The sequence below is a fragment of the Ranitomeya imitator genome, chromosome 4 (genome assembly GCF_032444005.1).
Source record: "Ranitomeya imitator isolate aRanImi1 chromosome 4, aRanImi1.pri, whole genome shotgun sequence".
Taxonomy (NCBI): domain Eukaryota; kingdom Metazoa; phylum Chordata; class Amphibia; order Anura; family Dendrobatidae; genus Ranitomeya; species Ranitomeya imitator.
Window position 1 is genome coordinate 96,777,044 of NC_091285.1, and position 72,089 is coordinate 96,849,132.

A 72,089-nucleotide genomic window follows, 5' to 3' on the forward strand; every position below is an offset into this window, starting at 1 on the left:
GTACATGGAGACATGTAGAGAGCACTCTAGTATGCTGTAACAGAGGGAGCACAGGTGCTGGGCTGACTGTACATGGACATGTAGAGAGAGCTCTATTATGCTGTAACAGAGGGAGCACAGGTGCTGGGCTGACTGTACATGGACATGTAGAGAACACTCTAGTGTGCTGTAACAGAGAGCGCACAGGTGCTGGGCTGATTGTACATGGACATGTAGAGAGCACTCTAGTATGCTGTAACAGAGAGAGAAAGGTGCTGGGCTGACTGTACATGGACAAGTAGAGAACACTCTAGTTTGCTGTAACAGAGTACACAGGTGCTGTGCTAACTGTACATGGACATGTAGAGAGCACTCTAGTGTGCTGTAACAGAGAGCGCACAGGTGCTGGGATGACTGTACATGGACATGTAGAGAGCACTCTAGTGTGCTAGAACAGAGAGCGTACAGGTGCTGTGCTGACTGTACATGGACATGTAGAGAGCACTCTATTGTGATTTAACACAGAGCGCACAGGTGCTGGGCTGACTGTACATGGACATGTAGGGAGCACTCTAGTGTGCTGTAACAGAGAGCGTACAGGTGCTATGCTGACTGTACATGGACATGTAGAGAGCACTCTACTGTGCTGTAACAGAGGGAGCACAGGTGCTGGGCTGGCTGTACATGGAGACATGTAGAGACCACTCTAGTGGGCTGTAACAGAGAGCGCACAGGTGCTGGGCTGACTGTACATGTACATGTAGAGAGCACTCTAGTGTGCTGTAACAGAGGGAGCACAGGTGCTGTGCTGACTGTACATGGAAACATGTAGAGAGCACTCTAGTGTGCTGTAACAGAGAGAGCGCACAGGTGCTGTGCTGACTGTACATGGATACATGTAGAGAGCACTCTAGTGTGCTGTAACAGAGAGTGCACAGGTGCTGGGCTGACTGTACATGGACATGTAGAGAGCACTCTAGTGTGCTGTAACAGAGAGCATACAGGTGCTGGGCTGACTGTACATGGACATGTAGAGAGCACTCTAGTGTGCTGTAACAGAGGGAGCACAGGTGCTGGGCTGACTGTACATGAACATGTAAAGAGCACTCTAGTGTGCTGTAACAAAGGGCGCACAGGTGCTGGGCTGACTGTACATGGACATGTAGAGAGCACTCTAGTGTGCTGTAAAAGAGAGTGCACAGGTGCCTGGCTGACTGTACATGGAGACATGTAGAGAGCACTCTAGTATGCTGTAACAGAGAGTGCACAGGTGCTGGGCAGACTGTACATGGACATGTAGAGAGCACTCTAGTATGCTGTAACAGAGGGAGCACAGGTGCTGGGCTGACTGTACATGGAGACATGTACAGTCATGGACAAAAATTTTGAGAATGAGACAAATATTAATTTTTCCAAAGTCTACTGCTTCATTTTTTCTAATGGCAATTTGCATATACTCCTGAATGTCAGAGTGATCAGCTGAACAGCAATTACTGTACTTGCAAAGTCAATATTTGCCCAGAAAATGAACTTTAACCCCCAAAACACATTTCAACATCATTGCAGTCCTGCCTTAAAAGGAGCAGCTAACATCATTTTAGTGATTGATCCATTAACACAGGTTTGGGTGTTGATGAGGACAGGGCTGGCGATCAATCAGTCATGATTAAGTAAGAATGACATCACTGGACACTTTAAAAGGAGGCTGGTGCTTGATATCATTGTTTCTCTTCAGTTAACCATGGTTATCTCTAAAGAAACACGTGCAGCCATCATTGCACTGCACAAAAATGGCATAACAGGGAAGACTATCGCAGCTACAAAGATTGCACCTCAGTCAACAATCTATCGCATCATCAAGAACTTCAAGGAGAGAGCTTCCATTGTTGTCAAAAAGGCTCCTGGGCGCCCAAGAAAGACCAGCAAGCGCCAGGACCGTATCTTAAAACTGTTTCAGCTGCGGGATCGGACTACCAGCAGTGCCGAGCTTGCTCAGGAAAGGCAGCAGGCTGGTGTGAGTGCTTCTGCACGCACTGTGAGGCGGAGACTCTTTGAGCAAGGCCTGGTTTCAAGGAGAGCAGCAAAGAAGCCACTTCTCTCCAGAAAAACATCAGGGACCGACTGATATTCTGCAAAAGGTACAGGGAGTGGACTGCTGAGGACTGGGGCAAAGTCATTTTCTCTGATGAATCCCCTTTTCAATTGTTTGGGACATCTGGAAAACAGCTTATTCGGAGAAGAAGAGGTGAGCGCTCCAACCAGTCTTGTCTCATGCCAACTGTAAAGCATCCTGAAACCATTCATGTGTGGGGTTGCTTCTCAGCCAAGGGAATCGGCTCACTCACAGTCTTGCCTAAAAACACAGCCATGAATAAAGAATGGTACCAGAATGTCCTCTAAGAGCAACTTCTCCCAACCGTCCAAGAGCAGTTTGGCACCCAACAATGCCTTTTCCAGCATGATGGAGCACCTTGCCATAAAGCAAAGGTGATAACTAAATGGCTCATGGAACAAACCATAGAGATTTTGGGTCCATGGCCTGGAAACTCCCCAGATCTTAATCCCATTGAGAACTTGTGGTCGATTATCAAGAGACGGGTGGACAAACAAAAACCAACAAATTCTGGCAAAATGCAAGCATTGATTATGCAAGAATGGACTGCTATCAGTCAGGATTTGGTCCAGAAGTTGATTGAGAGCATGCCAGGGAGAATTGCAGAGGTCTTGAAGAAGAAGGGTCAACACTGCAAATATTGACTTGCTGCATTAACTCATTCTAACTGTCAATATAACCTATTGGTACTCATAATATGATTGCAATTATATTTCTGTATGTGATATAAACATCAGACAAACACTAATAAAAACCAGAGGGCAGCAGATCATGTGAAAATATAATTTTGGTGTCATTCTCAAAACTTTTGGCCATGACTGTAGAGAGCACTCTAGTATGCTGTAACAGAGAGTGCACAGGTGCTGGGCTGACTGTACATGGACATGTAGAGAGCACTCTAGTATGCTGTAACAGAGGGAGCACAGGTGCTGGGCTGACAGTACATGGACATGTAGAGAGCACTCCAGTATGCTGTAACAGAGGGAGCACAGGTGCTGGGCTGACTGTACATGGACATGTAGAGAGAACTCTAGTATGCTGTAACAGAGGGAGCACAGGTGCTGGGCTGACTGTACATGGACATGTAGAGAACACTCTAGTGTGCTGTAACAGAGAGCGCACAGGTGCTGGGCTGATTGTACATGGACATGTAGAGAGCACTCTAGTATGCTGTAACAGAGGGAGAAAGGTGCTGGGCTGACTGTACATGGACAAGTAGAGAACACTCTAGTTTGCTGTAACAGAGGGAGCACAGGTGCTGGGCTGACTGTACATGGACATGTAGAGAGCACTCTAGTATGCTGTAACAGAGGGAGCATAGGTGCTGGGCTGACTGTACATGGACATGTAGAGAGCACTCTAGTATGCTGTAACAGAGGGAGCACAGGTGCTGGGCTGACTGTACATGGACATGTAGAGAGCACTCAAGTATGCTGTAACAGAGGGAGCACAGGTGCTGGGCTGACTGTACATGGACATGAAGAGAGCACTCTAGTGTGCTGTAACAGAGAGCGCACAGGTGCTGGGCTGACTGTACATGGACATGTAGAGAGAATTCTAGTATGCTGTAACAGAGGGAGCACAGGTGCTGGGCTGACTGTACATGGACATGTAGAGAGCACTCTAGTATGCTGTAACAGAGGGAGCACAGGTGCTGGGCTGACTGTACATGGACATGTAGAGAGCACTCTAGTATGCTGTAACAGAGGGAGCACAGGTGCTGGGCTGACTGTACATGGACATGTAGAGAGCACTCTAGTATGCTGTAACAGAGGGAGCACAGGTGCTGGGCTGACTGTACATGGACATGTAGAGAGCACTCTAGTATGCTGTAACAGAGGGAGCACAGGTGCTGGGCTGACTGTACATGGACATGTAGAGAGCACTCTAGTATGCTGTAACATAGAGTGCACAGGTGCTAGGCTGACGGTACGTGCAGACATGTAGAGAGCACTCTAGTATGCTGTAACAGAGTGCACAGGTGCTGGGCTGACTGTACATGAACATGTAGAGAGCAGTCTAGTATGCTGTAACAGAGGGAGCACAGGTGCTGTGCTGACTGTACATGGAGACATGTAGAGAGCATTCTAGTATGCTGTAACAGAGAGTGCACAGGTGCTAGTCTGACTGTACATGGACATGTAGAGAGCACTCTAGTATGCTGTAACCTAGGGAGCACAGGTGCTAGTCTGACTGTACATGGACATGTAGAGAACACTCTAGTATGCTGTAACAGAGGGAGCACAGGTGCTGGGCTGAGTTTATATGGACATGTAGAGAGCACTATAGTATGCTGTAACAATGGGAGCACAGGTGCTGGGCTGACTGTACATGGAGACATGTAGAGAGCACTCTAGTATGGTGTAACAGAGTGCACAGGTGCTGGGCTGACTGTACATGGACATGTAGAGAGCATTCTAGTATGCTGTAACAGACGGAGCACAGGTGCTGGGCTGACTGTACATGGACATGTAGAGAGCACTCTAGTGTGCTGTAACAGAGAGCACACAGGTGCTGGGCTGACTGTACATGGACATGTAGAGAGCACTCTAGTGTGCTGTAACAGAGAGCGCACAGGTGCTGGGCTGACCATACATGGACATGTAGAGAGCACTCTAGTGTGCTGTAACAGAGAGCGCACAGCTGCTGTGCTGACTGTACATGGAGACATGTAGAGAGCACTCTAGTATGCTGTAACAGAGGGAGCACAGGTGCTGGGCTGACTGTACATGGACATGTAGAGAGAGCTCTATTATGCTGTAACAGAGGGAGCACAGGTGCTGGGCTGACTGTACATGGACATGTAGAGAACACTCTAGTGTGCTGTAACAGAGAGCGCACAGGTGCTGGGCTGATTGTACATGGACATGTAGAGAGCACTCTAGTATGCTGTAACAGAGAGAGAAAGGTGCTGGGCTGACTGTACATGGACAAGTAGAGAACACTCTAGTTTGCTGTAACAGAGTACACAGGTGCTGTGCTAACTGTACATGGACATGTAGAGAGCACTCTAGTGTGCTGTAACAGAGAGCGCACAGGTGCTGGGATGACTGTACATGGACATGTAGAGAGCACTCTAGTGTGCTAGAACAGAGAGCGTACAGGTGCTGTGCTGACTGTACATGGACATGTAGAGAGCACTCTATTGTGATTTAACACAGAGCGCACAGGTGCTGGGCTGACTGTACATGGACATGTAGAGAGCACTCTAGTGTGCTGTAACAGAGAGCGTACAGGTGCTATGCTGACTGTACATGGACATGTAGAGAGCACTCTACTGTGCTGTAACAGAGGGAGCACAGGTGCTGGGCTGGCTGTACATGGAGACATGTAGAGACCACTCTAGTGGGCTGTAACAGAGAGCGCACAGGTGCTGGGCTGACTGTACATGTACATGTAGAGAGCACTCTAGTGTGCTGTAACAGAGGGAGCACAGGTGCTGTGCTGACTGTACATGGAAACATGTAGAGAGCACTCTAGTGTGCTGTAACAGAGAGAGCGCACAGGTGCTGTGCTGACTGTACATGGATACATGTAGAGAGCACTCTAGTGTGCTGTAACAGAGAGTGCACAGGTGCTGGGCTGACTGTACATGGACATGTAGAGAGCACTCTAGTGTGCTGTAACAGAGAGCATACAGGTGCTGGGCTGACTGTACATGGACATGTAGAGAGCACTCTAGTGTGCTGTAACAGAGGGAGCACAGGTGCTGGGCTGACTGTACATGAACATGTAGAGAGCACTCTAGTGTGCTGTAACAAAGGGCGCACAGGTGCTGGGCTGACTGTACATGGACATGTAGAGAGCACTCTAGTGTGCTGTAAAAGAGAGTGCACAGGTGCCTGGCTGACTGTACATGGAGACATGTAGAGAGCACTCTAGTATGCTGTAACAGAGAGTGCACAGGTGCTGGGCAGACTGTACATGGACATGTAGAGAGCACTCTAGTATGCTGTAACAGAGGGAGCACAGGTGCTGGGCTGACTGTACATGGACATGTAGAGAACACTCTAGTGTGCTGTAACAGAGAGCGCACAGGTGCTGGGCTGATTGTACATGGACATGTAGAGAGCACTCTAGTATGCTGTAACAGAGGGAGAAAGGTGCTGGGCTGACTGTACATGGACAAGTAAAGAGCACTCTAGTTTGCTGTAATAGAGTGCACAGGTGCTGTGCTGACTGTACATGGACATGTAGAGAGCACTCTAGTGTGCTGTAACAGAGAGCGCACAGGTGCTGGGATGACTGTACATGGACATGTAGAGAGCACTCTAGTGTGCTAGAACAGAGAGCGTACAGGTGCTGTGCTGACTGTACATGGACATGTAGAGAGCACTCTAGTGTGCTGTAACACAGAGCGCACAGGTGCTGGGCTGCCTGTACATGGACATGTAGAGAGCAATGTAGTGTGCTGTAACAGAGGGAGCACAGGTGCTGGGCTGGCTGTACATGGAGACATGTAGAGACCACTCTAGTGGGCTGTAACAGAGAGCGCACAGGTGCTGGACTGACTGTACATGTACATGTAGAGAGCACTCTAGTGTGCTGTAACAGAGGGAGCACAGGTGCTGTGCTGACTGTACATGGAAACATGTAGAGAGCACTCTAGTGTGCTGTAACAGAGAGAGCGCACAGGTGCTGTGCTGACTGTACATGAATACATGTAGAGAGCACTCTAGTGTGCTGTAACAGAGAGTGCACAGGTGCTGGGCTGACTGTACATGGACATGTAGAGAGCACTCTAGTGTGCTGTAACAGAGAGCGTACAGGTGCTGGGCTGACTGTACATGGACATGTAGAGAGCTCTCTAGTGTGCTGTAACAGAGGGAGCACAGGTGCTGTGCTGACTGTACATGGACATGAGGAGAGCACTCTAGTGTGCTGTAACAAAGGGAGCACAGGTGCTGGGCTGACTGTACATGGACATGTAGAGAGCACTCTAGTGTGCTGTAAAAGAGAGTGCACAGGTGCCTGGCTGACTGTACATGGAGACATGTAGAGAGCACTCTAGTATGCTGTAACAGAGAGTGCACAGGTGCTGGGCAGACTGTACATGGACATGTAGAGAGCATTCTGGTATGCTGTAACAGAGGGAGTGCAGGTGCTGGGCTGACTGTACATGGAGACATGTAGAGAGCACTCTAGTATGCTGTAACATAGAGTGCACAGGAGCTAGGCTGACTGTACGTGGAGACATGTAGAGAGCACTCTAGTATGCTGTAACAGAGGGAACACAGGTGCTGTGCTGACTGTACATGGAGACATGTAGAGAGCACTCTAGTATGCTGTAACAGAGAGTGCAAAGGTGCTGGGCTGACTGTACATGGACATGTAGAGAGCACTCTAGTATGCTGTAACAGAGGGAGCACAGGTGCTAGTCTGACTGTACATGGACATGTAGAGAGCACTCTAGTATGCTGTAACCTAGGGAGCACAGGTGCTAGTCTGACTGTACATGGACATGTAGAGAGCACTCTAGTATGCTGTAACAGAGGGAGCACAGGTGCTGGGCTGACTTTATATGGACATGTAGAGAGCACTCTAGTATGCTGTAACAATGGGAGCACAGGTGCTGGGCTGACTGTACATGGAGACATGTAGAGAGCACTCTAGTATGGTGTAACAGAGTGCACAGGTGTTGGGCTGACTGTACATGGACATGTAGAGAGCACTCTAGTATGCTGTAACAGAGGGAGCACAGGTGCTGGGCTGACTGTACATGGACATGTAGAGAGCATTCTAGTATGCTGTAACAGAGGGAGCACAGGTGCTGGGCTGACTGTACATGGACATGTAGAGAGCACTCTAGTGTGCTGCAACAGAGAGCGCACAGGTGCTGGGCTGACTGTACATGGACATGTAGAGAGCACTCTAGTGTGCTGTAACAGAGAGCGCACAGGTGCTGGGCTGACTGTACATGGACATGTAGAGAGCACTCTAGTGTGCTGTAACAGAGAGCGCACAGCTGCTGTGCTGACTGTACATGGAGACATGTAGAGAGCACTCTAGTATGCTGTAACAGAGGGAGCACAGGTGCTGGGCTTACTGTACATGGAGACATGTAGAGAGCACTCTAGTGTGCTGTAACAGAGAGAGCGCACAGGTGCTGTGCTGACTGTACATGGAGACATGTAGAGAGCACTCTAGTGTGCTGTAACAAAGGGAGCACAGGTGCTGGGCTGACTGTACATGGACATGTAGAGAGCACTCTAGTGTGCTGTAACAGAGAGTGCACAGGTGCTGGGCTGACTGTACATGGAGACATGTACAGTCATGGACAAAAATTTTGAGAATGAGACAAATATTAATTTTTCCAAAGTCTACTGCTTCATTTTTTCTAATGGCAATTTGCATATACTCCTGAATGTCAGAGTGATCAGCTTAACAGCAATTACTGTACTTGCAAAGTCAATATTTGCCCAGAAAATGAACTTTAACCCCCAAAACACATTTCAACATCATTGCAGTCCTGCCTTAAAAGGAGCAGCTAACATCATTTTAGTGATTGATCCATTAACACAGGTTTGGGTGTTGATGAGGACAGGGCTGGCGATCAATCAGTCATGATTAAGTAAGAATGACATCACTGGACACTTTAAAAGGAGGCTGGTGCTTGATATCATTGTTTCTCTTCAGTTAACCATGGTTATCTCTAAAGAAACACGTGCAGCCATCATTGCACTGCACAAAAATGGCATAACAGGGAAGACTATCGCAGCTACAAAGATTGCACCTCAGTCAACAATCTATCGCATCATCAAGAACTTCAAGGAGAGAGCTTCCATTGTTGTCAAAAAGGCTCCTGGGCGCCCAAGAAAGACCAGCAAGCGCCAGGACCGTATCTTAAAACTGTTTCAGCTGCGGGATCGGACTACCAGCAGTGCCGAGCTTGCTCAGGAAAGGCAGCAGGCTGGTGTGAGTGCTTCTGCACGCACTGTGAGGCGGAGACTCTTTGAGCAAGGCCTGGTTTCAAGGAGAGCAGCAAAGAAGCCACTTCTCTCCAGAAAAACATCAGGGACCGACTGATATTCTGCAAAAGGTACAGGGAGTGGACTGCTGAGGACTGGGGCAAAGTCATTTTCTCTGATGAATCCCCTTTTCAATTGTTTGGGACATCTGGAAAACAGCTTATTCGGAGAAGAAGAGGTGAGCGCTCCAACCAGTCTTGTCTCATGCCAACTGTAAAGCATCCTGAAACCATTCATGTGTGGGGTTGCTTCTCAGCCAAGGGAATCGGCTCACTCACAGTCTTGCCTAAAAACACAGCCATGAATAAAGAATGGTACCAGAATGTCCTCTTAGAGCAACTTCTCCCAACCGTCCAAGAGCAGTTTGGCACCCAACAATGCCTTTTCCAGCATGATGGAGCACCTTGCCATAAAGCAAAGGTGATAACTAAATGGCTCATGGAACAAAACATAGAGATTTTGGGTCCATGGCCTGGAAACTCCCCAGATCTTAATCCCATTGAGAACTTGTGGTCGATCATCAAGAGACGGGTGGACAAACAAAAACCAACAAATTCTGGCAAAATGCAAGCATTGATTATGCAAGAATGGACTGCTATCAGTCAGGATTTGGTCCAGAAGTTGATTGAGAGCATGCCAGGGAGAATTGCAGAGGTCTTGAAGAAGAAGGGTCAACACTGCAAATATTGACTTGCTGCATTAACTCATTCTAACTGTCAATATAACCTATTGGTACTCATAATATGATTGCAATTATATTTCTGTATGTGATATAAACATCAGACAAACACTAATAAAAACCAGAGGGCAGCAGATCATGTGAAAATATAATTTTGGTGTCATTCTCAAAACTTTTGGCCATGACTGTAGAGAGCACTCTAGTATGCTGTAACAGAGAGTGCACAGGTGCTGGGCTGACTGTACATGGACATGTAGAGAGCACTCTAGTATGCTGTAACAGAGGGAGCACAGGTGCTGGGCTGACAGTACATGGACATGTAGAGAGCACTCCAGTATGCTGTAACAGAGGGAGCACAGGTGCTGGGCTGACTGTACATGGACATGTAGAGAGAACTCTAGTATGCTGTAACAGAGGGAGCACATGTGCTGGGCTGACTGTACATGGACATGTAGAGAACACTCTAGTGTGCTGTAACAGAGAGCGCACAGGTGCTGGGCTGATTGTACATGGACATGTAGAGAGCACTCTAGTATGCTGTAACAGAGGGAGAAAGGTGCTGGGCTGACTGTACATGGACAAGTAGAGAACACTCTAGTTTGCTGTAACAGAGGGAGCACAGGTGCTGGGCTGACTGTACATGGACATGTAGAGAGCACTCTAGTATGCTGTAACAGAGGGAGCACAGGTGCTGGGCTGACTGTACATGGACATGTAGAGAGCACTCTAGTATGCTGTAACAGAGGGAGCACAGGTGCTGGGCTGACTGTACATGGACATGTAGAGAGCACTCAAGTATGCTGTAACAGAGGGAGCACAGGTGCTGGGCTGACTGTACATGGACACGAAGAGAGCACTCTAGTGTGCTGTAACAGAGAGCGCACAGGTGCTGGGCTGACTGTACATGGACATGTAGAGATAATTCTAGTATGCTGTAACAGAGGGAGCACAGGTGCTGGGCTGACTGTACATGGACATGTAGAGAGCACTCTAGTATGCTGTAACAGAGGGAGCACAGGTGCTGGGCTGACTGTACATGGACATGTAGAGAGCACTCTAGTATGCTGTAACAGAGGGAGCACAGGTGCTAGGCTGACTGTACATGGACATGTAGAGAGCACTCTAGTATGCTGTAACAGAGGGAGCACAGGTGCTGGGCTGACTGTACATGGACATGTAGAGAGCACTCTAGTATGCTGTAACATAGAGTGCACAGGTGCTAGGCTGACGGTACGTGCAGACATGTAGAGAGCACTCTAGTATGCTGTAACAGAGGGAACACAGGTGCTGTGCTGACTGTACATGGAGACATGTAGAGGGCACTCTAGTATGCTGTAACAGAGAGTGCACAGGTGCTGGGCTGACTGTACATGGACATGTAGAGAGCACTCTAGTATGCTGTAACAGAGGGAGCACAGGTGCTAGTCTGACTGTACATGGACATGTAGAGAGCACTCTAGTATGCTGTAACCTAGCGAGCACAGGTGCTAGTCTGACTGTACATGGACATGTAGAGAACACTCTAGTATGCTGTAACAGAGGGAGCACAGGTGCTAGGCTGACTTTATATGGACATGTAGAGAGCACTCTAGTATGCTGTAACAATGGGAGCACAGGTGCTGGGCTGACTGTACATGGAGACATGTAGAGAGCACTCTAGTGTGCTGTAACAGAGTGCACAGGTCCTGGGCTGACTGTACATGGACATGTAGAGAGCATTCTAGTATGCTGTAACAGAGGGAGCACAGGTGCTGGGCTGACTGTACATGGACATGTAGAGAGCACTCTAGTGTGCTGTAACAGAGAGCACACAGGTGCTGGGCTGACTGTACATGGACATGTAGAGAGCACTCTAGTGTGCTGTAACAGAGAGCGCACAGGTGCTGGGCTGACCATACATGGACATGTAGAGAGCACTCCAGTGTGCTGTAACAGAGAGCGCACAGCTGCTGTGCTGACTGTACATGGAGACATGTAGAGAGCACTCTAGTATGCTGTAACAGAGGGAGCACAGGTGCTGGGCTGACTGTACATGGAGACATGTACAGTCATGGACAAAAATTTTGAGAATGAGACAAATATTAATTTTTCCAAAGTCTACTGCTTCATTTTTTCTAATGGCAATTTGCATATACTCCTGAATGTCAGAGTGATCAGCTTAACAGCAATTACTGTACTTGCAAAGTCAATATTTGCCCAGAAAATGAACTTTAACCCCCAAAACACATTTCAACATCATTGCAGTCCTGCCTTAAAAGGAGCAGCTAACATCATTTTAGTGATTGATCCATTAACACAGGTTTGGGTGTTGATGAGGACGGGGCTGGCGATCAATCAGTCATGATTAAGTAAGAATGACATCACTGGACACTTTAAAAGGAGGCTGGTGCTTGATATCATTGTTTCTCTTCAGTTAACCATGGTTATCTCTAAAGAAACACGTGCAGCCATCATTGCACTGCACAAAAATGGCATAACAGGGAAGACTATCGCAGCTACAAAGATTGCACCTCAGTCAACAATCTATCGCATCATCAAGAACTTCAAGGAGAGAGCTTCCATTGTTGTCAAAAAGGCTCCTGGGCGCCCAAGAAAGACCAGCAAGCGCCAGGACCGTATCTTAAAACTGTTTCAGCTGCAGGATCGGACTACCAGCAGTGCCGAGCTTGCTCAGGAAAGGCAGCAGGCTGGTGTGAGTGCTTCTGCACGCACTGTGAGGCGGAGACTCTTTGAGCAAGGCCTGGTTTCAAGGAGAGCAGCAAAGAAGCCACTAATCTCCAGAAAAACATCAGGGACCGACTGATATTCTGCAAAAGGTACAAGGAGTGGACTGCTGAGGACTGGGGCAAAGTCATTTTCTCTGATGAATCCCCTTTTCAATTGTTTGGGACATCTGTAAAACAGCTTATTCGGAGAAGAAGAGGTGAGCGCTCCAACCAGTCTTGTCTCATGCCAACTGTAAAGCATCCTGAAACCATTCATGTGTGGGGTTGCTTCTCAGCCAAGGGAATCGGCTCACTCACAGTCTTGCCTAAAAACACAGCCATGAATAAAGAATGGTACCAGAATGTCCTCTAAGAGCAACTTCTCCCAACCGTCCAAGAGCAGTTTGGCACCCAACAATGCCCTTTCCAGCATGATGGAGCACCTTGCCATAAAGCAAAGGTGATAACTAAATGGCTCATGGAACAAACCATAGAGATTTTGGGTCCATGGCCTGGAAACTCCCCAGATCTTAATCCCATTGAGAACTTGTGGTCGATTATCAAGAGACGGGTGGACAAACAAAAACCAACAAATTCTGGCAAAATGCAAGCATTGATTATGCAAGAATGGACTGCTATCAGTCAGGATTTGGTCCAGAAGTTGATTGAGAGCATGCCAGGGAGAATTGCAGAGGTCTTGAAGAAGAAGGGTCAACACTGCAAATATTGACTTGCTGCATTAACTCATTCTAACTGTCAATATAACCTATTGGTACTCATAATATGATTGCAATTATATTTCTGTATGTGATATAAACATCAGACAAACACTAATAAAAACCAGAGGGCAGCAGATCATGTGAAAATATAATTTTGGTGTCATTCTCAAAACTTTTGGCCATGACTGTAGAGAGCACTCTAGTATGCTGTAACAGAGAGTGCACAGGTGCTGGGCTGACTGTACATGGACATGTAGAGAGCACTCTAGTATGCTGTAACAGAGGGAGCACAGGTGCTGGGCTGACAGTACATGGACATGTAGAGAGCACTCCAGTATGCTGTAACAGAGGGAGCACAGGTGCTGGGCTGACTGTACATGGACATGTAGAGAGAACTCTAGTATGCTGTAACAGAGGGAGCACAGGTGCTGGGCTGACTGTACATGGACATGTAGAGAACACTCTAGTGTGCTGTAACAGAGAGCGCACAGGTGCTGGGCTGATTGTACATGGACATGTAGAGAGCACTCTAGTATGCTGTAACAGAGGGAGAAAGGTGCTGGGCTGACTGTACATGGACATGTAGAGAGCACTCTAGTATGCTGTAACAGAGGGAGCACAGGTGCTGGGCTGACTGTACATGGACATGTAGAGAGCACTCTAGTATGCTGTAACAGAGGGAGCACAGGTGCTGGGCTGACTGTACATGGACATGTAGAGAGCACTCAAGTATGCTGTAACAGAGGGAGCACAGGTGCTGGGCTGACTGTACATGGACATGAAGAGAGCACTCTAGTGTGCTGTAACAGAGAGCGCACAGGTGCTGGACTGACTGTACATGGACATGTAGAGAGAATTCTAGTATGCTGTAACAGAGGGAGCACAGGTGCTGGGCTGACTGTACATGGACATGTAGAGAGCACTCTAGTATGCTGTAACAGAGGGAGCACAGGTGCTGGGCTGACTGTACATGGACATGTAGAGAGCACTCTAGTATGCTGTAACAGAGGGAGCACAGGTGCTGGGCTGACTGTACATGGACATGTAGAGAGCACTCTAGTATGCTGTAACAGAGGGAGCACAGGTGCTGGGCTGACTGTACATGGACATGTAGAGAGCACTCTAGTATGCTGTAACAGAGGGAGCACAGGTGCTGGGCTGACTGTACATGGACATGTAGAGAGCACTCTAGTATGCTGTAACATAGAGTGCACAGGTGCTAGGCTGACGGTACGTGCAGACATGTAGAGAGCACTCTAGTATGCTGTAACAGAGTGCACAGGTGCTGGGCTGACTGTACATGAACATGTAGAGAGCAGTCTAGTATGCTGTAACAGAGGGAGCACAGGTGCTGTGCTGACTGTACATGGAGACATGTAGAGAGCATTCTAGTATGCTGTAACAGAGAGTGCACAGGTGCTAGTCTGACTGTACATGGACATGTAGAGAGCACTCTAGTATGCTGTAACCTAGGGAGCACAGGTGCTAGTCTGACTGTACATGGACATGTAGAGAACACTCTAGTATGCTGTAACAGAGGGAGCACAGGTGCTGGGCTGACATTATATGGACATGTAGAGAGCACTCTAGTATGCTGTAACAATGGGAGCACAGGTGCTGGGCTGACTGTACATGGAGACATGTAGAGAGCACTCTAGTATGGTGTAACAGAGTGCACAGGTGCTGGGCTGACTGTACATGGACATGTAGAGAGCATTCTAGTATGCTGTAACAGAGGGAGCACAGGTGCTGGGCTGACTGTACATGGACATGTAGAGAGCACTCTAGTGTGCTGTAACAGAGAGCACACAGGTGCTGGGCTGACTGTACATGGACATGTAGAGAGCACTCTAGTGTGCTGTAACAGAGAGCGCACAGGTGCTGGGCTGACCATACATGGACATGTAGAGAGCACTCTAGTGTGCTGTAACAGAGAGCGCACAGCTGCTGTGCTGACTGTACATGGAGACATGTAGAGAGCACTCTAGTATGCTGTAACAGAGGGAGCACAGGTGCTGGGCTGACTGTACATGGACATGTAGAGAGAGCTCTAGTATGCTGTAACAGAGGGAGCACAGGTGCTGGGCTGACTGTACATGGACATGTAGAGAACACTCTAGTGTGCTGTAACAGAGAGCGCACAGGTGCTGGGCTGATTGTACATGGACATGTAGAGAGCACTCTAGTATGCTGTAACAGAGAGAGAAAGGTGCTGGGCTGACTGTACATGGACAAGTAGAGAACACTCTAGTTTGCTGTAACAGAGTACACAGGTGCTGTGGTAACTGTTCATGGACATGTAGAGAGCACTCTAGTGTGCTGTAACAGAGAGCGCACAGGTGCTGGGATGACTGTACATGGACATGTAGAGAGCACTCTAGTGTGCTAGAACAGAGAGCGTACAGGTGCTGTGCTGACTGTACATGGACATGTAGAGAGCACTCTATTGTGATTTAACACAGAGCACACAGGTGCTGGGCTGACTGTACATGGACATGTAGAGAGCACTCTAGTGTGCTGTAACAGAGAGCGTACAGGTGCTATGCTGACTGTACATGGACATGTAGAGAGCACTCTACTGTGCTGTAACAGAGGGAGCACAGGTGCTGGGCTGGCTGTACATGGAGACATGTAGAGACCACTCTAGTGGGCTGTAACAGAGAGCGCAAAGGTGCTGGGCTGACTGTACATGTACATGTAGAGAGCACTCTAGTGTGCTGTAACAGAGGGAGCACAGGTGCTGTGCTGACTGTACATGGAAACATGTAGAGAGCACTCTAGTGTGCTGTAACAGAGAGAGCGCACAGGTGCTGTGCTGACTGTACATGGATACATGTAGAGAGCACTCTAGTGTGCTGTAACAGAGAGTGCACAGGTGCTGGGCTGACTGTACATGGACATGTAGAGAGCACTCTAGTGTGCTGTAACAGAGAGCATACAGGTGCTGGGCTGACTGTACATGGACATGTAGAGAGCACTCTAGTGTGCTGTAACAAAGGGCGCACAGGTGCTGGGCTGACTGTACATGGACATGTAGAGAGCACTCTAGTGTGCTGTAAAAGAGAGTGCACAGGTGCCTGGCTGACTGTACATGGAGACATGTAGAGAGCACTCTAGTATGCTGTAACAGAGAGTGCACAGGTGCTGGGCAGACTGTACATGGACATGTAGAGAGCACTCAAGTATGCTGTAATAGAGGGAGCACAGGTGCTGGGCTGACTGTACATGGACATGTAGAGAGCACTCTAGTATGCTGTAACAGAGGGAGCACAGGTGCTGGGCTGACTGTACATGGACATGTAGAGAACACTCTAGTGTGCTGTAACAAAGAGCGCACAGGTGCTGGGCTGACTATACATGGACATGTAGAGAGCACTCTAGTGTGCTGTAACAGAGAGCGCACAGGTGCTGGGCTGACTGTACATGAACATGTAGAGAGCACTCTAGTATGCTGTAACAGAGGGGCACAGGTGCTGGGCTGACTGTACATGGACATGTAGAGAGCACTCTAGTATGCTGTAAAAGAGTGCACATGTGCAGTGCTGACTGTACATGGACATGTAGAGAGCACTGTAGTGTGCTGTAACAGAGAGTGCCCAGGTGCTGGGTTGAATGTACATGGAGACATGTAGAGAACACTCTAGTGTGCTGTAACAGAGAGCGCACAGGTGCTGGGCTGACTGTACATGGACATGTAGAGAGCACTCTAGTATGCTGTAACAGAGAGTGCACAGGTGCTGGGCTGACTGTACATGGACATGTAGAGAGCACTCTAGTATGCTGTAACAGAGGGAGCACAGGTGCTGGGCTGACAGTACATGGACATGTAGAGAGCACTCTAGTATGCTGTAACAGAGGGAGCACAGGTGCTGGGCTGACTGTACATGGACATGTAGAGAGAACTCTAGTATGCTGTAACAGAGGGAGCACAGGTGCTGGGCTGACTGTACATGGACATGTAGAGAACACTCTAGTGTGCTGTAACAGAGAGCGCACAGGTGCTGGGCTGATTGTACATGGACATGTAGAGAGCACTCTATTATGCTGTAACAGAGGGAGAAAGGTGCTGGGCTGACTGTACATGGACAAGTAAAGAGCACTCTAGTTTGCTGTAACAGAGTGCACAGGTGCTGTGCTGACTGTACATGGACATGTAGAGAGCACTCTAGTGTGCTGTAACAGAGAGCGCACAGGTGCTGGGATGACTGTACATGGACATGTAGAGAGCACTCTAGTGTGCTGTAACAGAGAGCGCACAGGTGCTGGGCTGACTGTACATGGACATGTAGAGAGCAATGTAGTGTGCTGTAACAGAGGGAGCACAGGTGCTGGGCTGGCTGTACATGGAGACATGTAGAGACCACTCTAGTGGGCTGTAACAGAGAGCGCACAGGTGCTGGACTGACTGTACATGTACATGTAGAGAGCACTCTAGTGTGCTGTAACAGAGGGAGCACAGGTGCTGTGCTGACTGTACATGGAAACATGTAGAGAGCACTCTAGTGTGCTGTAACAGAGAGAGCGCACAGGTGCTGTGCTGACTGTACATGGATACATGTAGAGAGCACTCTAGTGTGCTGTAACAGAGAGTGCACAGGTGCTGGGCTGACTGTACATGGACATGTAGAGAGCACTCTAGTGTGCTGTAACAGAGAGCGTACAGGTGCTGGGCTGACTGTACATGGACATGTAGAGAGCACTCTAGTGTGCTGTAACAGAGGGAGCACAGGTGCTGTGCTGACTGTACATGGACATGTGGAGAGCACTCTAGTGTGCTGTAACAAAGGGAGCACAGGTGCTGGGCTGACTGTACATGGACATGTAGAGAGCACTCTAGTGTGCTGTAAAAGAGAGTGCACAGATGCCTGGCTGACTGTACATGGAGACATGTAGAGAGCACTCTAGTATGCTGTAACAGAGAGTGCACAGGTGCTGGGCAGACTGTACATGGACATGTAGAGAGCACTCTAGTATGCTGTAACAGAGGGAGCACAGGTGCTGGGCTGACTACATGGACATGTAGAGAGCACTCTAGTATGCTGTAACAGAGGGAGCACAGGTGCTGGGCTGACTGTACATGGACATGTAGAGAGAACTCTAGTATGCTGTAACAGAGGGAGCACAGGTGCTGGGCTGACTGTACATGGACATGTAGAGAACACTCTAGTGTGCTGTAACAGAGAGCGCACAGGTGCTGGGATGACTGAACATGGACATGTAGAGAGCACTCTAGTGTGCTGTAACAGAGGGAGCACAGGTGCTGGGCTGACTGTACATGGACATGTAGAGAGCACTCTAGTGTGCTGTAACAGAGAGCGCACAGGTGCTGGGCTGACTGTACATGGAGACATGTAGAGAGCACTCTAGTATGCTGTAACAGAGAGTGCACAGGTGCTGGGCAGACTGTACATGGACATATAGAGAGCACTCTAGTATGCTGTAACAGAGGGAGCACAGGTGCTGGGCTGACTGTACATGGAGACATGTAGAGAGCACTCTAGTATGCTGTAACAGAGGGAGCACAGGTGCTGGGCTGACTGCACATGGACATGTAGAGAGCACTCTAGTATGCTGTAACAGAGGGAGCACAGGTGCTGGACTGACTGTACATGGACATGTAGAGAGCACTCTAGTGTGCTGTAACAGAGGGAGCACAGGTGCTGGGCTAACTGTACATGGACATGTAAAGAGCACTCGTGTGTGCTGTAACAGAGAGTGCACAGGTGCTGGGCTGACTGTACTTGGAGGCATGTAGAGAGCACTCTAGTGTGCTGTAACGGAGGGAGCACAGGTGCTGTGCTGACTGTACATGGAGACATGGAGAGAGCACTCTAGTGTGCTGTAACAGAGGGAGCACAGGTGCTGGGCTGATCGTACATGGACATGTATAGAGCACTCTAGTATGCTGTAACAGAGGGAGCACAGGTGCTGGGCTGACTGCACAAGGAGACATGTAGAGAGCACTCTAGTATTATGTAACAGAGTGCACAGTTCTGGCCTGACTGTACATGGACATGTAGAGAGCATTCTAGTATGCTGTAACAGAGGGAGCACAGGTGCTGGGCTGACTGTACATGGACATGTAGAGAGCACTCTAGTATGCTGTAACAGAGGCAGCACAGGTGCTGGGCTGACTGTACATGGACATTTAAAGAGCACTCTAGTGTGCTGTAACAGAGGGAGCACAGGTGCTGGACTGACTGTACATGGACATGTAGAGAGCACTCTAGTGTGCTGTACCAGAAGGAGCACAGGTGCTGGGCTGACTGTATATAGACATGTAAAGAGCACTCGTGTGTGCTGTAACAGAGAGTGCACAGGTGCTGGGCTGACTGTACATGGAGGCATGTAGAGAGCACTCTAGTGTGCTGAAACAGAGGGAGCACAGGTGCTGTGCTGACTGTACATGGAGACATGTAGAGAGCACTCTAGTGTGCTGTAACAGAGGGAGCACAGGTGCTGGGCTGATCGTACATGGACATGTAGAGAGCACTCTAGTGTGCTGTAACAGAGAGCGCACAAGTGCTGGGCTGACTGTACATGGACATGTAGAGAGCACTCTAGTATGCTGTAACAGAGGCAGCACAGGTGCTGGGCTGACTGTACATGGACAAGTAGAGAGCCCTCTAGTATGCTGTAACAGAGGGGGCACAGGTGCTGGGCTGACTGTACATGGACATGTAGAGAGCACTCTAGTATGCTGTAACAGAGGGAGCACAGGTGCTGGGCTGACTGTACATGGACATGTAGAGAGAACTCTAGTATGCTGTAACAGAGGGAGCACAGGTGCTGGGCTGACTGTACATGGACATGTAGAGAACACTCTAGTGTGCTGCAACAGAGAGCGCACAGGTGCTGGGATGATTGAACATGGACATATAGAGAGCACTCTAGTGTGCTGTAACAGAGGGAGCACAGGTGCTGGGCTGACTGTACATGGAAATGTAGAGAGCACTCTAGTATGCTGTAACAGATTGCACAGGTGCTGTGCTGACTGTACATGGACATGTAGAGAGCACTCTAGTGTGCTGTAACAGAGAGCGCACAGGTGCTGGGCTAACTGTACATGGAGACATGTAGAGAGCACTCTAGAGTGCTGTAACAGAGGGAGCACAGGTGTTGGGCTGGCTGTACATGGAGACATGTAGAGAGCACTCTAGTGTGCTGTAACAGAGAGCTCACAGGTGCTGGGCTGACTGTACATGGACATGTAGAGAGCACTCTAGTGTGCTGTAACAGAGGGAGCACAGGTGCTGGGCTAACTGTACATGGACATGTAAAGAGCACTCGTGTGTGCTGTAACAGAGAGTGCACAGGTGCTGGGCTGACTGTACTTGGAGGCATGTAGAGAGCATTCTAGTGTGCTGTAACGGAGGGAGCACAGGTGCTGGGCTGATCGTACATGGACATGTATAGAGCACTCTAGTATGCTGTAACAGAGGGAGCACAGGTGCTGGGCTGACTGCACAAGGAGACATGTAGAGAGCACTCTAGTATTATGTAACAGAGTGCACAGTTCTGGCCTGACTGTACATGGACATGTAGAGAGCACTCTAGTATGCTGTAACAGAGGGAGCACAGGTGCTGGGCTGACTGTACATGGACATGTAGAGAGCACTCTAGTATGCTGTAACAGAGGCAGCACAGGTGCTGGGCTGACTGTACATGGACATGTAAAGAGCACTCTAGTGTGCTGTACCAGAAGGAGCACAGGTGCTGGGCTGACTGTATATAGACATGTAAAGAGCACTCGTGTGTGCTGTAACAGAGAGTGCACAGGTGCTGGGCTGACTGTACATGGAGGCATGTAGAGAGCACTCTAGTGTGCTGAAACAGAGGGAGCACAGGTGCTGTGCTGACTGTACATGGAGACATGTAGAGAGCACTCTAGTGTGCTGTAACAGAGGGAGCACAGGTGCTGGGCTGATCGTACATGGACATGTAGAGAGCACTCTAGTGTGCTGTAACAGAGAGCGCACAAGTGCTGGGCTGACTGTACATGGACATGTAGAGAGCACTCTAGTATGCTGTAACAGAGGCAGCACAGGTGCTGGGCTGACTGTACATGGACAAGTAGAGAGCACTCTAGTATGCTGTAACAGAGGGGGCACAGGTGCTGGGCTGACTGTACATGGACATGTAGAGAGCACTCTAGTATGCTGTAACAGAGGGAGCACAGGTGCTGGGCTGACTGTACATGGACATGTAGAGAGAACTCTAGTATGCTGTAACAGAGGGAGCACAGGTGCTGGGCTGACTGTACATGGACATGTAGAGAACACTCTAGTGTGCTGCAACAGAGAGCGCACAGGTGCTGGGATGATTGAACATGGACATATAGAGAGCACTCTAGTGTGCTGTAACAGAGGGAGCACAGGTGCTGGGCTGACTGTACATGGAAATGTAGAGAGCACTCTAGTATGCTGTAACAGATTGCACAGGTGCTGTGCTGACTGTACATGGACATGTAGAGAGCATTCTAGTGTGCTGTAACAGAGAGCGCACAGGTGCTGGGCTAACTGTACATGGAGACATGTAGAGATCACTCTAGAGTGCTGTAACAGAGGGAGCACAGGTGTTGGGCTGGCTGTACATGGAGACATGTAGAGAGCACTCTAGTGTGCTGTAACAGAGAGCTCACAGGTGCTGGGCTGACTGTACATGGACATGTAGAGAGCACTCTAGTATGCTGTAACAGAGATAGCACAGGTGCTGGGCTGACTGTACATGGACATGTAGAGAGCACTCTAGTATGCTGTAACAGAGGGAGCACAGGTGCTGGGCTGACTGTACATGGGCATGTAGAGAACACTCTAGTGTGCTGTAACAATGAGCACACAGGTGCTGGGCTGACTATACATGGACATGTAGAGAGCACTCTAGTGTGCTGTAACAGAGAGCGCACAGGTGCTGGGCTGACTGTACATGAACATGTAGAGAGCACTCTAGTATGCTGTAACAGAGGGGGCACAGGTGCTGGGCTGACTGTACATGGACATGTAGAGAGCACTCTAGTATGCTGTAAAAGAGTCCACAGGTGCAGTGCTGACTGTACATGGACATGTAGAGAGCACTGTTGTGTGCTGTTACAGAGAGTGCCCAGGTGCTGGGCTGAATGTACATGGAGACATGTAGAGAACACTAGTGTGCTGTAACAGAGAGCTCACAGGTGCAGGGATGACTGTACATGGACATGTAGAGAGCACTCTAGTGTGCTGTAACAGAGAGCGTACAAGTGCTGTGCTGACTGTACATGGACAAGTAGAGAGCACTCTAGTGTGCTGTAACAGAGAGAGGACAGGTGCTGGGCTGACTGTACATGGAGACATGTAGAGAGCACTCTAGTGTGTTGTAACAGAGAGTGCACAGGTGCTGGGCTGAATGTACATGGAGACATGTAGAGAGCACTCTTGTGTGCTGTGACAGAGGGAGCACAGGTGCTGTGCTGACTGTACATGGACATGTAGAGAGCACTGTAGTGTGCTGTAACAGAGAGCGTACAAGTGCTGTGCTGACTGTACATGGACATGTAGAGAGCACTCTAGTGTGCTGTAACAGAGGGAGCACAGGTGCTGTGCTGACTGTACATGGAGACATGTAGAGAGCACTCTAGTGTGCTGTAACAGAGAGCGCACAGGTGCTGGGCTGACTGTACATGGACATGTAAAGAGCACTCTAGTGAGCAGTAACAGAGAGCGCACAGGTGCTGGGCTGACTATACATGGACATGTAGAGAGCATTCTAGTGTGCTGTAACAGAGAGCGCACAGGTGCTGGGCTGACTGTACATGAACATGTAGAGAGCACTCTAGTATGCTGTAACATAGGGGGCACAGGTGCTGGGCTGACTGTACATGGACATGTAGAGAGCACTCTAGTATGCTGTAAAAGAGTCCACAGGTGCAGTGCTGACTGTACATGGACATGTAGAGACCACTGTTGTGTGCTGTTACAGAGAGTGCCCAGGTGCTGGGCTGAATGTACATGGAGACATGTAGAGAACACTAGTGTGCTGTAACAGAGAGCGCACAGGTGCAGGGCTGATTGTACATGGACATGTAGAGAGCACTCTAGTGTGCTGTAACAGAGAGCGTACAGGTGCTGTGCTGACTGTACATGAACATGTAGAGAGCACTCTAGTATGCTGTAACAGAGGGGGCACAGGTGCTGGGCTGACTGTACATGGACATGTAGAGAGCACTCTAGTATGCTGTAAAAGAGTGCACATGTGCAGTGCTGACTGTACAGGGACATGTAGAGAGCACTGTAGTGTGCTGTAACAGAGAGTGCCCAGGTGCTGGGTTGAATGTACATGGAGACATGTAGAGAACACTCTAGTGTGCTGTGACAGAGAGCGCACAGGTGCTGGGCTGACTGTACATGGACATGTAGAGAGCACTCTAGTATGCTGTAACAGAGAGTGCACAGGTGCTGGGCTGACTGTACATGGACATGTAGAGAGCACTCTAGTATGCTGTAACAGAGGGAGCACAGGTGCTGGGCTGACAGTACATGGACATTTAGAGAGCACTCTAGTATGCTGTAACAGAGGGAGCACAGGTGCTGGGCTGACTGTACATGGACATGTAGAGAGAACTCTAGTATGCTGTAACAGAGGGAGCACAGGTGCTGGGCTGACTGTACATGGACATGTAGAGAACACTCTAGTGTGCTGTAACAGAGAGCGCACAGGTGCTGGGCTGATTGTATATGGACATGTAGAGAGCACTCTAGTATGCTGTAACAGAGGGAGAAAGGTGCTGGGCTGACTGTACATGGACAAGTAGAGAGCACTCTAGTTTGCTGTAACAGAGTGCACAGGTGCTGTGCTGACTGTACATGGACATGTAGAGAGCACTCTAGTGTGCTGTAACAGAGAGCGCACAGGTGCTGGGATGACTGTACATGGACATGTAGAGAGCACTCTAGTGTGCTAGAACAGAGAGCGTACAGATGCTGTGCTGACTGTACATGGACATGTAGAGAGCACTCTAGTGTGCTGTAACACAGAGCGCACAGGTGCTGGACTGACTGTACATGTACATGTAGAGAGCACTCTAGTGTGCTGTAACAGAGGGAGCACAGGTGCTGTGCTGACTGTACATGGAAACATGTAGAGAGCACTCTAGTGTGCTGTAACAGAGAGTGCACAGGTGCTGGGCAGACTGTACATGGACATGTAGAGAGCACTCTAGTGTGCTGTAACAGAGAGCATACAGGTGCTGGGCTGACTGTACATGGACATGTAGAGAGCACTCTAGTGTGCTGTAACAGAGGGAGCACAGGTGCTGGGCTGACTGTACATGAACATGTAGAGAGCACTCTAGTGTGCTGTAACAAAGGGCGCACAGGTGCTGGGCTGACTGTACATGGACATGTAGAGAGCACTCTAGTGTGCTGTAAAAGAGAGTGCACAGGTGCCTGGCTGACTGTACATGGAGACATGTAGAGAGCACTCTAGTATGCTGTAACAGAGAGTGCACAGGTGCTGGGCAGACTGTACATGGACATGTAGAGAGCACTCTAGTATGCTGTAACAGAGGGAGCACAGGTGCTGGGCTGACTGTACATGGACATGTAGAGAGCACTCTAGTATGCTGTAACAGAGGGAGCACAGGTGCTGGGCTGACTGTACATGGACATGTAGAGAGAACTCTAGTATGCAGTAACAGAGGGAGCACAGGTGCTGGGCTGACTGTACATGGACATGTAGAGAACACTCTAGTGTGCTGTAACAGAGAGCGCACAGGTGCTGGGATGACTGAACATGGATATGTAGAGAGCACTCTAGTGTGCTGTAACAGAGGGAGCACAGGTGCTGGGCTGACTGTACATGGACATGTAGAGAGCACTCTAGTGTGCTGTAACAGAGAGCGCACAGGTGCTGGGCTGACTGTACATGGAGACATGTAGAGAGCACTCTAGTATGCTGTAACAGAGAGTGCACAGGTGCTGGGCAGACTGTACATGGACATGTAGAGAGCACTCTAGTATGCTGTAACAGAGGGAGCACAGGTGCTGGGCTGACTGTACATGGAGACATGTAGAGAGCACTCTAGTATGCTGTAACAGAGGGAGCACAGGTGCTGGGCTGACTGCACATGGACATGTAGAGAGCACTCTAGTATGCTGTAACAGAGGGAGCACAGGTGCTGGACAGACTGTAGATGGACATGTAGAGAGCACTCTAGTGTGCTGTAACAGAGGGAGCACAGGTGCTGGGCTGACTGTACATGGACATGTAAAGAGCACTCGTGTGTGCTGTAACAGAGAGTGCACAAGTGCTGGGCTGACTGTACTTGGAGGCATGTAGAGAGCACTCTAGTGTCCTGTAACGGAGGGAGCACAGGTGCTGTGCTGACTGTACATGGAGACATGTAGAGAGCACTCTAGTATGCTGTAACAGAGGGAGCACAGGTGCTGGGCTGACTGCACATGGACATGTAGAGAGCACTCTAGTATGCTGTAAGAGAGGGAGCACAGGTGCTGGGCTGACTGTACATGGACATGTAAAGAGCACTCGTGTGTGCTGTAACAGAGAGTGCACAAGTGCTGGGCTGACTGTACTTGGAGACATGTAGAGAGCACTCTAGTGTGCTGTAACAGAGGGAGCACAGGTGCTGGGCTGATCGTACATGGACATGTAGAGAGCACTCTAGTATGCTGTAACAGAGGGAGCACAGGTGCTGGGCTGACTGCACAAGGAGACATGTAGAGAGCACTCTAGTATTATGTAACAGAGTGCACAGTTCTGGCCTGACTGCACATGGACATGTAGAGAGCACTCTAGTATGCTGTAACAGAGGGAGCACAGGTGCTGGGCTGACAGTACATGGACATGTAGAGAGCACTCTAGTATGCTGTAACAGAGGCAGCACAGGTGCTGGGCTGACTGTACATGGACATGTAGAGAGCACTCTAGTGTGCTGTAACCGAGGGAGCACAGGTGCTGGACTGACTGTACATGGACATGTAGAGAGCACTCTAGTGTGCTGTACCAGAAGGAGCACAGGTGCTGGGCTGACTGTATATAGACATGTAAAGAGCACTCGTGTGTGCTGTAACAGAGAGTGCACAGGTGCTGGGCTGACTGTACATGGAGGCATGTAGAGAGCACTCTAGTGTGCTGAAATAGAGGGAGCACAGGTGCTGTGCTGACTGTACATGGAGACATGTAGAGAGCACTCTAGTGTGCTGTAACAGAGGGAGCACAGGTGCTGGGCTGATCGTACATGGACATGTAGAGAGCACTCTAGTGTGCTGTAACAGAGAGCGCACAAGTGCTGGGCTGACTGTACATGGACATGTAGAGAGCACTCTAGTATGCTGTAACATAGGGAGCACAGGTGCTGGGCTGACTGTACATGGACATGTAGAGAGCACTCTAGTATGCTGTAACAGAGGGGGCACAGGTGCTGGGCTGACTGTACATGGACATGTAGAGAGCACTCTAGTATGCTGTAACAGAGGGAGCACAGGTGCTGGGCTGACTGTACATGGACATGTAGAGAGAACTCTAGTATGCTGTAACAGAGGGAGCACAGGTGCTGGGCTGACTGTACATGGACATGTAGAGAACACTCTAGTGTGCTGCAACAGAGAGCGCACAGGTGCTGGGATGACTGAACATGGACATATAGAGAGCACTCTAGTGTGCTGTAACAGAGGGAGCACAGGTGCTGGGCTGACTGTACATGGAAATGTAGAGAGCACTCTAGTATGCTGTAACAGATTGCACAGGTGCTGTGCTGACTGTACATGGACATGTAGAGAGCACTCTAGTGTGCTGTAACAGAGAGCGCACAGGTGCTGGGCTAACTGTACATGGAGACATGTAGAGAGCACTCTAGAGTGCTGTAACAGAGGGAGCACAGGTGTTGGGCTGGCTGTACATGGAGACATGTAGAGAGCACTCTAGTGTGCTGTAACAGAGAGCGCACAGGTGCTGGGCTGACTGTACATTGACATGTAGAGAGCACTCTAGTATGCAGTAACAGAGGGAGCACAGGTGCTGGGCTGACTGTACATGGACATGTAGAGAGCACTCTAGTATGCTGTAACAGAGGGAGCACAGGTGCTGGGCTGACTGTACATGGGCATGTAGAGAACACTCTAGTGTGCTGTAACAATGAGCACACAGGTGCTGGGCTGACTATACATGGACATGTAGAGAGCACTCTAGTGTGCTGTAACAGAGCGCACAGGTGCTGGGCTGACTGTACATGAACATGTAGAGAGCACTCTAGTATGCTGTAACAGAGGGGGCACAGGTGCTGGGCTGACTGTACATGGACATGTAGAGAGCACTCTAGTATGCTGTAAAAGAGTCCACAGGTGCAGTGCTGACTGTACATGGACATGTAGAGAGCACTGTTGTGTGCTGTTACAGAGAGTGCCCAGGTGCTGGGCTGAATGTACATGGAGACATTTAGAGAACACTAGTGTGCTGTAACAGAGAGCGCACAGGTGCAGGGCTGACTGTACATGGACATGTAGAGAGCACTCTAGTGTGCTGTAACAGAGAGCGTACAGGTGCTGTGCTGACTGTACATGGACAAGTAGAGAGCACTCTAGTGTGCTGTAACAGAGAGAGGACAGGTGCTGGGCTGACTGTACATGGAGACATGTAGAGAGCACTCTAGTGTGTTGTAACAGAGAGTGCACAGGTGCTGGGCTGAATGTACATGGAGACATGTAGAGAGCACTCTTGTGTGCTGTGACAGAGGGAGCACAGGTGCTGTGCTGACTGTACATGGACATGTAGAGAGCACTGTAGTGTGCTGTAACAGAGAGCGTACAAGTGCTGTGCTGACAGTACATGGACATGTAGAGAGCACTCTAGTGTGCTGTAACAGAGGGAGCACAGGTGCTGTGCTGACTGTACATGGAGACATGTAGAGAGCACTCTAGTATGCTGTAACAGAGAGCGCACAGGTGCTGGGCTGACTGTACATGGACATGTAAAGAGCACTCTAGTGAGCAGTAACAGAGAGCGCACAGGTGCTGGGCTGACTGTACATGGACATATAGAGAGCACTCTAGTATGCTGTAACAGAGGGAGCACAGGTGCTGGGCTGCCTGTACATGGACATGTAGAGAGCACTCTAGTATGCTGTAACAGAGTGCACAGGTGCTGTGCTGACTGTACATGGACATGTAGAGAGAACTCTAGTGTGCTGTAACAGAGAGCGCACAGGTGCTGGGCTGACTGTACATGGACATGTAGAGAGCACTCTAGTGTGCTATAACAGAGAGGGTACAGGTGCTGTGCTGACTGTACATGGACATGTAGAGAGCACTCTAGTGTGCTGTACCAGAAGGAGCACAGGTGCTGGGCTGACTGTATATAGACATGTAGAGAGCACTCTAGTGTGCTGTAACAGAGAGGGTACAGGTGCTGTGCTGACTGTACATGGACATGTAGAGAGCACTCTAGTATGCTGTAACAGAGGGAGCACAGGTGCTGGGCTGACTGTACATGGACATGTAGAGAGCACTCTAGTATGCTGTAACAGAGGCAGCACAGGTGCTGGGCTGACTGTACATGGACATGTAAAGAGCACTCTAGTGTGCTGTAACAGAGGGAGCACAGGTGCTGGACTGACTGTACATGGACATGTAGAGAGCACTCTAGTGTGCTGTACCAGAAGGAGCACAGGTGCTGGGCTGACTGTATATAGACATGTAAAGAGCACTCGTGTGTGCTGTAACAGAGAGTGCACAGGTGCTGGGCTGACTGTACATGGAGGCATGTAGAGAGCACTCTAGTGTGCTGAAACAGAGGGAGCACAGGTGCTGTGCTGACTGTACATGGAGACATGTAGAGAGCACTCTTGTGTGCTGTAACAGAGGGAGCACAGGTGCTGGGCTGATCGTACATGGACATGTAGAGAGCACTCTAGTGTGCTGTAACAGAGAGCGCACAAGTGCTGGGCTGACTGTACATGGACATGTAGTGAGCACTCTAGTATGCTGTAACAGAGGGGGCACAGGTGCTGGGCTGACTGTACATGGACAAGTAGAGAGCACTCTAGTATGCTGTAACAGAGGGGGCACAGGTGCTGGGCTGACTGTACATGGACATGTAGAGAGCACTCTAGTATGCTGTAACAGAGGGAGCACAGGTGCTGGGCTGACTGTACATGGACATGTAGAGAGAACTCTAGTATGCTGTAACAGAGGGAGCACAGGTGCTGGGCTGACTGTACATGGACATGTAGAGAACACTCTAGTGTGCTGCAACAGAGGGAGCACAGGTGCTGGGCTGACTGTACATGGAAATGTAGAGAGCACTCTAGTATGCTGTAACAGATTGCACAGGTGCTGTGCTGACTGTACATGGACATGTAGAGAGCACTCTAGTGTGCTGTAACAGAGAGCGCACAGGTGCTGGGCTAACTGTACATGGAGACATGTAGAGAGCACTCTAGAGTGCTGTAACAGAGGGAGCACAGGTGTTGGGCTGGCTGTACATGGAGACATGTAGAGAGCACTCTAGTGTGCTGTAACAGAGAGCTCACAGGTGCTGGGCTGACTGTACATGGACATGTAGAGAGCACTCTAGTATGCTGTAACAGAGGGAGCACAGGTGCTGGGCTGACTGTACATGGACATGTAGAGAGCACTCTAGTATGCTGTAACAGAGGGAGCACAGGTGCTGGGCTGACTGTACATGGGCATGTAGAGAACACTCTAGTGTGCTGTAACAATGAGCACACAGGTGCTGGGCTGACTATACATGGACATGTAGAGAGCACTCTAGTGTGCTGTAACAGAGAGCGCACAGGTGCTGGGCTGACTGTACATGAACATGTAGAGAGCACTCTAGTATGCTGCAACAGAGGGGGCACAGGTGCTGGGCTGACTGTACATGGACATGTACAGAGCACTCTAGTATGCTGTAACAGAGGGAGCACAGGTGCTGGGCTGACTGTACATGGGCATGTAGAGAACACTCTAGTGTGCTGTAACAATGAGCACACAGGTGCTGGGCTGACTATACATGGACATGTAGAGAGCACTCTAGTGTGCTGTAACAGAGAGAGCGCACAGGTGCTGTGCTGACTGTACATGGATACATGTAGAGAGCACTCTAGTGTGCTGTAACAGAGAGTGCACAGGTGCTGGGCTGACTGTACATGGACATGTAGAGAGCACTCTAGTGTGCTGTAACAGAGAGCGTACAGGTGCTGGGCTGACTGTACATGGACATGTGGAGAGCACTCTAGTGTGCTGTAACAAAGGGATCACAGGTGCTGTGCTGACTGTACATGGAGACATGTAGAGAGCACTCTAGTGTGCTGTAAAAGAGAGTGCACAGGTGCCTGGCTGACTGTACATGGAGACATGTAGAGAGCACTCTAGTATGCTGTAACAGAGAGTGCACAGGTGCTGGGCAGACTGTACATGGACATGTAGAGAGCACTCTAGTATGCTGTAACAGAGGGAGCACAGGTGCTGGGCTGACTGTACATGGACATGTAGAGAGCACTCTAGTATGCTGTAACAGAGGGAGCACAGGTGCTGGGCTGACTGTACATGGACATGTAGAGAGAACTCTAGTATGCAGTAACAGAGGGAGCACAGGTGCTGGGCTGACTGTACATGGACATGTAGAGAACACTCTAGTGTGCTGTAACAGAGAGCGCACAGGTGCTGGGATGACTGAACATGGACATGTAGAGAGCACTCTAGTGTGCTGTAACAGAGGGAGCACAGGTGCTGGGCTGACTGTACATGGACATGTAGAGAGCACTCTAGTGTGCTGTAACAGAGAGCGCACAGGTGCTGGGCTGACTGTACATGGAGACATGTAGAGAGCACTCTAGTATGCTGTAACAGAGAGTGCACAGGTGCTGGGCAGACTGTACATGGACATGTAGAGAGCACTCTAGTATGCTGTAACAGAGGGAGCACAGGTGCTGGGCTGACTGTACATGGAGACATGTAGAGAGCACTCTAGTATGCTGTAACAGAGGGAGCACAGGTGCTGGGCTGACTGCACATGGACATGTAGAGAGCACTCTAGTATGCTGTAACAGAGGGAGCACAGGTGCTGGACAGACTGTAGATGGACATGTAGAGAGCACTCTAGTGTGCTGTAACAGAGGGAGCACAGGTGCTGGGCTGACTGTACATGGACATGTAAAGAGCACTCGTGTGTGCTGTAACAGATTGTGCACAAGTGCTGGGCTGACTGTACTTGGAGGCATGTAGAGAGCACTCTAGTATGCTGTAACAGAGGGAGCACAGGTGCTGGGCTGACTGTACATGGAGACATGTAGAGAGCACTCTAGTATGCTGTAACAGAGGGAGCACAGGTGCTGGGCTGACTGCACATGGACATGTAGAGAGCACTCTAGTATGCTGTAACAGAGGGAGCACAGGTGCTGGGCTGACTGTACATGGACATGTAAAGAGCACTCGTGTGTGCTGTAACAGAGAGTGCACAAGTGCTGGGCTGACTGTACTTGGAGACATGTAGAGAGCACTCTAGTGTGCTGTAACAGAGGGAGCACAGGTGCTGGGCTGATCGTACATGGACATGTAGAGAGCACTCTAGTATGCTGTAACAGAGGGAGCACAGGTGCTGGGCTGACTGCACAAGGAGACATGTAGAGAGCACTCTAGTATTATGTAACAGAGTGCACAGTTCTGGCCTGACTGTACATGGACATGTAGAGAGCACTCTAGTATGCTGTAACAAAGGGAGCACAGGTGCTGGGCTGACAGTACATGGACATGTAGAGAGCACTCTAGTATGCTGTAACAGAGGCAGCACAGGTGCTGGGCTGACTGTACATGGACATGTAGAGAGCACTCTAGTGTGCTGTAACCGAGGGAGCACAGGTGCTGGACTGACTGTACATGGACATGTAGAGAGCACTCTAGTGTGCTGTACCAGAAGGAGCACAGGTGCTGGGCTGACTGTATATAGACATGTAAAGAGCACTCGTGTGTGCTGTAACAGAGAGTGCACAGGTGCTGGGCTGACTGTACATGGAGGCATGTAGAGAGCACTCTAGTGTGCTGAAACAGAGGGAGCACAGGTGCTGTGCTGACTGTACATGGAGACATGTAGAGAGCACTCTAGTGTGCTGTAACAGAGGGAGCACAGGTGCTGGGCTGATCGTACATGGACATGTAGAGAGCACTCTAGTGTGCTGTAACAGAGAGCGCACAAGTGCTGGGCTGACTGTACATGGACATGTAGAGAGCACTCTAGTATGCTGTAACAGAGGGGGCACAGGTGCTGGGCTGACTGTACATGGACATGTAGAGAGCACTCTAGTATGCTGTAACATAGGGAGCACAGGTGCTGGGCTGACTGTACATGGACATGTAGAGAGCACTCTAGTATGCTGTAACAGAGGGGGCACAGGTGCTGGGCTGACTGTACATGGACATGTAGAGAGCACTCTAGTATGCTGTAACAGAGGGAGCACAGGTGCTGGGCTGACTGTACATGGACATGTAGAGAGAACTCTAGTATGCTGTACCAGAGGGAGCACAGGTGCTGGGCTGACTGTACATGGACATGTAGAGAACACTCTAGTGTGCTGCAACAGAGAGCGCACAGGTGCTGGGATGACTGAACATGGACATATAGAGAGCACTCTAGTGTGCTGTAACAGAGGGAGCACAGGTGCTGGGCTGACTGTACATGGAAATGTAGAGAGCACTCTAGTATGCTGTAACAGATTGCACAGGTGCTGTGCTGACTGTACATGGACATGTAGAGAGCACTCTAGTGTGCTGTAACAGAGAGCGCACAGGTGCTGGGCTAACTGTACATGGAGACATGTAGAGAGCACTCTAGTGTGCTGTAACAGAGGGAGCACAGGTGTTGGGCTGGCTGTACATGGAGACATGTAGAGAGCACTCTAGTGTGCTGTAACAGAGAGCGCACAGGTGCTGGGCTGACTGTACATTGACATGTAGAGAGCACTCTAGTATGCTGTAACAGAGGGAGCACAGGTGCTGGGCTGACTGTACATGGACATGTAGAGAGCACTCTAGTATGCTGTAACAGAGGGAGCACAGGTGCTGGGCTGACTGTACATGGGCATGTAGAGAACACTCTAGTGTGCTGTAACAATGAGCACACAGGTGCTGGGCTGACTATACATGGACATGTAGAGAGCACTCTAGTGTGCTGTAACAGAGAGCGCACAGGTGCTGGGCTGACTGTACATGAACATGTAGAGAGCACTCTAGTATGCTGTAACAGAGGGGGCACAGGTGCTGGGCTGACTGTACATGGACATGTAGAGAGCACTCTAGTATGCTGTAAAAGAGTCCACAGGTGCAGTGCTGACTGTACATGGACATGTAGAGAGCACTCTAGTGTGTTGTAACAGAGAGTGCACAGGTGCTGGGCTGAATGTACATGGAGACATGTAGAGAGCACTCTAGTGTGCTGTGACAGAGAGTGCCCAGGTGCTGGGCTGAATGTACATGGAGACATTTAGAGAACACTAGTGTGCTGTAACAGAGAGCGCACAGGTGCAGGGCTGACTGTACATGGACATGTAGAGAGCACTCTAGTGTGCTGTAACAGAGAGCGTACAGGTGCTGTGCTGACTGTACATGGACAAGTAGAGAGCACTCTAGTGTGCTGTAACAGAGAGAGGACAGGTGCTGGGCTGACTGTACATGGAGACATGTAGAGAGCACTCTAGTGTGTTGTAACAGAGAGTGCACAGGTGCTGGGCTGAATGTACATGGAGACATGTAGAGAGCACTCTTGTGTGCTGTGACAGAGGGAGCACAGGTGCTGTGCTGACTGTACATGGAGACATGTAGAGAGCACTGTAGTGTGCTGTAACAGAGAGCGTACAAGTGCTGTGCTGACTGTACATGGACATGTAGAGAGCACTCTAGTGTGCTGTAACAGAGGGAGCACAGGTGCTGTGCTGACTGTACATGGAGACATGTAGAGAGCACTCTAGTGTGCTGTAACAGAGAGTGCACAGGTGGTGGGCTGACTGTACATGGACATGTAAAGAGCACTCTAGTGAGCAGTAACAGAGAGCGCACAGGTGCTGGGCTGACTGTACATGGACATATAGAGAGCACTCTAGTATGCTGTAACAGAGGGAGCACAGGTGCTGGGCTGCCTGTACATGGACATGTAGAGAGCACTCTAGTATGCTGTAACAGAGTGCACAGGTGCTGTGCTGACTGTACATGGACATGTAGAGAGAACTCTAGTGTGCTGTAACAGAGAGCGCACAGGTGCTGGGCTGACTGTACATGGACATGTAGAGAGCACTCTAGTGTGCTGTAACAGAGAGGGTACAGGTGCTGTGCTGACTGTACATGGACATGTAGAGAGCACTCTAGTGTGCTGTAACAGAGGGAGCACAGGTGCTGTGCTGACTGTACATGGAGACATGTAGAGAGCACTCTAGTGTGCTGTAGCAGAGAGAGCGCACAGGTGCTGGGCTGACTGTACATGGAGACATGTAGAGAGCACTCCAGTGTGCTGTAACAGAGAGTGCACAGGTGCTGGGCTGACTGTACATGGACATGTAGAGAGCACTCTATTGTGCTGTAACAGAGAGCATACAGGTTCTGGGCTGACTGTAAATGGACATATAGAGAGCACTTTAGTGTGCTGTAACAGAGAGCGTACAGGTGCTGGGCTGACTGTACATGGACATGTAGAGAGCACTCTAGTGTGCTGTAACAGAGAGCGTACAGGTGCTGGGCTGACTGTACATGGACGTGTAGAGAGCACTCTAATGTGCTGTAACAGAGGGCGTACAGGTGCTGTGCTGACTGTACATGGACATGTAGAGAGCATTCTAGTGTGCTGTAACAGAGAGCATACAGGTGCTGTGCTGACTGTACATGGACATGTGGAGAGCACTCTAGTGTGCTGTAACAAAGAGCGTACAGGTAATGGGCTGACTGTACATGGACATGTAGAGAGAACTCTAGTGTGCTGTAACAGAGAGCGTACAGGTAATGGGCTGACTGTACATGGACATGTAGAGAGAACTCTAGTGTGCTGTAACAGAGAGCGTACAGGTGCTGGGCTGACTGTACATGGACATGTAGAGAGCACTCTAGTATGCTGTAACAGAGTGAGCACAGGTGCTGGGCTGAATGTACATGGAGACATGTAGAGAGCACTCTAGTGTGCTGTGACAGAGAGTGCCCAGGTGCTGGGCTGAATGTACATGGAGACATTTAGAGAACACTAGTGTGCTGTAACAGAGAGCGCACAGGTGCAGGGCTGACTGTACATGGACATGTAGAGAGCACTCTAGTGTGCTGTAACAGAGAGCGTACAGGTGCTGTGCTGACTGTACATGGACAAGTAGAGAGCACTCTAGTGTGCTGTAACAGAGAGAGGACAGGTGCTGGGCTGACTGTACATGGAGACATGTAGAGAGCACTCTAGTGTGTTGTAACAGAGAGTGCACAGGTGCTGGGCTGAATGTACATGGAGACATGTAGAGAGCACTCTTGTGTGCTGTGACAGAGGGAGCACAGGTGCTGTGCTGACTGTACATGGAGACATGTAGAGAGCACTGTAGTGTGCTGTAACAGAGAGCGTACAAGTGCTGTGCTGACTGTACATGGACATGTAGAGAGCACTCTAGTGTGCTGTAACAGAGGGAGCACAGGTGCTGTGCTGACTGTACATGGAGACATGTAGAGAGCACTCTAGTGTGCTGTAACAGAGAGCGCACAGGTGGTGGGCTGACTGTACATGGACATGTAAAGAGCACTCTAGTGAGCAGTAACAGAGAGCGCACAGGTGCTGGGCTGACTGTACATGGACATATAGAGAGCACTCTAGTATGCTGTAACAGAGGGAGCACAGGTGCTGGGCTGCCTGTACATGGACATGTAGAGAGCACTCTAGTATGCTGTAACAGAGTGCACAGGTGCTGTGCTGACTGTACATGGACATGTAGAGAGAACTCTAGTGTGCTGTAACAGAGAGCGCACAGGTGCTGGGCTGACTGTACATGGACATGTAGAGAGCACTCTAGTGTGCTGTAACAGAGAGGGTACAGGTGCTGTGCTGACTGTACATGGACATGTAGAGAGCACTCTAGTGTGCTGTAACAGAGGGAGCACAGGTGCTGTGCTGACTGTACATGGAGACATGTAGAGAGCACTCTAGTGTGCTGTAGCAGAGAGAGCGCACAGGTGCTGGGCTGACTGTACATGGAGACATGTAGAGAGCACTCCAGTGTGCTGTAACAGAGAGTGCACAGGTGCTGGGCTGACTGTACATGGACATGTAGAGAGCACTCTATTGTGCTGTAACAGAGAGCATACAGGTTCTGGGCTGACTGTAAATGGACATATAGAGAGCACTTTAGTGTGCTGTAACAGAGAGCGTACAGGTGCTGGGCTGACTGTACATGGACATGTAGAGAGCACTCTAGTGTGCTGTAACAGAGAGCGTACAGGTGCTGGGCTGACTGTACATGGACGTGTAGAGAGCACTCTAATGTGCTGTAACAGAGGGCGTACAGGTGCTGTGCTGACTGTACATGGACATGTAGAGAGCATTCTAGTGTGCTGTAACAGAGAGCATACAGGTGCTGTGCTGACTGTACATGGACATGTGGAGAGCACTCTAGTGTGCTGTAACAAAGAGCGTACAGGTAATGGGCTGACTGTACATGGACATGTAGAGAGAACTCTAGTGTGCTGTAACAGAGAGCGTACAGGTGCTGGGCTGACTGTACATGGACATGTAGAGAGCACTCTAGTATGCTGTAACAGAGTGAGCACAGGTGCTGGGCTGACTGTACATGGAGACATGTAGAGAACACTCTAGTATGCTGTAACAGAGTGCACAGGTGATGTGCTGACTGTACATGGACATGTAGAGAGCACTCTAGTGTGCTGTAACAGAGCGTACAGGTGCTATGCTGACTGTACATGGACATGTAGAGAGCACTCTAGTGTGCTGTAACAGAGGGAGCACAGGTGCTGGGCTGGCTGTACATGGAGAAATGTAGAGAGCAATCTAGTTTGCTGTAACAGAGAGCGTACAGGTGCTGTGCTGACTGTACATGGAGACATGTAGAGAGCACTCTAGTGTGCTGTAGCAGAGAGAGCGCACAGGTGCTGGGCTGACTGTACATGGACATATAGAGAGCACTCTAGTGTGCTGTATCAGAGAGCGTACAGGTGCTGGGCTGACTGTACATGGACATGTAGAGGGCACTTTAGTGTGCTGTAACAGAGAGCGTACAGGTGTTGGGCTGACTGTACATGGACATGTAGAGAGCACTCTAGTGTGATGTAACAGAAGGCGTACAGGTGCTGTGCTGACTGTACATGGACATGTAGAGAGCACTCTAGTGTGCTGTAACAGAGAGAGTGCACAGGTGCTGTGCTGACTGTACATGGAGACATGTAGAGAGCACTCTAGTGTTCTGTAACAGAGAGTGCACAGGTGCTGGGCTGACTGTACATGGACATGTAGAGAGCACTCCAGTGTGTTGTAACAGAGAGCATACAGGTGCTGTGCTGACTGTACATGGACATGTAGAGAGCACTCTAGTGTGCTGTAACAGAAAGAGTACAGGTGCTGGGCTGACTGTACATGGAGACATGTAGACAGCACTCTAGTGTGCTGTAGCAGAGAGAGCGCACAGGTGCTGGGCTGACTGTACATGGAGACATGTAGAGAGCACTCTAGTGTGCTGTAACAGAGAGTGCACAGTTGCTGGGCTGACTGTACATGGACATGTAGAGAGCACTGTAGTGTGCTGTAACAGAGAGCGTACAGGTGCTGGGCTGACTGTACATGGACATATAGAGAGCACTCTAGTGTGCTGTAACAGAGAGCGTACAGGTGCTGGGCTGACTGTACATGGACATGGAGAGAGCACTCTAGTGTGCTGTAATAGAGAGCGTACAGGTGCTGGGCTGACTGTACATGGACATGTACAGAGCACTCTAGTGTGCTGTAACAGAGGGCGTACAGGTGCTGTGCTGACTGTACATGGACATGTAGAGAGCACTCTAGTGTGCTGTAACAGAGAGAGTGCACAGGTGCTGTGCTGACTGTACATGGAGACATGTAGAGAGCACTCTAGTGTGCTGTAACAGAGAGTGCACAGGTGCTGGGCTGACTGTACATGGACATGTAAGAGAGCACTCTAGTGTGCTGTAACAGAGAGCATACAGGTGCTGTGATGACTGTACATGGACATGTAGAGAGAACTCTAGTGTGCTGTAACAGAGAGCGTACAGGTGCTGTGCTGACTGTACATGGAGACATGTAGAGAGCACTCTAGTGTGCTGTAACAGAGAGCGCACAGGTTCTGGGCTGACTGTACATGGAGACTTATAGAAAGCACTATAGTGTGCTGTAACAGAGAGTGCGCAGGTGCTGGGCTGACTGTACATGGACATGTAGAGAGCAATCTATTGTGCTGTAACAGAGAGCGTACAGGTGCTGGTCTGACTGTACATGGACATGTAGAGAGCACTCTAGTGTGCTGTAACAGAGAGCGTACAGGTGCTGGGCTGACTGTATATGGACATGTAGAGAGCACTCTAGTGTGCTGTAACAGAGAGCGTACAGGTGCTGGGCTGATTGTACATGGACATGTAGAGAGCACTCTAGTGTGCTCTAACAGAGGGCGTACAGGTGCTGTGCTGACTGTACATGGACATGTAGAGAGCACTCTAGTGTGCTGTAACGGAGAGGGCGCACAGGTGCTGGGCTGACTGTACATGAAGACATGTAGAGAGCACTCTAGTGTGCTGTAACAGAGAGTGCACAGGTGCTGGGCTGACTGTACATGGAGACATGTAGAGAGCACTCTAGTGTGCTGTAACAGAGAGTGCACAGGTGCTGGTCTGACTGTACACGGAGACATGTAGAGAGCACTCTAGTGTGCTGTAATAGAGGGAGCACAGGTGCTGGGCTGACTGTACATGGAGACATGTAGAGAGCATTCTAGTGCGCTGTAACAGAGGGAGCACAGGTGCTGTGCTGACTGTACATGGAGACATGTTGAGAGCACTCTAGTGTGCTGTAACAGAGTGCACAGGTGCTGGGCTGACTGTACATGGAGACATGTAAAGAGCACTCTAGTGTGCTGTAACAGAGAGCGCACAGGTGCTGGGCTGACTGTACATGGACATGTAGAGAGCATTCTAGTGTGCTGTAACAGAGAGTGCACAGGTGCTGGTCTGACTGTACATGGAGACATGTAGAGAGCACTCTAGTGTGCTGTAATAGAGGGAGCACAGGTGCTGGGCTGACTGTACATGGAGACATGTAGAGAGCACTCTAGTGTGCTGTAACAGAGGGAGCACAGGTGCTGGGCTGACTGTACATGGAGACATGTAGAGAGCACTCTAGTGCGCTGTAACAGAGGGAGCACAGGTGCTGTGCTGACTGTACATGGAGACATGTAGAGAGCACTCTAGTGTGCTGTAACAGAGTGCACAGGTGCTGTGCTGACTGTACATGGAGACATGTTGAGAGCACTCTAGTGTGCTGTAACAGAGAGTGCACAGGTGCTGGGCTGACTGTACATGGAGACATGTAGAGAGCACTCTAGTGTGCTGTAACAGAGGGCTCACAGGTGCTGGGCTGACTGTACATGGACATGTAGAGAGCACTCTAGTGTGCTGTAACAGAAGGCTGTGCTGACAGTACATGGAGACATGTAGAGAGCACTCTAGTGTGCTGTAACAGAGAGTGCACAGGTGCTGTGCTGACTGTACATGGACATGTAGAGAGCACTCTAGTGTGCTGTAACAGAGAGCGCACAGGTGCTGGGCTGACTGTACATGGACATGTAGAGAGCACTCTAGTGTGCTGTAACAGAGAGGGTACAGGTGCTGTGCTGACTGTACATGGAGACATGTAGAGAGCACTCTAGTGTGCTGTAACAGAGAGTGCACAGGTGCTGTGCTGACTTACATGGAGAGAGCACTCTAGTGTGCTGTAGCAGAGAGAGCGCACAGGTACTGGGCTGACTGTACATGGAGACATGTAGAGAGCACTCTAGTGTGCTGTAACAGAGAGTGCACAGGTGCTGGGCTGACTGTACATGGACATGTAGAGAGCACTCTAGTGTGCTGTAACAGAGAGCGTACAGGTGCTGGGCTGACTGTACATGGACATATAGAGAGCAATCTAGTGTGCTGTAACAGAGAGCGTACAGGTGCTGGGCTGACTGTACATGGACATATAGAGAGCAATCTAGTGTGCTGTAACAGAGAGTGCACAGGTGCTGGGCTGACTGTACATGGAGATATGTAGAGAGCACTCTAGTGTGCTGTAACAGAGAGTGCACAGGTGCTGGGCTGACTGTACATGGACATGTAAGAGAGCACTCTAGTGTGCTGTAACAGAGAGCATACAGGTGCTGTGATGACTGTACATGGACATGTAGAGAGCACTCTAGTGTGCTGTAACAGAGAGCGTACAGGTGCTGGGCTGACTGCACATGGACATGTAGAGAGAACTCTACTGTGCTGTAACAGAGAGCGTACAGGTGCTGTGCTGACTGTACATGGAGACATGTAGAGAGCACTCTAGTGTGCTGTAACAGAGAGCGCACAGGTTCTGGGCTGACTGTACATGGAGACTTATAGAGAGCACTATAGTGTGCTGTAACAGAGAGTGCGCAGGTGCTGGGCTGACTGTACATGGACATGTAGAGAGCAATCTATTTTGCTGTAACAGAGAGCGTACAGGTGCTGGTCTGACTGTACATGGACATGTAGAGAGCACTCTAGTGTGCTGTAACAGAGAGCGTACAGGTGCTGGGCTGACTGTACATGGACATGTAGAGAGCACTCTAGTGTGCTCTAACAGAGGGCGTACAGGTGCTGTGCTGACTGTACATGGACATGTAGAGAGCACTCTAGTGTGCTGTAACGGAGAGGGCGCACAGGTGCTGGGCTGACTGTACATGAAGACATGTAGAGAGCACTCTAGTGTGCTGTAACAGAGAGTGCACAGGTGCTGGGCTGACTGTACATGGAGACATGTAGAGAGCACTCTAGTGTGCTGTAACAGAGAGCGCACAGTTGCTGGGCTGACTGTACATGGACATGTAGAGAGCACTCTAGTGTGCTGTAACAGAGAGTGCACAGGTGCTGGTCTGACTGTACACGGAGACATGTAGAGAGCACTCTAGTGTGCTGTAATAGAGGGAGCACAGGTGCTGGGCTGACTGTACATGGAGACATGTAGAGAGCACTCTAGTGTGCTGTAACAGAGGGAGCACAGGTGCTGGGCTGACTGTACATGGAGACATGTAGAGAGCATTCTAGTGCGCTGTAACAGAGTGAGCACAGGTGCTGTGCTGACTGTACATGGAGACATGTTGAGAGCACTCTAGTGTGCTGTAACAGAGAGTGCACAGGTGCTGGGCTGACTGTAAATGGAGACATGTAGAGAGCACTATAGTGTGCTGTAACAGAGAGCGCACAGGTGCTGGGCTGACTGTACATGGACATGTAGAGAGCACTCTAGTGTGCTGTAACAGAGAGTGCACAGGTGCTGGTCTGACTGTACACGGAGACATGTAGAGAGCACTCTAGTGTGCTGTAATAGAGGGAGCACAGGTGCTGGGCTGACTGTACATGGAGACATGTAGAGAGCACTCTAGTGTGCTGTAACAGAGGGAGCACAGGTGCTGGGCTGACTGTACATGGAGACATGTAGAGAGCACTCTAGTGCGCTGTAACAGAGGGAGCACAGGTGCTGTGCTGACTGTACATGGAGACATGTAGAGAGCACTCTAGTGTGCTGTAACAGAGTGCACAAGTGCTGTGCTGACTGTACATGGAGACATGTTGGGAGCACTCTAGTGTGCTGTAACAGAGAGTGCACAGGTGCTGGGCTGACTGTACATGGAGACATGTAGAGAGCACTCTAGTGTGCTGTAACAGAGGGCTCACAGGTGCTGGGCTGACTGTACATGGAAATGTAGAGAGCACTCTAGTGTGCTGTAACAGAAGGAGCACAGGTGCTGTGCTGACAGTACATGGAGACATGTAGAGTGCACTCTAGTGTGCTGTAACAGAGAGTGCACAGGTGCTGTGCTGACTGTACATGGACATGTAGAGAGCACTCTAGTGTGCTGTAACAGAGAGCGCACAGGTGCTGGGCTGACTGTACATGGACATGTAGAGAGCACTCTAGTGTGCTGTAACAGAGAGGGTACAGGTGCTGTGCTGACTGTACATGGAGACATGTAGAGAGCACTCTAGTGTGCTGTAACAGAGAGTGTACAGGTGCTGTGCTGACTGTACATGGAGAGAGCACTCTAGTGTGCTGTAGCAGAGAGAGCGCACAGGTGCTGGGCTGACTGTACATGGAGACATGTAGAGAGCACTCTAGTGTGCTGTAACTGAGAGTGCACAGGTGCTGGGCTGACTGTACATGGACATGTAGAGAGCACTCTAGTGTGCTGTAACAGAGAGCGTACAGGTGCTGGGCTGACTGTACATGGACATATAGAGAGCAATCTAGTGTGCTGTAACAGAGAGCGTACAGGTGCTGGGTGACTGTACATGGACATGTAGAGCGCACTCTAGTGTGCTGTAACAGAGGGCGTACAGGTGCTGTGCTGTTATGGACCTGGTGGTTAGGAGCACCTGGAATGACCTGATGGTAAACTAACAAGAACAAGCTCTGGGAAGTGGGAGCTCTGCTGACCGCAACCCCTAATCCTATCACACACACTAGAAATAGCCGTGGAGCGTACCTAACAGGCCTAGACGCCTCTTCACAGCCTAAGAGCTAACTAGCCCTAGAGATAGAAAATAAAGCCTACCTTGCCTCAGAGAAATTCCCCAATGGAAATGGCAGCCCCCACATATATTGACTGTGAGTTAAGATGAAAGTCACAAACACAGGAATGAAACAAGTTTCAGCAAAGGGAGGCAAGACTAACTAAACAGACTGAGGATAGGAAAGGTATCTTTGCGGTCAGCACAAAAAACTACAAAAGACCACGCAGAGTGTGCAAAAAGACCTCCGCACCGACTCACGGTGCGGAGGTGCCACTCTACATCCCAGAGCTTCCAGCTAGCAAGGAAAAATCATGATAGCCAGCTGGACAAGAAAACAATGAACAAATAATAAAATAGCAGGGACTTAGCTTCTGCTGGAGTAGACAGGTCACCCGAAAGATCCGAGAGCGAACTGAACCAGTACAAGAACATTGACAGCTGGCATAGAGTAACGATCTGAGTGGAGTTAAATAGAGCAGCCAGCCAAAGAATAAGCTACGTCACCTGTGGAAGGAACCTCAGAAGCAGCAGCTCCACTCAGCCACCAGAGGGAGTCCATGGACAGAACTCACCGAAGTACCATTCATGACCACAGGAGGGAGTTCGATAACAGAATTCACAACAGTACCCCCCCCCCCCTTGAGGAGGGGTCACCGAACCCTCACCAGAGCCCCCAGGCCGATTAGGACGAGCCAAATGAAAGGCACGAACTAGATCGGCAGCATGAACATCAGAGGCAAAAACCCAGGCATTATTTTCCTGACCATAACCCTTCCACTTGACCAGGTACTGGAGTTTCCGTCTCGAAATACGAGAATCCAAAATCTTTTCCACCACATACTCCAACTCCCCCTCGACCAGCACCGAGGCAGGAGGATCAACGGAGGGAACCATAGGCGCCACGTATCTCCGCAATAACGACCTATGGAACACATTATGGATGGCAAAAGAAGCTGGAAGGGCCAAACGAAATGACACAGGATTAAGAACTTCAGAAATCTTATACGGACCAATGAAACAAGGCTTAAACTTAGGAGAGGAAAGCTTCATAGGAACATAACGAGACGACAACCAAACCAAATCCCCAACACGAAGTCGAGGACCAACACAGCGCCGGCAGTTAGCGAAACGTTGAGCCTTCTCCTGGGACAATGTCAAATTGTCCACCACATGACTCCAAATCTGCTGCAACCTGTCCACCACAGTATCCACACCAGGACAGTCCGAAGGCTCAAACTGCCCTGAAGAGAAACGAGGATGAAAACCAGAATTACAGAAAAACGGCGAAACCAAAGTAGCCGAGCTGGCCCGATTATTAAGGGCGAACTCAGCCAAAGGCAAGAAGGACACCCAATCATCCTGATCAGCAGAAACAAAGCATCTCAGATATGTTTCCAAAGTCTGATTAGTTTGTTCGGTTTGGCCATTTGTCTGAGGATGGAAAGCCGAAGAAAAAGACAAATCAATGCCCATCCTACCAAAAAAGGCCTCTTAGCACAAAAGGACCGCCAAAACCTCGAAACAAACTGGGAACCTCTGTCCGAGACGATGTTCTCCGGAATGCCATGCAAACGAACCACATGCTGGAAAAACAATGGCACCAAATCAGAGGAGGAAGGCAATTTAGACAAGGGTACCAAATGGACCATCTTAGAAAAGCGATCACAAACCACCCAAATGACCGACATCCTTTGAGAGACAGGGAGATCTGAAATAAAATCCATGGAAATATGCGTCCAGGGCCTCTTCGGGACTGGCAAGGGCAAAAGCAACCCACTGGCACGAGAACAGCAGGGCTTAGCCCGAGCACAAGTCCCACAGGACTGCACAAAAGAACGCACATCCCGTGACAAAGAAGGCCACCAAAAGGATCTAGCCACCAAATCTATGGTACCAAAGATTCCAGGATGACCAGCCAACACCGAACAATGAACCTCAGAGATAACTCTACTAGTCCATCTGTCACGATATGGTATGAAATATCATAAGTTAGTTTTCTTGCTAGCCTGTGTGGGCTAAGCCCCCCTTCTTGGAGTGATACTGCAAATTCCTGGCTTTCCTTCTCAGAGAGTGTGGGGGTTAGGAGAGCCAAAAGGAATTTACGACCGGCATTTCCTGTGTAAGCTCTTGTTCAGCTATAAGTGAAGTAGAAACTGCGAGGATCCATAAAAGATTCTTTGTTTAGTTTTTGTTAGATATTAGGCAAACGATTTAAGCTAGACATACGAAAATATATATTCTTATTCTCACTCGGTGTACCTACCCATCCCTTGAAACTCGGGCTTCTAACTCCATCTGGTAAAGAAGTAGGGTTTTCTCTGTAAATATGTATCCCAGATAGGACATATTTGATCTCATTAGAATGCTCACGTTAATCCGAGATGATTGATGGGTTTGTTAGAACTATGACGTGTTTTGTAGTGAAGTTATAGAAATTAGAGAAAATAGTTTAAAGTTTAGGCAGAATGTAGAGAGAGGAGGGTCTGGATAAGCCAGCCTTTCTGTGATGTCACAGCCTTAATGTTTTAAGTGTCTGGCAGGCTCTGAGGACTCTCTTTCTGATTGATTTCTTGTCTTCTCCTGGAAGAGCCCTGCACACGTCCAAATGAGCTGGGACGTATGGTTGCCTGTCATGCTTTAAACATGTGAGTGTTGCTTTTTCTCATTTATTCCCTTTATGTTATAATTACCCTTGTACATATTTGCAATTGTCTCATTTGTAACTTCTTTATAAAATATTTTTGATAAAGCACTGCCTAATTATTTTTATGGGATATAATATTTAATATTAGTTCGTTCATCCTGCTCTAAACTTACCCTGTCTTCTGAAGGGAAATACGCTACTGTTACTGTTGTGTTGGGTTAGCTTCGGACCCGTTTAATCGAAGCTGGTGGCAGCGAGAGTGTGCTGACTTTTGGGGTTATGCTGAAGCGACTGCAGCATTGCTAATTATTGTTCCTGCCTGAGTAGGAGTAGTTATCGCGTCGCTGCAGCGTGCCCAATAGCCAATACATAGCAGGCAGCCTTTCTGGCGACTACTTACCGAGGGTGCAGTACCTAATCTGACCTGAGATTAAGGGGGCGCCAGAGAGCTGCAAGAGTTAAGTGGAACTGTAAGTGGGATATACATAAATCCCTGCAGTTCGTGGTATATAGAAAAGCAGTGGGATACCTAGAATAAGCCCCTGCTGTAAACTAAGATGTCAATAGCCTTGTGTGTGGTTTTTCATCACATCGTGGAGTGGAGGGATAACTAAGATAAGCCCCCCTGCACATGTGATAGCCGTCTGTTGGCCTAAAGTCACCTCAATCCGTGACGTAGGGGTGACGGTCATGGTGGGAATCCTGACCAATTGGTGACAGCGGTCAGGGAAATCGTGACATTTGGTGGCAAGGCGGTGGGATATCTTAGAGCATTAGTGATTTGGTTTGAGTAATCATTCCTCTCACTAAAAACTTGCAGAAAGTTCTTGCGAGGACTCTGCGCAAATAAGTTTGGAGAACGAACTCAGTGTTTTATTAGTCTTGAGACAATTGTGTACGGGTAATTATCCCTTCCCTTTCGCTTCGTTTTTCTATCCTATCTTTTATTTGGCAACCATGGTTGTGCTGGGAGAAACCTTCTATGAGCAGCAGACGAGAGACACCCTTGTTGCCTCATGCAAGTCACAGCACATTGACTTTGCGGGCAAAAACAAAGCCCAACTGGTCGCAGTTCTGGTGCAATGCGAAGCCGACCAAGCCAGGTCACAGAGCACAGAGGTCGCAGAACCCAGCACCAGCGAACATGGTGCTGCAGCAGAGGTCCAACCACTGCATGCTGGCCCTGTTAGCAATCCGGGCGAATTGGACCCCCACCTGCAGGCGGCCTTGAAAGAATTCCCCACTGACGACCATGAGGGACGTCGGCAGCTGATTCAGCAATACCGGCAGGAGGCCCAGCAAGCCGAGAGAGAGGCCCGAGCTGAGAGAGAGGCCCAGCGAGCCGAGCGGGAGGCTGAGAGAGCCGAGCGCCAAGCCCAGCGAGAACATGAACTGGAGATTCTCCGGCAGGGGGGGATGCCCTCCACCACCCAGAGACGTGAGCCCAGCAGCGCTCAGATACCTAAGCCCCGGCCCGATCACTTCCCTGTTATGGAGAAGGACGGAGACTTGGACATGTTTCTGCGGGCCTTTGAGAAAGCCTGCAGACAGTACCGGCTGCCTACAGATGAATGGGCACGATACCTGACACCAGGGCTGAGAGGCAAAGCTCTGGAGGCGTTTGCTGCCCTCCCTCAAGAACAAGATGGAGACTATGAGGCCATCAAGCAGGCACTGATAGCAAAGTACCAGCTTACTCCCGAGGTGTACCGTAGAAAGTTCCGGACCCTCCAACGTGGCCCACACAACAGTTACAGGGATGTGGTGCATGGACTGGGTACCCACTTTGACCAGTGGACCCAAGGACTGTCAGTGACCACCTTTGCCCAGCTGCGAGACCTGATGATCAAAGACCAGTTCTTTCATCTTTGCCCAGCTGAGGTGCGACAGTTCCTGATGGACAGAGAACCCAAAGACGTGACGAAAGCAGCGCAGATTGCCGATGCCTATGAGGCCAACCGTAGATCGGAAGTGCGGAAGCCAGTCACCACCAGCTGGAGAGGGGGTAAGCCTGCAACCAACGCCAATACCCCTGCCAGCCAACACACCAGAGGTCCTAGCCCTGTGGCCAACAACACCAGACCTACCACCGAACCTCGCCAGTGTTACTACTGCAAGCGGCCTGGGCATATCAGTACCTTCTGTCCAGACAGGCCGAAGAACCCCCCAGCCAAGGCCCCAGGGCCTAATGCAGCGGTTCTTTTGGTGGGTGGTGTGGTTGGGAGGGTGTGTGACAACGTACAGCCCGTCACTGTGGGAGGCCATATTGCTACAGGCCTCAAGGACACCGGGGCTGAACGAACCCTCATCCGACCCAAACTGGCGGCCCCTGAAGAAATCATTCCGGGGAAAACCCTAACTGTCACTGGGATTGGGGACATCAGCTGTCCCTTACCGATGGCCCGGGTTTTTATTGATTGGGGTGCCGGGAGCGGGGTGAAGGAAGTGGGGCTGTCTGATAATTTGCCCACTGATGTTTTGTTGGGGACTGATTTGGGGAGGTTGGTTGCCCACTACGTCACTGATACCCCTCCCCAATCTACTAATAAGGGTAAAGTTAACCCTGATGATGATGATGATGATGGGAAATCGCATGTGTTACCTGACCATGCTTCATCTTGTAATGATGCATCTATTAACCATTTTTTTCCTAGGATTGATGGTGAAAATGTTGTACCTGTGCCAGCTGAACCTGATAATGATTTTTCTGTGAAGGTTAATGTGTCCATAGGTACAGGCGTGCCCAGCCACGTCGCTCTGTGGCTGAGGAACCCCTAACAGGGGCAAGTGTCGGTGCTACAGGAAATGGGGAGATGCATGGGAACCGTGAGGAAGGTGATGCCATGAAAGTGACCAGTGCCACCGAGGAAGGTAACTGGCCCATAAGTAGCACTGCCCCTGGAGTGTTGGGGGTGGATGGGGAGGTAGAGCCCATAGCAGCGCCGGCTGATGGGTCTGTAGAAACCCCCGGGGAGACAGCCTACGTAGCTGCTGTCACCCGCAGTCAGAGTGCCCGGAACGCAGATAACTGTCAGCCTTCCGGACCCTCCTCTGTCATTACTGTGACTGAACCAGAGGTGGACCCAGAGCAGGTCCAAGAGGGTTCCCGTGGGGAAGGGACCCTGACATCGCTTCTGGCTTCCCCTAGCCAGGAGTTTCAGGCCGCTCTGCACACAGATGCGAGCTTAGAGAGTTTGAGACAACTTGCCCGGACGCACTTCTCCGAGACTGATAAGGAGAAGGTGTTCTGGGAACAAGGAAGGTTGTATCGGGAGACAGTACCTGGAGAATCACAAAAGGAGTGGTTGAGGGAAAGACAGCTGGTCGTCCCGCAGCAATTCCGGGGTGAGTTGTTGCGGATTGCCCATGAGATCCCGCTAGCTGGACACTTGGGGATCAGAAAAACTAAGGCCCGGCTGTCTCAACACTTCTATTGGCCCAAGATGGGGACAGATGTGTCAAACTACTGCCGCTCCTGTATCACTTGTCAAAGAGTGGGGAAGGCGGAGCCTGCTCTTAAGGCTCCCCTGATCCCTTTGCCAGTGATAGAGGAGCCTTTCCAGAGGATCGCGGTGGACATTGTGGGCCCGCTGGCCGTCCCCAGCAGCTCTGGAAAGCAATACATCCTTACTGTGGTAGACTATGCTACTCGGTACCCAGAGGCAGTAGCTCTGTCGTCAACTAGGGCAGATAAGGTGGCAGATGCCCTGTTGGCCATCTTTTCACGTGTAGGATTTCCCAGGGAAATGCTTACTGATCAAGGGACCCAATTTATGTCTCGCCTAATGGAGGCTCTCTGTAAGAGAATGCAGGTGAAGCACCTGGTATCGAGTGCGTATCACCCACAGACCAATGGCTTGTGTGAACACTTCAATGGTACCCTCAAATGCTACGCATGCTGGTTGAGACTCAAGGGCGCGACTGGGAGCGGTACCTCCCACACCTGCTGTTCGCTTACCGAGAGGTTCCGCAGGCCTCGACGGGGTTCTCCCCCTTCGAGCTCCTGTACGGCAGGCGAGTTCGGGGACCCCTTGGGTTGGTAAGAGAATCCTGGGAAGAGGAGCCGAACCCTTCTGAAGTGTCCCTAGTGGAGTATGTCATGCGCTTCCTTGACAAGATGCAGACCTTGACGCAGTTGGTGCATGACAACATGACGCAGGCTCAGGCTGATCAGAAGCACTGGTACGACCAGAACGCCCGGGAGCGGACCTATCACGTGGGTCAAAAGGTGTGGGTGCTGGTCCCCGTACCAACGGATAAGCTTCAGGCAGCCTGGGAGGGCCCGTACGTCGTCCACCAACAGCTCAACCCGGTCACGTACGTGGTCACGCTTGACCACGCTCGGGGTAGGCGAAAGGCCTTTCACGTCAACATGATGAAGGCTCATCACGAACGTGAACCTTTCGTCCTACCGGTCTGCAGCTTGCCCGAAGACGGTGAGGAAGACACCCTCCTGGACATGCTGGCCCAAGCCAAGGCCAATGGGTCCATCGAGGACATGGAGGTAAGCGCCTCGTTAACTGAATCCCAGCGGTTGCAGTTGCAAACCACACTGGAACCCTTCCGGGTCGTGTTCTCCAACCGACCTGGGAGGACTCAGTTAGCAGTCCACGAGGTGGACACCGGGAATCACGCCCCACTACGGCGAACACCCTATCGAATCTCTGACCAGGTGCAGCAGACTATGCGCCAAGAGATCAATGAGATGTAACAGCTGGGGGTGATTCGACGGTCAAAGAGCGCGTGGGCATCACCTGTAGTTCTCGTGCCAAATTAGGACCGGACCACCCGGTTCTGCGTGGACTACAGGGGGCTCAACGCCATTACAGCCTCGGATGCGCACCCAATGCCGTGCATCGAGGAGCTGCTTGAGAAGTTAGCTGGCGCAGATTACCTAACAATAATGGATCTGAGTCGAGGATACTGGCAGATTCCCCTGAGCCCCGAGGCGCAGGAAAAGTCCGCCTTTATCACACCCTTTGGACTGTACGAATCCACGGTCATGCCCTTCGGCATGAAGAATGCCCCTGCCACTTTCCAGCGGATGGTCAACCTCCTGCTTCAGGGACTGGAGAAGTACGCCGTGGCGTACTTGGATGACATTGCCATCTTCAGTTCCTCCTGGGAGGAACACCTGCAGCATCTCGAGGAGGTGCTCAGGCGAATCCATCAAGCAGGACTGACTATTAAGCCGGGAAAGTGTCAGATGGGCATGAGGGAGGTTCTCTACCTGGGGCACCGGGTAGGCGGGAACACCCTGAAGCCAGAGCCTGACAAAGTGGGAGTGATCGTGAACTGGCCCACTCCTGTGACCAAGAAACAGGTGATGTCCTTCTTGAGCACTGCAGGGTACTATAGGCACTTCGTACAGCACTATAGTAGCCTGGCAAAACCTTTGACGGACCTCAGCAGGAAGAAGCTACCCCACATCGTCAACTGGACAGATGGCTGTGAGGGGGCCTTCCAGGCGTTGAAAACCGCACTGTGCAACACCCCTGTGTTGAAAGCAGTCGACAGCAGTCGACCGTACTTGGTGCAGACCGACGCCAGTGAGTTTGGCCTTGGTGCTGTGCTCAGCCAGGTTGACTCGGAGGACCAAGAGCACCCCGTGTTATACCTGAGCCGGAAACTTTTGCCGAGGGAAGTGGCCTACTCCACAATCGAGAAGGAGTGCCTGGCCATAGTCTGGGCCCTGCAACGCTTGCAGCCCTACTTGTATGGTCACACTTTCACTGTGGTGACCGACCACAACCCTCTTCGCTGGCTAAACGCCATGTGTGGAACCAACGGCAGGTTGCTACGCTGGAGCCTTGCCCTTCAGCAGTTTGACTTCACCATTGAACACAAAACGGGCAAAGAGCATGGGAATGCAGATGGACTCTCCCGCCAGGGTGAACATACTGAGGTGCCCATGGAGGCATACCGTGGGGTACTGCCTCCCTAGCGCACACCAAAAGGGGGAGGTGTCACGATATGGTATGAAATATCATAAGTTAGTTTTCTTGCTAGCCTGCGTGGGCTAAGCCCCCCTTCTTGGAGTGATACTGCAAATTCCTGGCTTTCCTTCTCAGAGAGTGTGGGGGTTAGGAGAGCCAAAAGGAATTTACGACCGGCATTTCCTGTGTAAGCTCTTGTTCAGCTATAAGTGAAGTAGAAACTGCGAGGATCCATGAAAGATTCTTTGTTTAGTTTTTGTTAGATATTAGGCAAACGATTTAAGCTAGACATACGAAAATATATATTCTTATTCTCACTCGGTGTACCTACCCATCCCTTGAAACTCGGGCTTCTAACTCCATCTGGTAAAGAAGTAGGGTTTTCTCTGTAAATATGTATCCCAGATAGGACATATTTGATCTCATTAGAATGCTCACGTTAATCCGAGATGATTGATGGGTTTGTTAGAACTATGACGTGTTTTGTAGTGAAGTTATAGAAATTAGAGAAAATAGTTTAAAGTTTAGGCAGAATGTAGAGAGAGGAGGGTCTGGATAAGCCAGCCTTTCTGTGATGTCACAGCCTTAATGTTTTAAGTGTCTGGCAGGCTCTGAGGACTCTCTTTCTGCTTGATTTCTTGTCTTCTCCTGGAAGAGCCCTGCACACGTCCAAATGAGCTGGGACGTATGGTTGCCTGTCATGCTTTAAACATGTGAGTGTTGCTTTTTCTCATTTATTCCCTTTATGTTATAATTACCCTTGTACATATTTGCAATTGTCTCATTTGTAACTTCTTTATAAAATATTTTTGATAAAGCACTGCCTAATTATTTTTATGGGATATAATATTTAATATTAGTTCGTTCATCCTGCTCTAAACTTACCCTGTCTTCTGAAGGGAAATACGCTACTGTTACTGTTGTGTTGGGTTAACTTCGGACCCGTTTAATCGAAGCTGGTGGCAGCGAGAGTGTGCTGACTTTTGGGGTTATGCTGAAGCGACTGCGGCATTGCTAATTATTGTTCCTGCCTGAGTGGGAGTAGTTATCGCGTCGCTGCAGCGTGCCCAATAGCCAGTACATAGCAGGCAGCCTTTCTGGCGACTACTTACCCAGGGTGCAGTACCTAATCTGACCTGAGAGTAAGGGGGCGCCAGAGAGCTGCAAGAGTTAAGTGGAACTGTAAGTGGGATATACCTAAATCCTTGCAGTTCGTGGTATATAGAAAAGCAGTGGGATACCTAGAATAAGCCCCTGCTGTAAACTAAGAGGTCAATAGCCTTGTGTGTGGTTTTTCATCACATCGTGGAGTGGAGGGATAACTAAGATAAGCCCCCCTGCACATGTGATAGCCGTCTGTTGGCCTAAAGTCACCTCAATCCGTGACGTAGGGGTGACGGTCATGGTGGGAATCCTGACCAATTGGTGACAGCGGTCAGGGGAATCGTGACACCATCTATCAGGGACAAACGGTTTCTCCGCTGGACAACGGTCAGGTCTATCAGCCTGAAACTTCTGCAGCACCCACCGCAAATCAGGGGAGATGGCAGACAAAATTACCCCCTCTTTGAGAATACCCGCCGGCTCAGGAACACCCGGAGAATCAGGCACAAAACTCCTTGACAGGGCATCAGCCTTCACATTCTTAGAGCCCGGGAGGTACGAAACCACAAAATCAAAACGGGAGAAAAACAGCGACCATCGAGCCTGTCTAGGATTCAACCGTTTGGCAGACTCGAGATAAGTCAAATTCTTGTGATCCCTCAAAACCACCACGCGATGCTTGGCTCCTTCAAGCCAATGTCGCCACTCCTCGAATGCCCACTTCATGGCCAACAACTCTCGATTGCCAACATCATTATTGCGCTCAGCAGACGAGAACTTTCTAGAAAAGAAGGCACATGGTTTCATCACCGAGCCATCAGAACTTCTTTGCGACAAAAGAGCCCCTGCTCCAATCTCAGAAGCATCAACCTCGACAATGGGAGATAGCATGAGTGGAATCACCACAGTAAAAACACAGCCCATTCCGACGTCTGTGTTCTTGCCGTTCAGCTCTGGTCAAAGTCCTATCACATTGCATAGGCTCAGGCCTATGCTCAGAGAATACCGCCAAATGGTGCACAGCTTTGCGCTCCCGCAAGCGCCGATCGATCTGAATGGCCAAGGACATAGACTCATTCAGACCAGCAGGCGTGGGAAATCCCACCATGACATCCTTAAGGGTTTCAGAAAGACCCTTTCTGAAAATTGCTGCCAGGGCACACTCATTCCACTGAGTAAGCACAGACCACTTTCTAAACTTCTGACAATATACCTCCGCTTCATCCTGACCCTGTCACAAAGCCAGCAAGATTTTCTCTGCCTGATCCACTGAATTTGGTTCATCATAAAGCAATTCAAGCGCCAGAAAAAATGCATCAACATCACGCAATGCAGGATCTCCTGGTGCAAGGGAAAATGCCCAGTCTTGAGGGTCACCACGCAGCAAAGAAATAATGATTTTTACTTGTTGAACGGGGTCACCAGAGGAGCGGGGTTTCAAAGCAAGAAACAGTTTACAATTATTTTTGAAATTCAGGAACCTAGATCTATCCCCAGAAAACAAATCATGAATTGGAATTCTAGGCTCTAACATAGGATTCTGAACCACAAAATCTTGAATGTTTTGTACCCTTGCAGTGAGATGATCCACACAAGAGGACAGACCTTGAATGTCCATATCTACACCTGTGTCCTGAACCACACAGAGGTTAAGGGGAAAAGAAAGACAAAACACACTGCAGAGAAAAAAAATGGTCTCAGAACTTCTCTTATCCCTGTATTGAGATGCATTAATACTTTGGGCCAGCTGTACTGTTATGGACCTGGTGGTTAGGAGCACCTGGAATGACCTGATGGTAAACTAACAAGAACAAGCTCTGGGAAGTGGGAGCTCTGCTGACCGCAACCCCTAATCCTATCACACACACTAGAAATAGCTGTGGAGCGAACCTAACAGGCCTAGACGCCTCTTCACAGCCTAAGAGCTAACTAGCCCTAGAGATAGAAAATAAAGCCTACCTTGCCTCAGAGAAATTCCACAAAGGAAAAGGCAGCCCCCCACATATATTGACTGTGAGTTAAGCTGAAAGTCACAAACACAGGAATGAAACAAGTTTCAGCAAAGGGAGGCCAGACTAACTAAACAGACTGAGGATAGGAAAGGTATCTTTGCGGTCAGCACAAAAAACTACAAAAGACCATGCAGAGTGTGCAAAAAGACCTCCGCACCGACTCACGGTGCGGAGGTGCCACTCTGCATCCCAGAGCTTCCAGCTAGCAAGGAAAAATCATGATAGCCAGCTGGACAAGAAAACAATGAACAAATAATAAACTAGCAGGGACTTAGCTTCTGCTGAAGTAGACAGGTCACCCGAAAGATCCAAGAGCGAACTGAACCAGTACAAGAACATTGACAGCTGGCATAGAGTAACGATCTGAGTGGAGTTAAATAGAGCAGCCAGCCAAAGAATAAGCTACGTCACCTGTGGAAGGAACCTCAGAAGCAGCAGCTCCACTCACAGCCACCAGAGGGAGTCCATGGAAAGAACTCGCCGAAGTACCATTCATGACCACAGGAGGGAGTTCGATAACAGAATTCACAACACTGTGCTGACTGTACATGGACATGTAGAGAGCACTCTAGTGTGCTGTAACAGAGAGAGTGCACAGGTGCTGTGCTGACTGTACATGGAGACATGTAGAGAGCACTCTAGTGTGCTGTAACAGAGAGTGCACAGGTGCTGGGCTGACTGTACATGGACATGTAGAGAGCACTCTAGTGTGCTGTAACAGAGAGAGTGCACAGGTACTGTGCTGACTGTACATGGAGACATGTAGAGAGCACTCTAGTGTGCTGTAACAGAGTGCACAGGTACTGTGCTGACTGTACATGGAGACATGTAGAGAGCACTCTAGTGTGCTGTAACAGAGTGCACAGGTACTGTGCTGACTGTACATGGAGACATGTAGAGAGCACTCTATTGCGCTGTAACAGAGGGAGCACAGGTGCTGGGCTGACTGTACATGGAGACATGAAGAGAGCACTCTAGTATGCTGTAACAGAGGGAGCACAGGTGCTGGGCTGACTGTACATGGATACATGTAGAGAGCACTCTAGTGTGCTGTAACAGAGGGAGCACAGGTGCTGGGCTGACTGTATATGGAGACATGTAGAGAGCACTCTAGTGTGCTGTAACAGAGGGAGCACAGGTGCTGGGCTGACTGTACATGGAGACATGTAGAGAGCACTCTAGTGTGCTGTAAGAGAGTGCCCAGGTGCTGGGCTGACTGTACATGGAGACATATAGAGAGCACTCTAGTGTGCTGTAACAGAGGGAGCACAGGTGCTGTGCTGACTGTACATGGAGACAAATAGAGAGCACTCTAGTGTGCTTTAACAGAGAGTGCACAGGTGCTGGGCTGACTGTACATGGAGACATGTAGAGAGCACTCTAGTGTGCTGTAACAGAGGGAGCACAGGTGCTGGGCTGACTGTACATGGAGACATGTAGAGAGCACTCTAGTGTGCTGTAACAGAGGGAGCACAGGTGCTGTGCTGACTGTACATGGAGACATATAGAGAGCACTCTAGTGTGCTGTAACAGAGGGAGCACAGGTGCTAGGCTGACTGTACATGGAGACATGTAGAGAGCACTCTAGTGTGCTGTAACAGAGAGTGGACAGGTGCTGGGCTGACTGTACATGGAGACCTGTAGAGAGCACTCTAGTGTGCTGTAACAGAGGGAGCACAGGTGCTGGGCTGACTGTACATGGAGACATGTAGAGAGCACTCTAGTGTGCTGTAACAGAGGGAGCACAGGTGCTGTGCTGACTGTACATGGAGATATGTAGAGAGCACTCTAGTGTGCTGTAACAGAGAGCGCATAGGTGCTGTGCTGACTGTACATGGAGACATGTAGAGAGCACTCTAGTGTGCTGTAACAGAGAGCGCACAGTTGCTGTGCTGACTGTACATGGAGATATGTAGAGAGCACTCTAGTGTGCTGTAACAGAGGGAGCACAGGTGCTGGGCTGACTGTACATGGAGACATGTAGAGAGCACTCTAGTGTGCTGTAACAGAGGGTGCACAGGTGCTGGGCTGACTGTACATGGACATGTAGAGAGCACTCTAGTGTGCTGTAACAGAGGGAGCACAGGTGCTGGGCTGACTGTACATGGAGACATATAGAGAGCACTCTAGTGTGCTGTAACAGAGAGCGTACAGGTGCTGGGCTGACTGTACACTTAGACATGTAAAGAGCACTCTAGTGTGCTGTAACAGAGAGCGCACAGGTGCTGGGCTGACTGTACAGGGAGACATGTAGAGAGCACTCTAGTATGCTGTAACAGAGGGAGCACAGGTGCTGGGCTGACTGTACATGGACATGTAGAGAGCACTCAAGTGTGCTGTAACAGAGAGCGCACAGGTGCTGGGTTGACTGTACAGGGAGACATGTAGAGAGCACTCTAGTATGATGTAACAGAGGGAGCACAGGTGCTGGGCTGACTGTACATGGACATGTAGAGAGCACTCTAGTGTGCTGTAACAGAGAGCGGACAGGTGCTGGGCTGACTGTACAGGGAGACATGTAGAGAGCACTCTAGTATGATGTAACAGAGGGAGCACAGGTGCTGGGCTGACTGTACATGGACATGTAGAGAGCACTCTAGTGTGCTGTAACAGAGAGCGCACAGGTGCTGGGCTGACTGTACATGGAGACATATAGAGAGCACTCTAGTGTGCTGTAACATAGAGAGCACAGGTGCTGGGCTGACTGTACATGGAGACATATAGAGAGCACTCTAGTGTGCTGTAACAGAGGGAGCACAGGTGCTGGGCTGACTGTACATGGAGACATGTAGAGAGCACTCTAGTGTGCTGTAACAGAGAGTGCACAGGTGCTGGGCTGACTGTACATGGAGACATGTAGAGAGCACTCTAGTGTGCTGTAACAGAGAGTGCACAGGTGCTAGGCTGACTGTACATGGAGACATATAGAGAGCACTCTAGTGTGCTGTAACAGAGGGAGCACAGGTGCTGTGCTGACTGTACATGGAGACATATAGAGAGCACTCTAGTGTGCTGTAACAGAGAGTGCACAGGTGCTGTGCTGACTGTACATGGACATGTAGAGAGCACTCTAGTGTGCTGTAACAGAGAGCATACAGGTGCTATGCTGACTGTACATGGATATGTAGAGGGCAATCTAGTGTGCTGTAACAGAGGGAGCACAGGTGCTGGGCTGGCTGTACATGGAGAAATGTAGAGAGCACTCTAGTGTGCTGTAACAGAGAGCGTACAGGTGCTGTGCTGACTGTACATGGAGATGTAGAGAGCACTCTAGTGTGCTGTAACAGAGAGCGTACAGGTGCTGGGCTGACTTTACATGGACTTGTAGAGAGCACTCTAGTGTGCTGTAACAGAGAGCGTACAAGTGCTGGTCTTACTGTACATGGACATGTAGAGAGCACTCTAGTGTGCTGTAACAGAGGGAGCACAGGTGCTGGGCTGACTTTACATGGACATGTAGAGAGCACTCTAGTGTGCTGTAACAGAGAGCGTACAAGTGCTGTGCTAACTGTACATGGACATGTAGAGAGCACTCTAGTGTGCTGTAACAGAGAGCGTATAGGTACTGTGCTGACTGTACATGGAGACATGTAGAGAGCACTCTAGTGTGCTGTAACAGAGGGAGCACATGTGCTGGGCTGACTGTACATGGAGACATGTAGAGAGCACTCTAGTGTGCTGTAACAGAGGGACCACAGGTGCTGGGCTGACTGTACATGGAGACATGTAGAGAGCACTCTAGTGTGCTGTAACAGAGTGCACAGGTGCTGGGCTGACTGTACAAGGAGACATGTAGAGAGCACTCTAGTGTGCTGTAACAGAGGGAGCACAGGTGCTGGTCTGACTGTACATGGAGACATGTAGAGAGCACTCTAGTGTGCTGTAACAGAGTGCACAGGTACTGTGCTGACTGTACATGGAGACATGTAGAGAGCACTCTAGTGTGCTGTAACAGAGTGCACAGGTACTGTGCTGACTGTACATGGAGACATGTAGAGAGCACTCTAGTGCGCTGTAACAGAGGGAGCACAGGTGCTGGGCTGACTGTACATGGAGACATGTAGAGAGCACTCTAGTTTGCTGTAACAGAGTGCACAGGTACTGTGCTGACTGTACATGGAGACATGCAGAGAGCACTCTAGTGCGCTGTAACAGAGGGAGCACAAGTGCTGGGCTGACTGTACATGGAGACATATAGAGAGCACTCTAGTATGCTGTAACAGAGGGAGCACAGGTGCTGGGCTGACTGTACATGGAGACATGTAGAGAGCACTCTAGTGTGCTGTAACAGAGAGCGCACAGGTGCTGGGCTGACTGTACATGGAGACATATAGAGAGCACTCTAGTGTGCTGTAACATAGAGAGCACAGGTGCTGGGCTGACTGTACATGGAGACATGTAGAGAGCACTCTAGTGTGCTGTAACAGAGGGAGCACAGGTGCTGGGCTGACTGTATATGGAGACATGTAGAGAGCACTCTAGTGTGCTGTAACAGAGGGAGCACAGGTGCTGGGCTGACTGTACATGGAAACATGTAGAGAGCACTCTAGTGTGCTGTAACAGAGAGTGCACAGGTGCTGGGCTGACTGTACATGGAGACATATAGAGAGCACTCTAGTGTGCTGTATCAGAGAGTGCACAGGTGCTGGGCTGACTGTACATGGAGACATTTAGAGAGCACTCTAGTGTGCTGTAACAGAGGGAGCACAGGTGCTGGGCTGACTGTACATGGAGACATATAGAGAGCACTCTAGTGTGCTGTAACAGAGGGAGCACAGGTGCTGGGCTGACTGTACATGGAGACATATAGAGAGCACTCTAGTGTGCTGTAACAGAGGGAGCACAGGTGCTGGGCTGACTGTACATGGAGACATGTAGAGAGCACTCTAGTGTGCTGTAACAGAGAGTGGACAGGTGCTGGGCTGACTGTACATGGATACATGTAGAGAGCACTCTAGTGTGCTGTAACAGCGAGTGCACAGGTGCTAGGCTGACTGTACATGGAGACATATAGAGAGCACTCTAGTGTGCTGTAACAGAGGGAGCACAGGTGCTGTGCTGACTGTACATGGAGACATATAGAGAGCACTCTAGTGTGCTGTAACAGAGAATGCACAGGTGCTGGGCTGACTGTACATGGAGATATATAGAGAGCACTCTAGTGTGCTGTAACAGAGGGAGCACAGGTGCTGGGCTGACTGTACATGGAGACATATAGAGAGCACTCTAGTGTGCTGTAACAAAGGGAGCACAGGTGCTGGGCTGACTGTACATGGAGACATGTAGAGAGCACTCTAGTGTGCTGTAACAGAGAGTGCACAGGTGCTGGGCTGACTGTACATGGAGACATGTAGAGAGCACTCTAGTGTGCTGTAACAGAGGGAGCACAGGTGCTGGGCTGACTGTACATGGAGACATGTAGAGAGCACTCTAGTGTGCTGTAACAGAGGGAGCACAGGTGCAGTGCTGACTGTACATGGAGACATGTAGAGAGCACTCTAGTGTGCTGTAACAGAGAGCGCACAGGTGCTGTGCTGACTGTACATGGAGATATGTAGAGAGCACTCTAGTGTGCTGTAACAGAGGGTGCACAGGTGCTGGGCTGACTGTACATGGAGACATGTAGAGAGCACTCTAGTGTGCTGTAACAGAGGGAGCACAGGTGCTGGGCTGACTGTACATGGAGACATGTAGAGAGCACTCTAGTGTGCTGTAACAGAGGGAGCACAGGTGCAGTGCTGACTGTACATGGAGACATGTAGAGAGCACTCTAGTGTGCTGTAACAGAGAGCGCACAGGTGCTGTGCTGACTGTACATGGAGATATGTAGAGAGCACTCTAGTGTGCTGTAACAGAGGGTGCACAGGTGCTGGGCTGACTGTACATGGATATGTAGAGAGCACTCTAGTGTGCTGTAACAGAGGGAGCACAGGTGCTGGGCTGACTGTACATGGAGACATATAGAGAGCACTCTAGTGTGCTGTAACAAATGGAGCACAGGTGCTGGGCTGACTGTACATGGACATGTAGAGAGCACTCTAGTGTGCTGTAACAGAGGGAGCACAGGTGCTGGGCTGACTGTACATGGACATGTAGAGAGCACTCTAGTGTGCTGTAACAGAGAGCGTACAAGTGCTGTGCTGACTGTACATGGACATGTAGAGAGCACTCAAGTGTGCTGTAACAGATAGCGCACAGGTGCTGGGCAGACTGTACAGGGAGACATGTAGAGAGCACTCTAGTATGCTGTAACAGAGGGAGCACAGGTGCTGGGCTGACTGTACATGGACATGTAGTGAGCACTCTAGTGTGCTGTAACAGAGAGCACACAGGAGCTGGGCTGACTGTACAGGGAGACATGTAGAGAGCACTTTAGTATGCTGTAACAGAGCGCACAGGTGCTGGGCTGACTGTACATGGAGACATGTAGAGAGCACTCTAGTATGCTGTAACAGAGCGCACAGGTGCTGGGCTGACTGTACATGGACATGTAGAGAGCACTCTAGTGTGCTGTAACAGAGAGCGCACAGGTACTGGGCTGACTGTACTTGGAGACATGTAGATTGCACTCTAGTATGCTGTAACCTAGAAAGCACAGGTGCTAGTCTGACTGTACATGGACATGTAGAGAGCACTCTAGTATGCTGTAACAGAGTGCACAGGTGCTGTGCTGACTGTACATGGACATGTAGAGAGCACTCTAGTGTGCTGTAACAGAGAGCATACAGGTGCTATGCTGACTGTACATGGATATGTAGAGGGCACTCTAGTGTGCTGTAACAGAGGGAGCACAGGTGCTGTGCTGACTGTACATGGAGACATATGGAGAGCACTCTAGTGTGCTGTAACAGAGAGCGTACAAGTGCTGTGCTGACTGTACATGGACATGTAGAGAGCACTCTAGTGTGCTGTAACAGAGGGAGCACAGGTGCTGGGCTGACTTTACATGGACATGTAGAGAGCACTCTAGTGTGCTGTAACAGAGAGCGTACAAGTGCTGCGCTGACTGTACATGGACATGTAGAGAGCACTCTATTGTGCTGTAACAGAGAGCGTATAGGTATTGTGCTGACTGTACATGGAGACATGTAGAGAGCACTCTAGTGTGCTGTAACAGAGGTAGCACAGGTGCTGGGCTGACTGTACATGGAGACATGTAGAGAGCACTTTAGTGTGCTGTAACAGAGTGACCACAGGTGCTGTGCTGACTGTACATAGAGACATGTAGAGAGCACTCTAGTGTGCTGTAACAGAGTGCACAGGTGCTGGGCTGACTGTACAAGGAGACATGTAGAGAGCACTCTAGTGTGCTGTAACAGAGTGCACAGGTACTGTGCTTACTGTACATGGAGACATGCAGAGAGCACTCTAGTGTGCTGTAACAGAGGGAGCACAGGTGCTGGTCTGACTGTACATGGAGACATGTAGAGAGCACTATAGTGTGCTGTAACAGAGTGCACAGGTACTGTGCTGACTGTACATGGAGACATGTAGAGAGCACTCTAGTGTGCTGTAACAGAGTGCACAGGTACTGTGCTGACTGTACATGGAGACATGTAGAGAGCACTCTAGTGCGCTGTAACAGAGGGAGCACAGGTGCTGGGCTGACTGTACATGGAGACATGTAGAGAGCACTCTAGTGTGCTGTAACAGAGTGCACAGGTACTGTGCTGACTGTAAATGGAGACATGTAGAGAGCACTCTAGTGCGCTGTAACAGAGGGAGCACAGGTGCTGGGCTGACTGTACATGGAGACATGTAGAGAGCACTCTAGTGTGCTGTAACAGAGAGTTCACAGGTGCTGTGCTGACTGTACATGGAGACATATAGAGAGCACTCTAGTGTGCTGTAACAGAGGGAGCACAGGTGCTGTGCTGACTGTACATGGAGACATGTAGAGAGCACTCTAGTGTGCTGTAACGAGAGTGCACAGGTGCTGGGCTGACTGTACATGGAGACATGTAGAGAGCACTCTAGTGTGCTGTAACAGAGGGAGCACAGGTGCTGGGCTGACTGTACATGGAGACATGTAGAGAGCACTCTAGTGTGCTGTAACAGAGAGTGCACAGGTTCTGGGCTGACTGTACATCGAGACATATAGAGAGCACTCTAGTGTGCTGTAACAGAGGGAGCACAGGTGCTGTGCTGACTGTACATGGAGACATATAGAGAGCACTCTAGTGTGCTGTAACGGAGGGAGCACAGGTGCTGGGCTGACTGTACATGGAGACATATAGAGAGCACTCTAGTGTGCTGTAACAGAGGGAGCACAGGTGCTGGGCTGACTGTACATGGAGACATGTAGAGAGCACTCTAGTGTGCTGTAACAGAGAGTGCACAGGTGCTGGGCTGACTGTACATGGACATGTAGAGAGCACTCTAGTGTGCTGTAACAGAGGGAGCACAGGTGCTGGGCTTACTGTACTTGGAGACATGTAGAGAGCACTCTAGTGTGCTGTAGTGCTGTAAAAGAGGGAGCACAGGTGCTGTGCTGACTGTACATGGAGACATGTAGAGAGCACTCTAGTGTGCTGTAACAGAGAGCGCACAGGTGCTGTGCTGACTGTACATGGAGACATATAGAGAGCACTCTAGTGTGCTGTAACAGAGGGAGCACAGGTGCTGTGCTGACTGTACATGGAGACATATAGAGTGCACTCTAGTGTGCTGTAACAGAGAATGCACAGGTGCTGGGCTGACTGTACATGGAGATATATAGAGAGCACTCTAGTGTGCTGTAACAGAGGGAGCACAGGTGCTGGGCTGATTGTACATGGAGACATATAGAGAGCACTCTAGTGTGCTGTAACAAAGGGAGCACAGGTGCTGGGCTGACTGTACATGGAGACATGTAGAGAGCACTCTAGTGTGCTGTAACAGAGAGTGCACAGGTGCTGGGCTGACTGTACATGGAGACATGTAGAGAGCACTCTAGTGTGCTGTAACAGAGGGAGCACAGGTGCTGGGCTGACTGTACATGGAGACATGCAGAGAGCACTCTAGTGTGCTGTAACAGAGGGAGCACAGGTGCAGTGCTGACTGTACATGGAGACATGTAGAGAGCACTCTAGTGTGCTGTAACAGAGAGCGCACAGGTGCTGTGCTGACTGTACATGGAGATATGTAGAGAGCACTCTAGTGTGCTGTAACTGAGGGAGCACAGGTGTGGGCTGACTGTACATGGACATGTAGAGAGCATTCTAGTGTGCTGTAACAGAGGGTGCACAGGTGCTGGGCTGACTGTACATGGATATGTAGAGAGCACTCTAGTGTGCTGTAACAGAGGGAGCACAGGTGCTGGGCTGACTGTACATGGAGACATATAGAGAGCACTCTAGTGTGCTGTAACAGAGAGCGTACAGGTGCTGGGCTGACTGTACATGGAGACATGTAGAGAGCACTCTAGTGTGCTGTAACAGAGAGCACACAGGTGCTGGGCTGACTGTACAGGGAGACATGTAGAGAGCACTCTAGTATGCTGTAGCAGAGGGAGCACAGGTGCTGGGCTGACTGTACATGGACATGTAGAGAGCACTCAAGTGTGCTGTAACAGATAGCGCACAGGTGCTGGGCTGACTGTACAGGGAGACATGTAGAGAGCACTCTAGTATGCTGTAACAGAGGGAGCACAGGTGCTGGGCTGACTGTACATGGACATGTAGAGAGCACTCTAGTGTGCTGTAACAGAGAGCACACAGGTGCTGGGCTGACTGTACAGGGAGACATGTAGAGAGCACTTTAGTATGCTGTAACAGAGCGCACAGGTGCTGGGCTGACTGTACATGGAGACATGTAGAGAGCACTCTAGTATGCTGTAACAGAGCGCACAGGTGCTGGGCTGACTGTACATGGACATGTAGAGAGCACTCTAGTGTGCTGTAACAGAGAGCGCACAGGTACTGGGCTGACTGTACTTGGAGACATGTAGAGAGCACTCTAGTATGCTGTAACCTAGAAAGCACAGGTGCTAGTCTGACTGTACATGGACATGTAGAGAGCACTCTAGTATGCTGTAACAGAGTGCACAGGTGCTGTGCTGACTGTACATGGACATGTAGAGAGCACTCTAGTGTGCTGTAACAGAGAGCATACAGGTGCTATGCTGACTGTACATGGATATGTAGAGGGCACTCTAGTGTGCTGTAACAGAGGGAGCACAGGTGCTGTGCTGACTGTACATGGAGACATATAGAGAGCACTCTAGTGTGCTGTAACAGAGAGCGTACAATTGCTGTGCTGACTGTACATGGACATGTAGAGAGCACTCTAGTGTGCTGTAACAGAGGGAGCACAGGTGCTGGGCTGACTTTACATGGACATGTAGAGAGCACTCTAGTGTGCTGTAACAGATAGCACACAGGTGCTGGGCTGACTGTACAGGGAGACATGTAGAGAGCACTCTAGTATGCTGTAACAGAGGGAGCACAGGTGCTGGGCTGACTGTACATGGACATGTAGAGAGCACTCTAGTGTGCTGTAACAGAGAGCACACAGGTGCTGGGCTGACTGTACAGGGAGACATGTAGAGAGCACTTTAGTATGCTGTAACAGAGCGCACAGGTGCTGGGCTGACTGTACATGGAGACATGTAGAGAGCACTCTAGTATGCTGTAACAGAGCGCACAGGTGCTGGGCTGACTGTACATGGACATGTAGAGAGCACTCTAGTGTGCTGTAACAGAGAGCGCACAGGTACTGGGCTGACTGTACTTGGAGACATGTAGAGAGCACTCTAGTATGCTGTAACCTAGAAAGCACAGGTGCTAGTCTGACTGTACATGGACATGTAGAGAGCACTCTAGTATGCTGTAACAGAGTGCACAGTTGCTGTGCTGACTGTACATGGACATGTAGAGAGCACTCTATTGTGCTGTAACAGAGAGCATACAGGTGCTATGCTGACTGTACATGGATATGTAGAGGGCACTCTAGTGTGCTGTAACAGAGGGAGCACAGGTGCTGTGCTGACTGTACATGGAGACATATAGAGAGCACTCTAGTGTGCTGTAACAGAGAGCGTACAAGTGCTGTGCTGACTGTACATGGACATGTAGAGAGCACTCTAGTGTGCTGTAACAGAGGGAGCACAGGTGCTGGGCTGACTGTACATGGACATGTAGAGAGCACTCTAGTGTGCTGTAACAGAGAGCGTACAAGTGCTGTGCTGACTGTACATGGACATGTAGAGAGCACTCAAGTGTGCTGTAACAGATAGCGCACAGGTGCTGGGCTGACTGTACAGGGAGACATGTAGAGAGCACTCTAGTATGCTGTAACAGAGGGAGCACAGGTGCTGGGCTGACTGTACATGGACATGTAGAGAGCACTCTAGTGTGCTGTAACAGAGAGCACACAGGAGCTGGGCTGACTGTACAGGGAGACATGTAGAGAGCACTTTAGTATGCTGTAACAGAGCGCACAGGTGCTGGGCTGACTGTACATGGAGACATGTAGAGAGCACTCTAGTATGCTGTAACAGAGCGCACAGGTGCTGGGCTGACTGTACATGGACATGTAGAGAGCACTCTAGTGTGCTGTAACAGAGAGCGCACAGGTACTGGGCTGACTGTACTTGGAGACATGTAGATTGCACTCTAGTATGCTGTAACCTAGAAGCACAGGTGCTAGTCTGACTGTACATGGACATGTAGAGAGCACTCTAGTATGCTGTAACAGAGTGCACAGGTGCTGTGCTGACTGTACATGGACATGTAGAGAGCACTCTAGTGTGCTGTAACAGAGAGCATACAGGTGCTATGCTGACTGTACATGGATATGTAGAGGGCACTCTAGTGTGCTGTAACAGAGGGAGCACAGGTGCTGTGCTGACTGTACATGGAGACATATAGAGAGCACTCTAGTGTGCTGTAACAGAGAGCGTACAAGTGCTGCGCTGACTGCACATGGACATGTAGAGAGCACTCTATTGTGCTGTAACAGAGAGCGTATAGGTATTGTGCTGACTGTACATGGAGACATGTAGAGAGCACTCTAGTGTGCTGTAACAGAGGTAGCACAGGTGCTGGGCTGACTGTACATGGAGACATGTAGAGAGCACTTTAGTGTGCTGTAACAGAGTGACTACAGGTGCTGGGCTGACTGTACATGGAGACATGTAGAGAGCACTCTAGTGTGCTGTAACAGAGTGCACAGGTGCTGGGCTGACTGTACAAGGAGACATGTAGAGAGCACTCTAGTGTGCTGTAACAGAGTGCACAGGTACTGTGCTGACTGTACATGGAGACATGCAGACAGCACTCTAGTGTGCTGTAACAGAGGGAGCACAGGTGCTGGTCTGACTGTACATGGAGACATGTAGAGAGCACTATAGTGTGCTGTAACAGAGTGCACAGGTACTGTGCTGACTGTACATGGAGACATGTAGAGAGCACTCTAGTGTGCTGTAACAGAGTGCACAGGTACTGTGCTGACTGTACATGGAGACATGTAGAGAGCACTCTAGTGCGCTGTAACAGAGGGAGCACAGGTGCTGGGCTGACTGTACATGGAAACATGTAGAGAGCACTCCAGTGTGCTGTAACAGAGTGCACAGGTACTGTGCTGACTGTAAATGGAGACATGTAGAGAGCACTCTAGTGCGCTGTAACAGAGGGAGCACAGGTGCTGGGCTGACTGTACATGGAGACATATAGAGAGCACTCTAGTGTGCTGTAACAGAGGGAGCACAGGTGCTGGGCTGACTGTACATGGAGACATGTAGAGGGCACTCTAGTGTGCTGTAACAGAGAGTGCACAGGTTCTGGGCTGACTGTACATCGAGACATATAGAGAGCACTCTAGTGTGCTGTAACAGAGGGAGCACAGGTGCTGTGCTGACTGTACATGGAGACATATAGAGAGCACTCTAGTGTGCTGTAACAAAGAGTGCACAGGTGCTGGGCTGACTGTACACGGAGACATATAGAGAGCACTCTAGTGTGCTGTAACGGAGGGAGCACAGGTGCTGGGCTGACTGTACATGGAGACATATAGAGAGCACTCTAGTGTGCTGTAACAGAGGGAGCACAGGTGCTGGGCTGACTGTACATGGAGACATGTAGAGAGCACTCTAGTGTGCTGTAACAGAGAGTGCACAGGTGCTGGGCTGACTGTACATGGACATGTAGAGAGCAGTCTAGTGTGCTGTAACAGAGGGAGCACAGGTGCTGGGCTTACTGTACTTGGAGACATGTAGAGAGCACTCTAGTGTGCTGTAACAGAGGGAGCACAGGTGCTGTGCTGACTGTACATGGAGACATGTAGAGAGCACTCTAGTGTGCTGTAACAGAGAGCGCACAGGTGCTGTGCTGACTGTATATGGACATGTAGAGAGCACTCTAGTGTGCTGTAACAGAGGGAGAACAGGTGCTGGGCTGACTGTACATGGAGACATATAGAGAGCACTCTAGTGTGCTGTAACAGAGCGTACAGGTGCTGGGCTGACTGTACATGGAGACATGTAGAGAGCACTCTAGTGTGCTGTAAAAGAGAGCGCACAGGTGCTGGGCTGACTGTACAGGGAGACATGTAGAGAGCACTCTAGTATGCTGTAACAGAGGGAGCACAGGTGCTGGGCTGACTGTACATGGACATGTAGAGAGCACTCAAGTGTGCTGTAACAGAGAGCGCACAGGTGCTGGGCTGACTTTACAGGGAGACATGTAGAGAGCTCTCTAGTATGCTGTAACAGAGGGAGCACAGGTGCTGGGCTGACTGTACATGGACATGTAGAGAGCACTCTAGTGTGCTGTAACAGAGAGCGCACAGGTGCTGGGCTGACTGTACAGGGAAACATGTAGAGAGCACTCTAGTATGCTGTAACAGAGCGCACAGGTGCTGGGCTGACTGTACATAGAGACATGTAGAGAGCACTCTAGTATGCTGTAACAGAGCGCACAGGTGCTGGGCTGACTGTACATGGACATGTAGAGAGCACACTAGTGTGCTGTAACAGAGAGCGCACAGGTGCTGGGCTGACTGTACATGGACATGTAGAGAGCACTCTAGTATGCTGTAACAGAGGGAGCACAGGTGCTGGGCTGACTGTACATGGACATGTAGAGAGCACTCTAGTGTGCTGTAACAGAGGGTGCACAGGTGCTGGGCTGACTGTACATGGACATGTAGAGAGCACTCTAGTGTGCTGTAACAGAGAGCGCACAGGTACTGGGCTGACTGTACTTGGAGACATGTAGAGAGCACTCTAGTGTGCTGTAACAGAGGGAGCACAGGTGCTGTGCTGACTGTACATGGAGACATGTAGAGAGCACTCTATTGTGCTGTAACAGAGAGCGCACAGGTGCTGTGCTGACTGTACATGGAGACATTTAGAGAGCACTCTAGTGTGCTGTAACAGAGAGCGCACAGGTGCTGTGCTGACTGTATATGGACATGTAGAGAGCACTCTAGTATGCTGTAACAGAGGGAGCACAGGTGCTGGGCTGACTGTACATGGACATGAAGAGAGCACTCAAGTGTGCTGTAACAGAGAGCGCACAGGTGCTGGGCTGACTGTACAGGGAGACATGTAGAGAGCACTCTAGTATGCTGTAACAGAGGGAGCACAGGTGCTGGGCTGACTGTACATGGACATGTAGAGAGCACTCTAGTGTGCTGTAACAGAGAGCGCACAGGTGCTGGGCTGACTGTATATGGACATGTAGAGAGCACTCTAGTATGCTGTAACAGAGGGAGCACAGGTGCTGGGCTTACTGTACTTGGAGACATGTAGAGAGCACTCTAGTGTGCTGTAACAGAGGGAGCACAGGTGCTGTGCTGACTGTACATGGAGACATGTAGAGAGCACTCTATTGTGCTGTAACAGAGAGCGCACAGGTGCTGTGCTGACTGTACATGGAGACATTTAGAGAGCACTCTAGTGTGCTGTAACAGAGAGCGCACAGGTGCTGTGCTGACTGTATATGGACATGTAGAGAGCACTCTAGTATGCTGTAACAGAGGGAGCACAGGTGCTGGGCTGACTGTACATGGACATGTAGAGAGCACTCAAGTGTGCTGTAACAGAGAGCGCACAGGTGCTGGGCTGACTGTACAGGGAGACATGTAGAGAGCACTCTAGTATGCTGTAACGGAGGGAGCACAGGTGCTGGGCTGACTGTACATGGACATGTAGAGAGCACTCTAGTGTGCTGTAACAGAGAGCGCACAGGTGCTGGGCTGACTGTACAGGGAAACATGTAGAGAGCACTCTAGTATGCTGTAACAGAGCGCACAGGTGCTGGGCTGACTGTACATAGAGACATGTAGAGAGCACTCTAGTATGCTGTAACAGAGCGCACAGGTGCTGGGCTGACTGTACATGGACATGTAGAGAGCACACTAGTGTGCTGTAACAGAGCGCACAGGTGCTGGGCTGACTGTACATGGACATGTAGAGAGCACACTAGTGTGCTGTAACAGAGAGCGCACAGGTGCTGGGCTGACTGTACATGGACATGTAGAGAGCACTCTAGTATGCTGTAACAGAGCGCACAGGTGCTGGGCTGACTGTACATAGAGACATGTAGAGAGCACTCTAGTATGCTGTAACAGAGCGCACAGGTGCTGGGCTGACTGTACATGGACATGTAGAGAGCACTCTAGTATGCTGTAACAGAGCGCACAGGTGCTGGGCTGACTGTACATGGACATGTAGAGAGCACACTAGTGTGCTGTAACAGAGAGCGCACAGGTGCTGGGCTGACTGTACATGGACATGTAGAGAGCACTCTAGTATGCTGTAACAGAGGGAGCACAGGTGCTGGGCTGACTGTACATGGACATGTAGAGAGCACTCTAGTGTGCTGTAACAGAGGGTGCACAGGTGCTGGGCTGACTGTACATGGACATGTAGAGAGCACTCTAGTGTGCTGTAACAGAGAGCGCACAGGTACTGGGCTGACTGTACTTGGAGACATGTAGAGAGCACTCTAGTATGCTGTAACAGAGAACGTACAGGTTCTGGGCTGACTGTACATGGACATGTAGAGAGCACTCTAGTGTGCTGTAACAGAGAGCGCACAGGTGCTGTGCTGACTGTACTTGGAGACATGTAGAGAGCACTCTAGTGTGCTGTAACAGAGGGAGCACAGGTGCTGGGCTGACTGTACATGGACATGTAGAGAGCACTCCAGTGTGCTGTAACAGAGGGTGCACAGGTGCTGGGCTGACTGTACATGGACATGTAGAGAGCACTCTAGTGTGCTGTAACAGAGGGAGCACAGGTGCTGGGCTGACTGTACATGGAGACATATAGAGAGCACTCTAGTGTGCTGTAACAGAGAACGTACAGGTGCTGGGCTGACTGTACATGGAGACATGTAGAGAGCACTCTAGTGTGCTGTAACAGAGGGAGCACAGGTGCTGGGCTGACTGTACATGGACATGTAGAGAGCACTACAGTGTGCTGTAACAGAGGGTGCACAGGTGCTGGGCTGACTGTACATGGACATGTAGAGAGCACTCTAGTGTGCTGTGTCACGATATGGTATGAAATATCATAAGTAGTTCTCTTGCTAGCCTGAGTGGGCTAAGCCCCCCTTCTTGGAGCACAGTTTGAGCTGCAAATTCCTGGCTTTCCTTCTCTGAGAGTATGGGGGAAGAGAGGTTTTATTGCCGAACGGAATTTACGACTAGCATTTCCTGTGTAAGCTCTTGTTCAGCTATAAGGGAAGTAGAAACTTCAAGAATCCATGAAAGATTCTTTGTTTAGTTTTTGTTAGATATTAGGCAAACGATTTAAGCTAGGAACATGAAAATATATATTCGTATTCCCACTCGGTGTAGGTACCCATCCCTTTAAACTCGGGCTTCTAACTCCATCTGGTAAAGAAGTAGGGATTTCTCTGTAAATATGTATCCCAGATAGGACATATTTGATCTCATTAGAATGCTCACGTTAACCCGAGATGAATTATGGGTTTGGTCTGACTCTGTCATGTTTTGTAGTGAAGTTATAGAAATTAGAGAGAATAGTTTAAAGTTTAGGCAGAATGTAGAGAGAAGGGTCTGGATAAGCCAGCCTTTCTGTGATGTCACAGCCTTAATGTTTTAAGGGTCTGGCAGGCTCTGAGGAGTCACTTTTTTTGCTGATTTCTCCTTCTGGACTGCTTTGTCCTATTGTCTTGGAAGAGCTGGTACATCTCATGGACTGGGATATATGGAAACTGCCCTAGCCTGGTTGCCTGTCATGCTTTGAACATGTAAGTGTTGCTTTTTCTCATTTATTCCCTTTATGTTATAATTACCCTTGTACATATTGGCAATTGTCTCCTTTGTAACTTCTTTATAAAATATTTTTCATAAAGCACTGCCTAATTAATTTCAATGGAATATACTATTATATATTAGTTCGTTCATCCATGCTCTAAACTTACCCTGTCTTCTGAAGTGAAATACGCTACTGTTACTGTTGTGTTGGGTTAGCTTCGGACCCGTTTAATCGAAGCTGGTGGCAGCGAGAAGTGTGCAGACTTTTGGGT